At 34.1% G+C, this 72,089-nt stretch overlaps 5 protein-coding genes across 6 annotated transcripts; all 5 read left to right on the plus strand.

Moving 5' to 3' along the window:
* The first annotated feature begins 826 nt into the window (after window positions 1-826).
* Window positions 827-6,210, plus strand: LOC113776996 (pentatricopeptide repeat-containing protein At1g63330-like). The gene is made up of 4 exons (XM_027322047.1): window positions 827-1,692; window positions 1,740-3,083; window positions 3,852-3,932; window positions 5,301-6,210. Exons 1-2 carry the CDS (start codon window positions 827-829, stop codon window positions 2,770-2,772), a joined length of 1,899 nt encoding a protein of 632 aa, XP_027177848.1. The 3' UTR covers window positions 2,773-3,083; window positions 3,852-3,932; window positions 5,301-6,210.
* Window positions 6,211-24,960: 18,750 nt separating this feature from the next.
* LOC113778260 (putative pentatricopeptide repeat-containing protein At1g12700, mitochondrial) lies at window positions 24,961-28,371 on the plus strand. Of its 2 annotated transcripts, XM_027323597.1 has the most exons (3): window positions 24,961-25,212; window positions 25,307-27,393; window positions 28,256-28,371. In XM_027323597.1, exons 1-2 carry the CDS (start codon window positions 25,064-25,066, stop codon window positions 27,066-27,068), a joined length of 1,911 nt encoding a protein of 636 aa, XP_027179398.1. In that variant the 5' UTR covers window positions 24,961-25,063; the 3' UTR covers window positions 27,069-27,393; window positions 28,256-28,371. The 2 variants fall into 2 exon arrangements, with proteins under 2 accessions (XP_027179398.1, XP_027179397.1); XM_027323596.1 differs by having other exon boundaries at window positions 25,062-27,393.
* Window positions 28,372-44,347: 15,976 nt separating this feature from the next.
* On the plus strand, window positions 44,348-46,293 carry LOC113776997 (pentatricopeptide repeat-containing protein At1g63330-like). The gene has a single exon (XM_027322048.1). The coding sequence runs from the start codon at window positions 44,348-44,350 to the stop codon at window positions 46,268-46,270; it is 1,923 nt and encodes a 640-aa protein (XP_027177849.1). The 3' UTR covers window positions 46,271-46,293.
* A 3,463-nt stretch (window positions 46,294-49,756) lies between these two features.
* LOC113776999 (pentatricopeptide repeat-containing protein At3g22470, mitochondrial-like) lies at window positions 49,757-56,591 on the plus strand. The gene is made up of 2 exons (XM_027322049.1): window positions 49,757-49,877; window positions 56,239-56,591. Exons 1-2 carry the CDS (start codon window positions 49,757-49,759, stop codon window positions 56,589-56,591), a joined length of 474 nt encoding a protein of 157 aa, XP_027177850.1.
* Window positions 56,592-58,470: 1,879 nt separating this feature from the next.
* Window positions 58,471-60,369, plus strand: LOC113777000 (putative pentatricopeptide repeat-containing protein At1g12700, mitochondrial). Its single transcript, XM_027322050.1, has one exon. The coding sequence runs from the start codon at window positions 58,471-58,473 to the stop codon at window positions 60,367-60,369; it is 1,899 nt and encodes a 632-aa protein (XP_027177851.1).
* The last annotated feature ends 11,720 nt before the right edge of the window (window positions 60,370-72,089 follow it).

The raw sequence follows: 72,089 nt of genomic DNA on the forward strand, positions 1-72,089 counted from the left end.
ATGGTGTAATCTCAACCGCACAAAATTTTGAGGGTCAATCTTGGCCCTTAACCGTGCAGGGACGGTCATACTGATGACCGTCCCTGCCCCAAATCCTTTCTCAATTACCACGACGTCGTCACAGTGTCGGATGTTAAAGCTCAATCAAAAGCCTAGCAATGCCCAAACCCCTTTTTTAATATAATAATAAAAAAAGAAGCTATTTTGTAAAAAGCGGGTGAGATGATATTATTATTAATTATGAACGATGATATTGTTGTTATTATTGCAACACTTGATTAAGTTAAACTTGATAGTAGTTATATTTGAACATAGAAAAGATATATATTTTTAGAGTAATTAAATACTACCCCATTAAGTAAAAATTTTTGAGCCATGTAGCAAATTTTATTTAGGCAAGTTTAGGGGTATAATTTAGTCAAACTATTTGACTCGAACTTGCACGTAATTTAGTCAAAGGTTCAACTTAGTTGTTGATCAAAGTTACTTGGTGTTGAGTCGAATGTGAGTAGGAAAATTCAAAATTTGAAACTCTTCGTTGACCTTCATAAAATAATTATTTAAATATAATTTTGAAATTATTTTTACAAAATTACATTTTGAAATCAATAATGGTTCACACTTTTTTTTTCAACGGCTCAGTTGAAAGGAGGCAGGAGGAAGTAATTATCTGAGCCAAAAGTAGGCATATTACATTAAAATATCTGAAAAGGAGAAAAGAACTTCCTATAGTTCGACGAATACCTCTGAAAATAATTTTCAACAACCGAGCTTCAGAATTTGCCTCAAAAATCCCAGTAATTAGTTCATTTCAGACCGGAAGACGATGGCGATGATGATGATGAAGACGATGACGATGCAGAGAAGAGCTTCTTCTGCGGCGATTGTTTCCATTGCTCGGTCTCACGGAGCAGCGGCTTCATTAGGTACTCCTGCTCCTGCAGGTTGTACTACTCTTGCATCATTCCTCTCTGCATTCCCAAACCATAAACCCCATTTGGCTTTTTATTCTGCTATTAGTAGTAAATTTAAGAGTTCTTCTGAAAAAGCTCTGAAATTTCAACCTGAATTAAGGAATGATATTAATAATGTCAACAGCCTTGATGATGCTTTGAGCTTGTTCGAGCGGATGGTCCGGATGAGGCCTCTGCCTTCTGTTATTCAATTCAATCAAATGCTGACTTGTATTGTTAAGATGAAGAATCATTATTCTTCAGTTATTTCCCTTTTTAGAGATATGTGTGTCCGGGGCATTCCTGTTGATGAGGCCACCCTTAATATAATGATTAATTGTTGCTGCGTTGTGGGCCGAGTGGATTTAGCTTTTTCTACATTGTCTGGCTTCTTCAAACGTGGTTTTGTTCCTAATGTGGTCACCTTTGGCACTTTACTTAAGGGACTCTTTCGAGAACACAAGGTTCCTGAGGCGCAAGAATTGTTCAAAAAGATAATCAAGGAAAAACTTTGTAAACCCAATGAAACTATGTTGGGCATTGTGATAGATGGGCTCTGTAAGGCAGGAAACACTCAAACAGCGATTAAATTCCTCAGAGCAATGGAAAAACGAGGAAGCCCTTGTAAGCCTACTGCAATTATTTACAATACTGTCATTGACAGCTTGTGCAAGGATAAAATGGTTGATGAAGCTCTTGCCCTCTTACAGGAGATGATTGAAAAGGACATTCCCCGAATGTTGTCACTTACAATTGTTTGATTCAAGGTCTGTGCAACTTAAGCAGATGGAAGGATGTTGACAAGCTCTTTGCTGAGATGAAGGTTCATAATATTGTTCCAGATGTTTTTACTTTCAATATAGTGGTGGATGCACTGTGTAAGGAAGGGCATATAGAAGATGCTGAAGAGGTAGTGCACATCATGGTTCAGCAAGGTCAAAATCCCGACCTGGTCACATACAGTTCCTTAATGGATGGGTACTGTTTACAGAGGCGAATAGATGACGCAAGTAGAGTTTTCAATACCATGGTTGCTAGCGGCCTTACACCCAATCTCCATTGCTATGGTACTCTGATAAATGCCTATTTCAAGGCCAATAAAGTGGAAGCAGCCATGAATCTCTTTCGAGAGATTCAGCATAAAGGTTTAACACCTGATATTGCTGTTTATACCACTGTCTTACAAGGGTTATTTAGTTCAGGAAGGTATCTTGGTGCACTAGAAATTTTCAATGAGATGCAAGCTTCTGGCATGAAGCCTAATTTTCACACTTACTGCGTGATGTTGGATGGGTTATGCAAGACTGGACATATCGATGAATCATTGCAGTTATTCCATGCAATGGAAACTGATGGAACAAATCTACACATAGAAATGTACAATATCATCCTTGATGGGTTGTGCAAAAGCAAGAGGCTCGATAGTGCTCGAGATCTTTTCAACAATCTCTCCCTTAAAGGATTGGACCCTAATGTCATAACATACAACACCATGATTGCTGGCCTGCTTTCAGAAGGTCTGCTCATCGAGGGTAAAGAGCTCATTGAAAAAATGGAAGAGAAGGGTTGCTTGGCAAATAGTGTTACATACAATGTCATTCTGCAAGGACTCCTTAAGGGAGGTCATTATGATGATGCGATGGTCTATCATGAAGAAATGGTCCATAGAGGATTCTTGCTGGATGCATCTACGTTTTCCATTTTACTTGATTTATCTGCTGCGAATCAGAACAATCCTTCTGTGCTATTGTTGATGCTGAAGATTGATCCCGATAGCAAGAAGTTCATGGATGGGGGACAAAGAGGACCTTCACATTAGTTGTAACATGTTGGTCGTGCAGTTTTTTGGCCCCTGATGTTTAATTTGCTGGTAGAAATGTTAATAAGGTTCACATTTGATCCTTTTATCACTTATCATCTTTGTTTAGAGGAGGCCTCTTGGTGATATTTTGTGAAATACCTCAGAGAGCATCGGTCTGGTGGTGAAGCTGCATTCCTTAGGGAAGTTCAATTGTTAGGTGTATCAGTTCACAGACAGTTGGTGCAGTTAATTGGATTTGCACGACTTCTTCTCAAGACTTCTTCTTTATCTTTTCATGGAGAACTTCAATGTGGCATGTCACTTAAGTGGTAAATTGTACAGGCTCTTTTTCTTCATTTTTCATGGGTGTTGGTACTTTAGCTTGCCTTTTATGTTCAGTTCGGATAATTACTATTTGAATTTGTTGAGTGTAAAGAATTAAACATCATCTGCAATGTAGTTTGTGATATTCAATTTCTAGAAAAGTTTCAAGCTGCACTTCTATAATTTTGAGGAAATTTTTTCATGTAAGAATGATAAAATAGTTACTTTTATTTCAATTGCTAAATGGAGCCAAAAGTTCCACCGGTTCAAAAGTGTACAAACTTTCTAGACCAGTTTCTTGCTTTGGATTCATATTTTGATGTCCATAGTCATGGCCATTGATTTTTTTCACAGCATTTGACTGAACCCGAACTTTTTAAGTATGATCCAGCAAAAAGTATTCTGATTGTTTTTCCCTTTAATTTTTAATGCTGTACTAAGTTATATAGACATTTAGTGGAAGTGTAGCAAAAATATCATTCCCTTGCAATAACTTAGAATACTTTATCCCAGAAATTCTCTGTTTTTTTTTCATATATTTCTCCTCATCCATAAATCCGCTTGGCTGTTGATTAACAATAGACATGATTATGGGATTCTTCAATATTAATATTTGGTTGTTCCTAAGTTGCAATAGTAACTAAAGAAAGGTTTTTATTGCAATACTGTACTTCTATTAGGTCACCATCAGCAATGGTCAGGGAAAAAAAAGAGAAAGTTTTACTGGCTCATCCTATCAACCAATTTCTTTTTTCTTGTTCTTTTCTTTGTAGGTGGAGCAGGAGAGGGGTGGAATCTGAATTGCAGTGTGATGATTTGATGTCAGCTCAAACTGGATAGAGACAATTAATCAGGTATTAAAATGTAAGGAAATAGTCATCATGAATTTTATACGAGAGAAATCAGTTAAAGTGGTTAAGACTATTTCTTAATCTCTCTTGGGAACAAATTTGATGGCTCTATAATTTTATGTTGTTAAGTAACCTGTGCTTGAAAGTGATGGATTATTTCTATTGGCTGTGGAAGAAGTAAACTGTCTAGTGACTTATAAACAACATTGAGAAGTGATCTTTTGTTGATCTGCCATATAGCTCTTCCATGCAGATTTTATTTGTATGGCTTTGATACTGCATGCACTAATTTGCAATGGGATCATGTGTTGCAAAGAGAATGACGGTAGCATGTTTTTTGGATGCCATTAAGAAGAATAATTCTTCTTGCTCATGTTGACAACTTAACTTTTGTCCTGTGGTGGAGATTTAAATGAGGCCTTGTAGAAATGTTTGTAGAATGAGTTTAAGAAATGCTTTCTGAGTTAGTATTATTCCAAATTCAGCTTAAGTTTAACTCAGAAAGTATTATTCTTCCATCCTGTGTTCACATGCATGGAGTTAAGCTGTCATTAAATTTGTGATAGTTTAAAAATCAAATTTTCACATCTGAGAGACGATTTAAAAAAAAAAAAAGAAAAAGAAATAGATATTGAAATGAAACCAGAATGCTCCCACCTCTCAATTTGAATGTTGAACTTCAGCAAAACCAGGGCTAGCCCTTATTTTTTTGCTTTTTGGATCTAACTCATCATGCAATCTTATTCAGGTTGTAAGGTATGATAAGAGGTTAAAATCAAGTTTATTCAATTTCACAGAGAACATAATTTCAATTTTAAGTTATTAATATTTAATCTCTTTCTTTCATGATCGGGATATAGCACTCATCGGGGAAAAGCTATATGGTGCCCTGTTATGATTCAATGTCCATTGATTGCTATCTTACTATTTTCAGATGGATGAGTCTAAACCGTAATCACACCTTTCACAACATCAGTTTGTGAGAATTTTAAGGGCAGGTCTTCAAATCACATTGAAAAAGATACTGTCCTGCAGATGACTTAATTATTTGGAAATGATAAAGGTTCTTTTCTAATAGCTTATAATGGAGGATTTCAAATTTTGTGCAACAATATCCAAATTGTAAGATGGGAAAACTAATCTTATTTCTGAATTCAGAAAAAAAAGTTTGTGATAAAAATTTTCTATACTTGGATTTTTCTAGTAGCATCCATTCTCTGTAGCTAGTTTAGTTTTCTGAAGCATTTCATCACAACATTTTTTCCTACTTTATGCAGTAAATTAATATACTGAAAAAAGATACCCACCATAGAATGGAAATATTGAATCCATATCACGAATACTAATCATTATTTATTATTGTTTGTTAAGGTACTATTAGTCACTGAGGTGGAAATGAGAGATATATGTTGCCTTTGCTAGCTATTATTGGGCATAATTTGCGGTGATAACAATGACCTTTCAGTGATTGTAAAATATCTATTTGTGCCCATGATAGACCACAGACCGGGAGAGAAAGGCCTTGATTGACTTAGTAGAAATGAATTTACTTTCATACAGCACATGTCCTGGAGTACTTGCATGAGCATTGCAATACAAAATTGTACACCAAGATTTGAAGGCTGGCAACATCCATCTGGATGATGACTTTGAAGCTTTCTTCAGTGGGTACAAAACTAACACATTAGGACTCAAGTCTGGGGAACTACGGGACACGTTGCCCCTGAATAACTGGAAAGCCTTTGGAGAAGACGGATGTATTCGGATATGGTATGACCCTTGTAGAACTTGTAACCAGTCAGTGTGCAATGGATTTCTGGTTGAAGAGGAGGATGTAATATTGCTAGATAAGGTGAGTTATTCCATTCTTTCTTGAAATTCAGACAGACTCGTACTGCAAATGGCTATAACTCAGGGTTTTATATTACTGATATAGTCTTCTATGCATTAATGAAATGGGTAAATGCCTTGATTAGTGGTGATGGAATATTTTGACTAGCGTAATTCATCTATTTATATAGCTTATTTGTCAAGGTTTTACACTATATTTCTTGTGTCGAAGTGTTATCAATACTCGTGTAATAGCAAACTAATCTTTGTCTTTGGCAGACTTCGTTTCCTTCTTAATTGGTTGGTAGGTCTTGTTTCTGGAGTTACCTGTCTCTAGTTTCAATCCTGAATAGAAGTTTCTCGTAGTGTTTGGGTCTTTATCTTGCACCCAAACACTTGCCGACTTACTGCTTATATCTACTGTGGCTGCTATGATTTGTACAAAAAGAGAGCATACAAGAGAGAACCTCTGTGGGCAAGAACTGGGTTGCATTTCAAGGAAACCCCGATCTAGATGAACTTTCATTTAACATCCCATCCAAAGCCAACTTTAATTTAAAAGAGCTTTATCCTGCCATCTATTGGATTGTGATGCTAGACCAAACCATTTGGGGATTAAATTTGAATTTGGTTGGATGTTGAACCAAGTTCATCTGAATCGAGGCTGGAATGGATGTCCAATGCCTTATCGAAGAACTTGAGCCATCCTATGATTTATCTTCAGTAGAACCACCAATATCACACCACCTCCTCCGCAATTGCCTAAGTTTTCGCTTGATTGGGTTTTCTCAAAAATGCAACTCGATGTTTTATTTTTGCTGTATGCCACGTTGTGTATATTTGATGCAGTAGTTTCTTCCTTTCAGCATTTAGTTCTCCAAAAGGATCACCTTACACAACCTTTGGGATTCACATCATTCGTGGCTGTAGCTCTAGAGTGTATGAAGTATTACACCATTTAGTAGTTTATTTCTTTGCCAATTATGAGTTCTGGGATCATTTTGGTTTTATCTTCTACTTTTGAGGAATAAACATCTTCTACAAGAAAATTGGCACCCCTGGCCACCTAACCAAAAAACCTTGTCGCTCTACCTGTTGGTCAGTACACCCTGGATGTGTTCTGGTTTTGCCTCCTATAAATAACAGGAGAATCATTGAATGTTTAGCATAGCACACTCTTATGAATTGCTTTTGGTACTGCAGCACTACTTTCTAAGTTCTTGTTAAATTGACAAATGCTAAGTGTTGGTATATGATTTGTGTCCTGCAAATATTATGCCGGGCTAGCTCGAAAAAATTCGAAGAATTCTTTTCCACAGAAACTCGTTAAAATTCACACTAGCATAAAGCAACTCTAATGATTATGTCTTAAGGTCATTTAATCTCTCATTTGAATTGATAGGAAGTTTTGTCTGCATTTTGGTCAATTTGTCAGCTATTAGATAGATGACTAGCTAAAACCTATTGTGAATTATAAGATGTGCTAGAAAGAGATCAGAATCCTAAAATTAGAAAAACTGATGAAAGTGTTTGGGTAAAAAAGTTTGTTGAGGGACTCTCCTTGTACCTATTCCGGATGTAGATAGCCTCAGTTGATGCTGTGTGACTCCTTGCTGTGTCAGGCAAATAAATATGTTTAAATCAGTCAATAAGTTGCTCATGGTTGGATTCTGTCCTTGCAAACTCTCTGTTTCCATGTAAGTTTGCATATTTGTGCAGGTGTGAAATTAACGGGGCATGATGTTGAGTATCCATGTACTTGTGATCTATCTCCACATCAAGAAGTTGCTGAGAGAGAGAGAGCTCCAGGATGGCCTTGACAAAATCTTGCATGCTTTTGATGCCAAAGATGTTGATACAATCTCAAAAGAAAGAGTATTACTTTCTTATAAAAGGACAAAGGCTTAACTATTTATTTAAACTTAATTAGGAAATAACGAGATAAAAAATAGTCGTTCATCATAAAATTTATGCTATTTCAAAATAAGTACTATTCCCTTACACTTGTAGCTTTTCAAAACTCTCTTAGGTTTATAACTTTTAAGAACTAATGAACAAAAGATAAATGTTTTATCAAGGTTTATTGCATATCTGAATTTGTTTGTTTTGGCCAAACACTGTATTTTTGTAAGATATTCTTTCAAAATAACTCTTCCAAAACTACAAATGAACATCCAAAACTACCTAAATTTTCCCAAAAAAAAAACACACACACACACACACACACACCAAAAAAAAATGTTCCAAAATATCCAATCACCCACGCATCAACATCTCTTTCCTTATCAACAACCAATCCCACCTCTCTCCCCTATTTGGACACCTATCTCCTCCCTCCCCATCAATTGCCCTACTAGTCTCCATCACATCTCACTCCTCTTAACCCTCTTCTCTCAATGCATCTCACTCCTCCTAACGCTCTTCTCGGGACCTATAACCTGTCATCTACCACCTCCTCCTTTCCTACACTTGCCATCACTCTTATTGTCTCTCTCTCTGAATTTCATATGATAGTCAAGCATATTTTGAGAGACATGCTTGATTGAATAGAATTTATAGCAATTTTTTTTTTGGATTTTATCAATTTCATATTATAATAAGTTAATCATAATTTGAATTTCATTCTCTAATCTCAATCAAATGTTGTAATTTTCTTACTCTTGTAACAACCAATGTATCTGTCAAACTAACATTTGTATTAGTTTCAATGTAATTAAAATTCATATTAATTGCTTATGGAATTTCTCTATTATAACTTCATATATTTGCAATTCCTTTTAAACAAATAAAAACAAAGAAACTATTTTAGGAAGAAAATTATCTTCATGATTATTTAGAGAATTGAAAATTCAGAATTATGTATTATATCTATCTGTCTATCTATTTATCTATTACTGTATAATATAATTGTGTTTCTTCCCTTTTTTGTAATGCCTAATATACCGTTTTGTTGGAAAAATATTTGGGATAAAAATGTTTATTGAATACTTGATTTTTACAAAAGTACAATGCCTATATTTATAGGCTACCCAGTATGAACTTAGACACCTAGAATAAATGAACCTAGACTAATATTATACAAGGTAAGATTCTAATTGATACAACAAAATATTTTGTTTACATTAACATCCTCTCAAACTTAAGGTAGTTGCAAGGAAACCAAATTGAGTTTGCACACAAGATCATGGAAACGACTGAGAGATGGTGCTTTTGTGCAGAGATAAGCAATTTGGTCCGATGAACAAATGAAGGATAGACTCAAAATATCACGGACAAGGTATTGCCACACAAAATGACAATTAATCTCGATGTATTTGGGGCACTCATGGAAAGCATCATTATGTGCGATCATAATAAATGGTAATAGGAGAAGAATGCATAACACCCATGTCTTCAAGCAACCAACAAAGCTAGAAGTATCAGTTAGAGCTCAATGTTCAGCTTCAAAACTAGAGCAGACAGTGACTGATTATTTTTTGCTATGCCAAAAAATTAAAGAATCACCAAAAAAAAAAAAAACAAAAACTAATAGTAGAACGATGATTAGTAGGGTTGCAAGCCTAAACAGCATCAAAGTAGGCACGGAGTTCAAAAGATGAATGGGTCAAAAAATGAAGTCCATGAAAATGGGTGCCTTTGACATAGTGAAGAATTCTAAGAATTGCAGCGTGAGCAAAACAAGGAGCACTCATGAATTGACTGACAATATGAACGGCATAAGCAATATCATGTTGGATAACAGTTAGATAGACGAGACTACCAACTAGACGACCATATTGTGTAGGATCATCCAACAATGTGCCATCATGGGAGAAAGATGAGTATTCGTTTCAATTGGAGTAGATATAATTTTACTGTCTGTCAAAACAGCAGAGGTCAAGAGATTAGAAACATATGTTTTCATGGGATAAGCAGTAGCCGTTGGTATCCAAAGATAGCTCAAGACCCAAGAAATAATTAAGAAATCCAAAATCCTTCATTTCAAATTTTTGATTCAAAGATTGCTTGAATGGTTAAATCCCTTCCAAATCATCACTAGTGATAATCATATCATCAACATAGAGAAGTAACAGGATGGTACTAGTTGCCATGCGGTGCAGAAAAAGGGCAGAATAATAAGGACTAGATGCAAAACCCAATTTAACAAGTGTCTAACTAAACTTGGCAAACCAAGCTCGGGGAGTGTTACGAAAAGGTTAACCTGTCCGTACAAGGCCCAGAAATTCCATAACAAACGCCCCTCCTTAGAGGCCGACGTCCTCGACGGCCTGGTAATTTTGGGACTCCCCCTTCATGGAGGCAGAGCCTCTGCGAGATTCGAACCTGGGATGTTGGGTTCGTTGCTTGGCTCTGATACCACTGTTACGAAAAGGTTAACCTGTCCGTACAAGGCCCAGAAATTCCATAACAGGGAGCTTGTTTAAATTCATACAAGGCCCGGAGAAGACGATAAAATCTATGAGAAGGATGAGGAAAACCAAAAGGTGGTTTCATATAATTTTATCAGCAAGATCACCATTAAGAAATTGCATTCTTCACATCCAAAAGAGCAACTGGAGCAAAAGTTTTCTCATAATCAATACCATAATATTTTGTTAAAATAACTACATTAAAAAAGGAAAAGAAAACAACAAAAATAAAATAGAAAAAAAATACCCAAATAAGGTAACAACACATATTACAAAAAGTCCAAAATATGCGTCCAATGCATACATTATTACCTTCCTCCTAAAGATCCAAAACATATGCAAATACATACATCATTACCTTCCTCCTCATTCCCCTCTTCGCTATTTATCTTATGTTATAATCATCACATGTTTCTTGCTATTCTCTCCCTCCCCTTTATGATACTTCGCTAACCTTCTAGTCTTATCTCTATCTCCGTCCATCCCGTTTCCCCCACCCTCACCCCTACACCTATCTCGGCCCATTCCCACAACCTCATGGATGTACCTATATGGCCTCGCTATCATGATAATTTCTATATTTTATCTTACGTTGTCTATATGTATAACATTAATAATGGTTTAACTAATCATTTTTTAATTTTTAGTAAAAAATCTTGAATGTGAAATAATGTTAATAATTGCTTTGATCTTTTGAACTCATTTTTCCATATTTGATACTACATCAAAATCTAAACTAATTACAATTTTTTTTTAAAAAAACATATAATATGTGAAAAAATTAAGTAAACTAACATAATAAATAACCACTTTACCATAATATATTGATGATAAAACTTCATCATTTTCTCACAAAAAAATATCACGTTATTCAATTCATTCTATAGATATATATTATATTTTGTTTAATTATAAGTGGGGGGATTTACCCCCAACCCCATCTTCTTTATTCTCCCCCCATGAAATCCATCACATTCCTACTATTCTCCTGTCCCAACTGTTCTCCTCTTATCCAGCAACCCTACGTTTCCCGTCCTTGAAATCCATCACATTCCTCTAACCATGCAAGTCTTACAATCCCTCATTTTTCACTCAATAATTTCATCTCTTCCCTAACTTTGTAAACTTATCTATTCCTTCTCTTGGCATACTTCCTCTATCCTACTGATTGTCTTTCTTCTACCTCTCAATCCTATTTTTCCCAATTCATGACCAATATCATCACCATCTAAAAGTTTTTGCCAAATTCAAGGGTAAAATTCTAATAAGTGGGATCATTTTAAGCTTTCATAAAATATTACATCTTTGAAATTTTCTATAAATATCCATTGAAAAAAATTTTCAAAAATTCCTGAAACATTCCTCAAATGTACCATCCTAATACATTCTTGTTTATTTATGTTCATCTCGATAGAATTTATTTACTATATAGCTTTCCTTCGAATATTATATATACACACATATAACATGCGCATGTGGATATATCAAAAACATACTTTTTATATGTCTAAATTAGTAAATAAAAAAAACAACTTAACACCAATAAAAGCTATAAACTTTTGATTTAATGCTGATAGAATAATAAATATCCAATGAGATAAAGAAGTGGATCTAGACCTTGCTATATATAGCAAATTAACTTGTTGAAATAGCCTATCTAATGGGATTTATGAAATTAACATACAAATAATTATAATTCAAAATGGATTCTAAAAAAACAAAAGAACACTAATTCTATAGTTTGCAAAACATAAATCACAGTATCTTTTTCATTAACTAACCAAAGAAATATTTGAAACTATAGATGTACTTCATCTCAATTTCGTGTCACTGCCCAATATTTGCTTGGTCCTTAAACGTAATTCAACTAATATGGATATTAGTATTGCAATAGCAAAGTTTTTATATCATAAGCCCACTTTTACCTTTTCTTGTTACAAGGGTTAGAATCTCAATGAAACTCAATAAACAAAACAAAAGGGAAAATCCAATGGTTACTTAATAAAGCATGATATGGTCTATTAATGATTGATTATGCGTGTACTAAGTTGATGTTATTCTTTATTTCTTTTAGATAATCAAATAAGTTTTTAAGTGTTTTCAAAATAAATATATAAATGAAAAGCAATTAATAACCGGTTCAAATTTAGACCTGACATTTTTCTAACATTTCACATACTAAACACTTCCAGCTTTCGTTGTAAATAGGCGAAATAATAGTCTAAATTAATGTGCTTTATGTTTATGCTAAAAAGTTCTAAATTGCTATTCTCATTTGCTAATCTAACAATTTTATGTGCTGTTTGAATTGAAGTAATACATATAGGAATTTAATATAATACAACTTATATTTTTTTCTTGTGACACCTCGTATATTTGAGTCTCCATTTCAAGTTTTTATTTTACTTTTGTGGTGCACTTTGAATTAGAAGAAAAAATAAAAGCATATGCTTTTAAGAATTCAATTACAACTAAAAGGATTAATAAAATTGAATATTAGTTGTTTGGGAAAAAAGATTTTAGATGTATTTTATAATTTTCATTCATTTTGTGAACCAAGAAATAAAGATTAGAGCCAAAATTTGAATTGAATCTTTAGAATGAAAATATTTTCTCTTATATGATAGATATTGAAATGTCAAAACTCATGAATCAAGAAATGTGATAAGAAAAGTAATGAGCAAAAGAATAAATTCATTAATGTAGTGTAGTTTATTTCCTAAGGATAAATTGTAAGCATTTAGATTATATTATCTATTTTTCATAATATTTGCATGTTGAAGTTACCTTATTGTAATAAAGGAATATTCATGTTGCCCTTGTTAGACTCATATCTTTTCCAAGGAATATGAGAGCAGTATATTAATTATATCAGGTAAGATTAGTATTACCATACGATAGGTAGAAACTTTTCAAATTTAAGTGATACAATTGCATATTTAAATTGAAATTAAAATGTTGTAATGTAAAAATTTTGATGTTTCTTTTTAAGATTTGTATCTGTTTCCAATTTTAAGTTGTATATTATAGTTTCTCTGGCTATATTAGGGGTGTTTCGCGAATCGAGCCGCTCGCGAGCCGATCGCGAGCGGCTCGAATACGAGCTCGTCAATATCGAACTCGAGCTAATTAAGTCGATCTTGAGCTCAAAAACATTAAACTCGTTGGCTCGCAAGCTCAATTATATATATATTTTTTATTTTTTTATTTTTTATTTTAATAGTAAAATTACATATATATCCCTAATATTTTATTATTTGTTAAAAAAATTGTTGTTTTATTCATTTTTAAAAATAAATAATAATAATTATTTTTTTATTTTTTAAACTCGACCTCGAGCTTGAGCTCGACTCGAATTTGAGTCGAGCTCGAGCTCGAGCTCGAGCTTGATATTTTGAGCTCGTCGAGCTCGAGCTCGAGTTCGAGCTTCACAAAATTAACTCGAGCTCGGCTCGTTTGCTCCCCTAGGCTATATTAGGTAGGCTCAGTACATTTAAATAGGATTGCTATGTGTTAGTTAAGACTTGAGAACTTTGTAAATCTAATGAACAGTTACAGTAATATCTATTCAAATGTTGAAAAGAATTTATTATGAATAAAATAACTCAAAATTTAAAAAAAAAATAGATTGAGGAGTTGAAGGCTTAATGGGAGGCTTAGACTTTTTGAAATTTGCATCTGTTTCTAATTTTAAGTGGTATATTATAGTTTTGTATGATTATATTATGTAGGACAAGTGCATTTAAATAGGATGGCCATATGATAGGTCAGAACTTTCCAAATATATATGATACAATTATGATAGTATCTATTCAAATGTTGAAAAAAATTATTATGAATCAAATAATTCAAAATTTTAGAAAAATAAATTGAGGAGTTAAAAGGCTCAATAGAAGGCTAGAAGGCTCAAGCTAAAAAGTTGTCTTCAAATATATATATATATACTATAAATAGCACAGGGTTAAGATTTCAAATCAAAATAGTAAAATTATTATTGCTGAAAAAAAAGTTATTTAAAAAAAATGCTAAAACTTAAAACGGTTAATTCCACTTTGTACCCTTTAACTTTAACCCGATTTCCACTTGTATCCTTAAACTTCAAAGTGGGACACATAAATCCCAAAACTACAAATCCATTTCACTTAAATACAATCTTTGACGGAATGGAGAAAACTAACACAAAAGTTATCACATTCTGTTAACTAATTGTTATACCCAAAATAATCCAAATTTATTGAGGACATAAAAGTAAATTCATGAGACCAAAAAGAATAAAGCCTCTCAATCCTTCAAAAAAGATAAGTTTTTTTTTTTTCCTTTTTTCTTTTGCCGTTTCTTCTTCTTCATTCTTCTTTTACTTTTTCATTTTCTTCTTCTTCTTCTTCCTTTATCTTCTTCCTCTCAGACTTAAAATCTCGACTCAATCTCTAGTCTCTAATCCTGACAAAATCTAATCTCACATTGAATGATAAATCCATTCAAAAAATTTGGATGTGCCATCTTATAAACTTAATCTCCAATCTTTAAAAGATTACACAAATTTTCTTATCTCTAGGAATTGAAGATATAAGTGGTGTCTTGTCGGAAAGTATAGATTAGGATATTGTGAAGGTTTTTTAGTTTTTAATACAATTATTGAAGATTGATTTGCTAGTTTCTCAAGATCCGACTTGAAAAATTGCCACCTCTAAGTTCTATGATACGATGAAGGCTCTAGTTCACACTCCACAAAGATGAGGCCGATTTGATGAGGCAACAAAAGATACTGGTTCAAATTGGTTGGAATAGCCAATTCCATCAACATTACTAGAATTGGTTAATGAAAAACAAAAAAATAATTCATGACGCTCCTTTTACATCAATTTCGATAATAGCTGAAAATTTTCTTTTTTTTCTGCATCATTAGTATTGCATCACTACTTTAGTTAAGATTTTTTTTAATTGAGAGTTCTTGGTTAGCAGGGCGAATTTCTCAAAATAATGTTAAAACCAAAAAATATCACAAAAGTAGTGCTGTGCAGGATATGTGGATAATATAAGGGTCAATGCAAGTGAAAATATCGGTGCAAAAAAAATCCGACATATTTTTACATTTATTTTCAACTGCTTAACAATTTTTTAAATTAAGATTTTCGGTAGATTTTTTTATTTTAGCCGTAGATGGACCGTTGATTAATATATGTCAAATGTCGTTATTTGAAGGTGAAGAAAACAATTTTTCAAATCCTATTGCCGCACATAAAAATTGCAGTGAAGGATTTTTTAATTTTTTTATTGCCGCACATGGAAAAAATTTGTGAACCGTTGATCCACTTATCAACGACCCCATATCGGCACAAATTAAATTTGCAGCGATATGAATAATTTTTTTAATTCCGCACAAGTGAAATTTGTGGATCGGTCGACACATTTGTAGCGTTACAAAATTTTTTTAATATTCCGTACATGTGAAATTTGTGAACTTGTTGATCCATTTGATCAATGGTCCACAAATCGCCGCAAATTACATATGCGAAGATCTGAAATATATTTTTTGTGAAACCGCAAATATCATTTGCGACATTAATTTTCAAACCATTGATCATGACTTGATCAACGGTCATAGTTCATAGGTTTTCTTCATTTGCCACAAATTTGATTTGCGGCGATAGAAAAATAGTTTTTTTTTAATGCAACAGCTCTGGACTGTTGATACAAGAGATCAACGATGCCAGCTTCAGTTTAAAAAAATTTCAGTCAAAGTAGCATTACAAATTCAGTACAATTATTGCATTAAAATAACTTTCTACAATTATTGTATCATGCCGAGAATTTTCTATAAAACTGGGCCTTATTCACTCAAGTGAGAACCCTAACTTCAGACTAACATTTCTATTTCTTTCATGCACAATCTCAAAACCAAATCCCTCCTCATCTTTTTCTCTATCTTCTCAAAGTAGTCATTGTTCCGCAGGAAGATTATCTATCATTATCCTCTTATCAGAAAAGGCGGTGAATCGAGTGGTATTGTCATTTTAGTGATGGCCTAGATTGAAAAAAGTGGTGAATCGAGTAGCATAGTCATTCGAGTGACGAAAAAAGTGGTGGATCAGAAAAAGGATTTTTGAAGAAGTGCAGAATAGTGCTGTCTGTCGTTATAAATGTTAGTTTATTTAAAAGTTTTATTAGTAATTATTTTATAATATTTACAATTATTTTAAGCTATACATATTATGCTGCTTTTTGATTATTCAATCTGATAGTCAATAGTCCTTAGTAGATGATTATTTACTATTTGTTTTTTAGATTAAATGTGTAATTTATATTTTGGAAGATTATTTAATCTGTTTATTTTTTAGATAATTATTTACTGTTTGTTTCCTGATAGTTAGTGGTCTTTTGTAGATTGTAATTTTTAGATTAATCTGATAGCCAATAGTCCTAAGTCAGTAGTCAGTCGATGATTAATTTTTAAAACTAGTAAATAGTGACTAAAAAAATGTAAATAATAAATAGTAAAATAGTAAATGGTAAATGATAAACCGTAAATAGTGAATAGTAAATAGCAAATGGTCAATGGTAAATAATAAATGTATGGCAAATGGTAAAATAGTAAATAGTAAATAGTAAAAGTACAAGTAAAAGTAAAAAGTAAATGGTTAAAATTAAATACTAATAATAAATAGCAAATAGCAATAATACAATGTAAATTGAGGTAATAACTGATAATTAATAGTACTTGTACTAATTGGTAAGTAATAGTAATAGTAAATAGTAAATAATACTAATATTTAAAAGAAAAAATTGCACTAATTTATATTAGTGTTTAGCAGTTTACTAGTAACTATGATTAGTGAGTAATAAATAATAGTAAATTATAAAAAGGAGTTTAGGGTTACAAGTTAATTGTAAATAGTATTTAAAAGCATATAGTAATAATTATTTGATTAATACTAAAGAAGAACCATTAATCATACAGTTTGAATAATTCTATTTGTTTGATACTTTTATGTTTATTTAGTGGTGTTATTACTAATGAAACCATTTGTTAAGTTAATATTAGTAATTACAAGAAATTGTCGAAAAATATAAATTGACATAAAAATATTCGTAAGATTAGGCAAAAATGTCAACGGACATCGCGTTGGTGATTCAATTTTTTTGGGAAGACAAAATAGTTGAGATCATTCACATATAACCCTCTGAGGTGTAAAAAAGTCATATTAGTGAAATATCGAATAAGTTATGGATAGAGCATATACCTACATAGAACTAAATCGAAATATTTTCAAGTTGAATATATGGTTTAGAAGTTCTGTTGGTCAAAGTACATTTGTTGAAGTGCAATTGGGGTGCGAAAATAACATTGACATGCTATATTATATAAAATTGATGTCACCACATATGACATATGAGATATATGTAGATGTGGAGTTACAAAACCTCCATATCCATAGTGATCACGATGTCATACAAATATCATCTGTCCTATTTGACTTTAAAACGGCGTCAAATAACATGTTTGCTACTCTCGTACTTGAAAGTAAAAAAGTGATAGTACAAATGGAATACGAACGAACGTTACATGACAAACCAAGTCGTAGGGATGACCGTATAAATCGAATGTTCGAGGATGGTAGAAATAAATGTATGTTTCGTAATAATAATTCCCTTGATGAATTTCCTCAAATGAAAATTTCCTTGACGTTCTTCCTATCGAACATACCAGAAAGTGAGGACATTGATGTTGATGAAAACACGAAATCAGAACCTGATGGCAATGACTCGGACGATAGTTGTCACGAGCAGGATCAAACCAATAAAGAAGCTGGCAATCCATTTGTGCAGTCAGGTCCTGATATGTTGATCTTGTGTTGTATATTATCCTATCTGCACGACCATGATGGAGTCAAAACTTCACTGAATTTTGACCTCTTTAATAAGACAGTTGCCGAGAAGTACATTGTATGAGATGAGCAGGCAAAAGAATTTAGATTAGGAATAGTGTTTGAAACAAAGAAAGATGTGCAGTGACCCGTTAAACTCGAGGCAATCAAGTACAACATAGAGTACAAAGTGCAGAAAAGTAAACCAACTATTTGTTATGTTTGTTGCAAGTCCCATAGTGCCTCTCCACCATGTAATTGGTAGTAAAAAATCACTTTGAGATGTACACGTAACATGTGAAAGATTGTAATATTTGTGAAGGAGCATACATGTGTGCAAGTTTTGAATACCAATAATCACTGACAGTTGAGTTCGAAACTCATAGCAGAACACATAATACACCATGTCAAGAACGGCCCACTTTATACTATCAAGGAAATATAGACGACTATTAAGCATACTTTTGATACAAATATTTCGTACAAAAAAAATATGATATTTTAGGCAACAGGCGATTGATATTGTGTATGGTGATTGACCAATTTCTATAGCCACACTATCTACGTGCATGTAGAAGTTGGTGAAAATCAATCCGAAAACAATTGTCGAGTAGGAGCACCATTCGTAAAGCACTGCTAGATGCATAATGTTTCATTACGTGTTTTAGGCATTTAGTCCGGTGATTGAGCCATTTCGACACTTTAAATCAGTTATTTGTGTTGACGACATATTTTTCAAGGACATGTATAAAGCAAAATTATTAGTTGCTGTTGATTTTGATCTCTCAAATCAGTAGTCATCGATTGCACTTGCACTTGTAGACGAGGAGACAAATCGGAGTTAGATATGGTTCATGTCACAATTGCGATGTCATGTGTGTCGAGATGTGGAGAATATATGCTTCATTTCGAATAGGCACAAGGGCATAAAACAGGCTATGAATACTTCTTGAGTGGAAAGAATCGATGGCTATGCACCGATACTGTTTAGTACACGTGCAAAACAATTTTACGTAAAAATTTTGGAATCAGATGTACGTTTTATATTTTGGAATATACACTAATACGTTAAAAGATGCACTCAATGTGAGTTTAAACGGCATCTATTTATCTTTATCCAGATTGAAGGATCTTATATAGGCTACTGGAACAGCAAATCAAGTCAAGAAGTACGAGACATTTATGGAATAGATTTGACTATTACATGAAGAGGCATATAAATGATTGAATGGTGGCTCTATCAAACCAAAATAGTAGGCGTTATGTAAGAATAGGGGATATCGATGGGCCACACGTCCACAAACATGGCCGAGTGTTTCAACAGCATATTGCGCATTATTCGGTTATTATCAATAACAGCATGCATACAGTTCACTTTTAACCAAATAGTTGAACTTTTCATTTGGAAACGAAAATTGGCCTTCAACATGATATATTTTTCTCCAAAGAAATATGAAAGAAATTCTTAAGAAATGAGTTACAGGCAAGAACGCACTTAGTACAAGTGTATGATCACAGAGGCGGAATTTAATGCATTATCACTAGTTGACGCGATAATGAAAAAAGTGATAACGTGCAAATTGTCAAATTTGAGAATGGCACATGTACGTGTGGCAGGTGGGCTGAACTCAAATTCCCATGCTCATACGTATTTGCAGCTTGTTATCAGTCACGTACTAATTCATACCATCTAATTGGTCATGTGCATACATTTTCAGCTTGGCAAGTTGCTTCAAGGACAGTTCCAACCACTGCTAGACATGGCTTATTGGATCTTTTGGGAGTTTTGACTTAACTATGATGTAGGAAGAATTAAACAAAAGAAACCCGATCCTAAAATGATAGTTAGAATACATAAACAGATGGATCGTCGATACCCCGATGCACCTCATCACTGTAGTTATTGTTCACAGACAAGACACAATACTTCCAAATGCCCTTATTCTAATCATTTTCATATGTAAAAATATTATTACAGAAAAATATTAACTAGAAATTGTGTGATCATCAAAAATTATGTTCAAAATCTATGTTAGCTATTAGCCATATTTGACTATATATTTGTTACTGACGTGCAGTTTATAAATATAAAAATATTTCACATGCATATAAATAAATTTTTGTTTGTGTAGACTATCCTAGACATGTTAAATTGATCTAGACAGACTCCTGATCCTATACAAGATCCACACGAAAAATGATACATTATATTTGCAGTATACACATAGATCGAAAGTGGTGTTCTTAGGGTACAAGAACCAATTCGATATAAAGCGAGTCGACAGATTTTTCTGGTATTTGGTGAGAAATTAGCTTCACCCCCGAATAACAAATTATCTCCGTGTTATAGGATTTTAGGAGATCATACAAGTAGGCTATTTTGAATTTGATCATGGATTGATTATCGCGCTTTTTGAACATTGGAGGCAAGAGACTCACAAATTTCATCTTTCTGTGGGTGAAGTGACCATCACTTTATAGACATGGAGGTATTATGAGGCCTGCATGTTGATGGATTACCAATGATGCTAGTCGATCAAAATAGAAATCTTGCACATAAGAAGGATTTGATCAAGCATTTTTTAACTTTTAGGCTTGAGACCCGTCATTTCAAGGATTGGAGGTTGAAACTTATGCCCATATTTGACTTTTTGTATGAATCTTTTCGAGATGATGTACTAGAAGAATTAGTACGAAAGCATGTTTAGTGCTATATTTTGATTTTATTTGTTGAATAGTTGTTTGTTGACACCTGTGAAAATGTTGTAAATTGCCATTGGTTGGATTACTTATGAGACACAGAGGGTCTGAATCATTTCAATTGGAGCAGCGCCACACTAGCCTATTTGTACTCCCGACTTTGTAAAGCATCTTATGTAATCACGAGCTACACAGCTAGTCTATATATGCTTTTATAAGTACTGGATGCACAACTTTAGAATGTTTGAATATCTGTATTTCAGTTAAATGCACTATTAATTTGACGTGCACAATTCGCATTTTTAACATTTATGGGTATGGAAGAGGATGTCTAAAATTCACCTTACCTTACTGGTTCCTACTGTACAGGAAAATGATTTTCTTAGAGACAGTCGTTGGGCAAATAAACGTACAATTAAATACGTATCGTCGCTTGTCGTGTCATTATTTTGTGATGTACTATCAAGATGAGAATCGACGAGATACTTAACTGATATACAGTTTTACTATCCTACTGTCATTATGTATTTACTATCACGCTTAATTCCACATTCTTATTACCATAGTTTATTTGAAAGACATATTCTGTTGACCTTATTACACTTCTTCCCGCCTATTGTTTAATCGAACAACACATATCACGGTGAGTAGTTCCATTAATATATTGAAAGATTATTAAATTTCACCTTTCACAACGGGTACTACGATGGTTTATAATGTATCAGTTGGTACTTGTTTTCTTAGACACAAACACAGATAAGAATTTACATTCTCTAGATTGCTCAGGCCATTCCAAAAATGGGTCTGGTACCATAGTCATTTGGTGCAATACTAAGAGCGTCATACTCGATCAATTGTTGGTAGCTATCAATGCGATCCAATGATGCCTACAGATGAGTATATTGTATGGTACCAAAATAGTACTAGTCGCTATATAACAGCTCCTATCTCACAGTAGACCCGATATGATGCTCATTGAGGAGATGTGAGACAATTCGACTACTTGATAAATTATTTAATATTTGCATTTTTTTTCATCTAACCATATGCTTGCTTTTTTATTTATTAACATACGAAATGACTACAATACACAAAATTTTATTTTTTTAGGTTGATTGTATGTCTCGGATCGATTCAATTTGTGAAATGTACTTTGATCCCACAAATCGTGGGCAGTATGTTCATATGGAACTAACAGCGATTCGTGAGGAGGCATTTAGAGCATTACAGTACTTGAATTTATGACATAAAATGGTAGTTGGTCCATTCGACCATCAAGATATTGGCCTATCTCCCTCTAGTATTGTCCCTTTTCAGATGCCTATTGAACATCTACCTAAGGAGATCCGTGATAGAAAATAAGCAGTTAGGTGTCGCAGAGAGAGCACCTTTACACATGCTGTTGATGTGCCAGACACAGACATAATGTAGACTTCATCACTGTCCGGATATGACCCACCTATTAGCACATATTTTCCTTACATTGAAGCCTTTTCACATCTCTCACTGTGCCAACTTTCGGAGGTAATTTCAATGAGACACCTATTCCCATACCTGTATTTGGCTATACGTCTACTGCTGCACTGACCTCTTCTATATCTGATACATCATTTTGTTCACAAAATAAGTTCCAGGATGATCTTGACCATATGTACCAGTTTTTAGGAATTTTGATGGGTTTCTCACTTGTTTTACATATGTACAACGACAGCATTTTCGTTAATGTTGCTTTCCAAATGTCTATACGTGGTTCTTGTCCTATATGCGGTTAGACTCCCGTGTTAGACCCCTCCATTGATAATGACGAGGATCAAATGTCTGAACAAGTGCAGATACTACTTCAAAGATCTGAATGGCTACAATTGGGACGAGATCTACCACACGGAAGGATACATTGAAAAAGTGGCTGCTCTACTACTCCGCGCGATAAGGGCAAGAGACGCGTTGGTGGATGATATTCAAATTTTTAGAATTTTTCTTGTCAAACCTTCCGTCTTATTATTATTCAAGTTCATGTGTTAATTATTGTACCCATTTATTGTTGAATGCTGCATTATTTATTATTATTTAAATTAATATTTAAAAAATTAAAAAGGATGACTTGGGTAAAATTTATTTTCATTTAATTGCATGCTTAATCACCGTTTATGAAATTAGCACAATTCTTGTACATAAATTAAATTTTAGACTTCCACGGTTAGGGTTTATATTTGGTGTTAGGGTTTAGGGATTTTGGTTTTAGGGTTAAGGTTGCGTTTTAAAAAAAAAAATTAAAACGAATTGCTGCATATGAACTATGCGGCAATTCCTAATTAAATAATTATGCTTCACCTTCCACCTAAGAGATGCAGGAAAGGCCCAAAGCCAATCCTAGGGAACAGTGAAGCTTCATAGGAATTGACTTGGTGAAATAATGTTAATTGAGAGTTCTTGGTTAGCAGAGGAGTTTAAGGCATAATGAAAATGGGTTATACAAATTATGTTGGTTTTGAGAATATTTGGACTATTTGTTGGAAATTGAAGGTAACAAGGGAAAGAACAAGGGCTGATTAATTTGAAGGTAGGGATGGAAGGAGCTGGTTTCTAACCATGGGCAATGTAGAGGATGGCATCAAAATTCTGTCTTTGATTTCCTTATGGGTGCAATTTCTGACAAAATATTTCTTGGCTTTAGTTGCAGGGATCGAGAAAGATGCATATGCATCTGGTGTTAGATCTATTGATTGAACCTATTGGGAATTGTGGTAGATCTGGATTTGGAGAAAAAGGAAGAAAAGGAAAAGGAAAAGAAAAGAAGGAAGAAAAGGGAAAGCAAAAAAAGAGCAAAAAAAAAAAGAAATGGAAAATATTGCTTAATTTCAAAATTTTTAAGGAGGTATTCTTTGGGATTTTAATTTTACATTTATGTCCCTAACAAATTTGATTTTTTAAGGTTACAATAACAAGTTAATGGAATATGCCAATTATTCTGTGAGTTTTCTATATTACGTTATGGATTGTACTCAAGTGAGATGAATTTTGTAATTTAGGGAGTTAAATGTCCCATTTTGAAGTTTGAGAATATAAGTGAGAGTCAGGTCAAAGTTAAAGGGTGCCAAGTGGAATTAACCCAACTTAAAAATAGTATCAGTTTTACTATCAATCTCCATGAAAATGTGTTATCTTAAATGAAAATAAAGATAAAAAATTTTCACTCATAGAAGGTATGCAACTCATCAAGTTGAAAAAAATCTCAAATTTCCTGACAATTATGTTTAATGATCACGTATCCTTGCACTTGCCTATGAAAATTTATTCCATCTTAAAAAAATTCGTTTCATTCGTCATATTGTACCCTAAGAATTTAGTATATTCTTAAATTACTTATGATTCTATGAATACCAAAAAAATTAAATTGTACATGTGGTATTAGTATTAGATAATATTTTGTTCAAATAACTACATTTAAAAAAAAAAGAAAAGAAAACATCAAAAATAAAGAAAAAAACCCAAATAAGATAACAAAACCAATTACAAAAGATCCAAAAGATACATCAAATACATAAATCATTACCTTCCTTCTCATTCTGTTCTTCGCTATTTATTTTATGTTATAATTGACTTTTCTTTTTTGTTTTCTCATTTTTCTTTGCCATGCGCTCTTAACTCTGTATTTTTACTCCTACTCCCGACCATCTCCTTTTCCTTACCCTTGTCCTTACCTCTATTCTTATCCATCCCCACTACCCTATGGATGCACCTGCGTGACCTCATTATCATTATAATCTCTATAATTTATCTTATATTTTTTATAAGCGCAACACTAATAATAATTTAACTAATCGTTCTTTTAATTTTTAGTAAAAGACAATTGAACATGAAATAATGTCACAAATTATTTGTTGAAACAAGGAATAAAAAAATTTAAAATATTCTCATTATGAATTGGCCGAGCTAGTGTTTTTACAAGATATATCTAGCCAACCTTCTTGCAAGAGATCCAAGCCTATTGGTACAATAAATAGAAATGCAAAAATTTCACCCAATTGAGCGCGCCTAATATATTTTTTCACGGCAGCAGGATCGCTATAACTGACTCTATTTATTCCTATTCAAGGGGAGCTCTCTATAATTGTTAAAAACCTCAGGAAGGTTTGTGAAATTATCCCTAATCTCTTAATCTCTCTCCTCTTCTGTCTCTTTCCTTTGGTCGCTAATACGCCGCATTATCCAATATTTAACAAATAGACAGTGGACTAGCATTTTGTAGAAACATATTTAACGAATAATGACCAGAGGCAGAGCTGTACTGCCGGAGAAGACGATGTCGTCTTGGTGAAACTGAACCCCCATGATCCATTCACATACATTTCACATTTCATATACCAGCTCAAAATTCCATTCCTCATCAGCTGAAGAAGTAGAAGAAGATGAAGAGAAGAGCACAATCTGCAATAATCGTTTCCATTGCTCGGTCTCAGCAAGCAGCTGGTTCATTAGGTACTACTTTTACTCCTGGTTGTACTACCCTCGCTTCTTTTGTCTCTGCAATCCCAAACCCTAGACCCCAATTAGCTTTTTATTCTGCTGGCAGTAAAGTTGGTAATCCAGTTGCAGCCTATTCCGGAGACACTATGAAATTTCATTCTGGATTGCGGAATGGTATTAGCAATATCAACAGCCTTGATGATGCTCTGAGCTTATACAAGCAGATGGTCGGAATGAGGCCTCTGCCTTGTGTAATTCATTTCAATCAACTGCTGGACAGTGTTGTTAAGATGAAGAATCATTATTCATCTGCTATTTCCCTTTTCAGAGATATGCGCGTTAAGGGTGTTCCTGTCAGTCATTACACCCTCAATATCGAAATTAAGTGCTATTGCCTCGTGGGTCGAGTGGATTTGGGGTTTTCTATATTGGGTGGCTTCTTCAAGCGTGGTTTTGTCCCTGATGTAGTCACTTTTAACACTTTACTTAAGGGACTCTTTCGAGGACACAAGGTTCGTCAGGCACAAGAATTGTTCAAAAAAATAATATCTGAAAAACTTTGCAAACCCGATGAAGTTATGATGGGGGTTGTGATAGATGGGCTCTGTAAGACAGGAAACACTCCAACAGCCATTAACTTGCTTAGAGCAATGGAAAAAGGAGGAAGACCTTGCAGACCTCCTGTAGCTGCGTACAACACTATCATTGACAGTTTGTGCAAGGATAAAATGGTGGATGAAGCTCTTGCCCTCTTCCAGGAGATGATTGAAAAGAGCTTACCCCCAGATGTTGTCACTTACAATTGTTTGATTCAAGGATTCTGCAATTTAAGTAAATGGAAGGAGGTTAAAAGTCTCTTCTCTGACATGAAGGATTACAAAATTGTTCCAGATGTTATTACTTTTAGTATAGTGGTGGATGCATTGTGCAAGGAAGGACATGCAAAAGATGCTGAAGAGGTAGTCGGCATCATGATTCAGCAAGGTCAGAATCCCACCGTGGTCACATACAATTCCTTAATGGATGGATATTGTTTGCAACGCCGAATAGATGAAGCAAGGAGAGTATTCGATACCATGGTTGCTAGCGGCCTTACTTCAGATGCTCATAGCTATGCTATTTTGATAAATGCCTATAACAAGAACAAGAAAGTGGAAGCAGCCATGAATCTCTTTCAAGAGATTCGGCATAAAGGTTTAACATGTGATATTGTTGTTTATACCACTGTTTTGCAGGGGTTATTTAGTGCAGGAATGTATCCTAGTGCAAGAGAAGTTTTTTATGAGATGCAAGCTTCTGGCATTAAGCCTAATTTTCACACTTACTGCGTGATGTTGGATGGGTTATGCAAGACTGGACATGTCGACGAAGCATTGCAGTTATTCCATGCAATGGAAACTGATGGAACAAATCTTCACATAGAAATGTACACTATCATCCTTGATGGGTTGTGCAAAAGCAGGATGCTCGATAGTGCTCGAGATCTTTTCAACAATCTCTCCCTTAAAGGATTGAACCCTAATGTCAAAACATACACCACCATGATTGCTGGCCTGCTTTCAGAAGGTCTGCTCATCGAAGCTAAAGAGGTCGTTGAAAAAATGGAACAGAAGGGTTGTTTGGCAAATAGTTTTACATACAATGTCATTCTGCAAGGACTTCTTAAGGGAGGTCATTATGATGACGCAATGGTCTATCATGAAGAAATGGTTCAGAGAGGATTCTCGATGGATTCAACTACATTTTCCATTTTACTTGATTCATCTGCTGAAAATCAGAACAATCCTTCTCTTCTAATGTTGATGCTGAAGATTGATCCCGATAGCAAGAAGCTCTTGGATGAGGGACAAAGAGGACCTTCACATTAGTTGCAACATGTTGGTCCTCCTATTTATTTTGGCACTCAACTTTAATTTGCTGGAAAAAAACATTAATTAGGCTCGCATTTGATCCTGTTATTATCTATCGTCTTTGTTGCAACTGAACCTTAGAGGAACTCTCTTGGTGACTTTTTGTGAAACGCCTCAGAGATCATCAGTATGGTGGAGAAGCCACATTCCTTAGGGAAGTTGAATTGTTAAGTGTAGCATTTCACAGAAATTTGGTTCGGTTAATTGGATTTGTACCACTTCTTCTCAAGACTTCCTCTTTATCTTTTCATGGAGAACCTCAGTGTGGAATAGCGTTCAAATGGTAATTTGTGCAGGCTCTTCTTTTCTTCATTTTTGATGGGTGTTGGTACTTTATCTTGCCTGTTAAGTTTAGTTCGGATAACTACTATTTGAATTTATTGAAAATCAGAAATTAAACGTCATCTGCAAATATATTTTGTGATTTTGAATTTCTGGAAAAGTTTCAAGCTGCATTTCTATATTTTTGAGGAAATTTTTTCTTGTCAGTAAGATAAAGTTGTTTCTTTTATTTCAATTGCTAATGGAGCCAGAAGTGAAGCCAGTTCAAATGTTTATAAACTTTGTAGACCAATTTCTCGCTTTGGGTTCATATTTTGAGATCCATAGTCATGGTCATTGATTTTTTCACTGCATTTGACTGAACCCGGACTTTTTCTAGTATGATTTAGGAGAAATTCTAATCACTTCCCTTTAATTGTCAATGCTGTACTAAATTATATGGACATTGAGTAGAAGATTGACAAAATATCATTCTCTTTCAATAACTTGGAATAATTCATCCAAGATTGTTAAAAAAAAAAAGAATAATTCATCCAAGAAACTCTCTGTTTTTTCCCCTCCATATAGTTCTTCTAATAGGTAAACGCACTTGTTTGTTTGGTTGTTCATTAACAATAGACTGTCATGGGATTCTTTAATATTAATATTTGGCTGTTCCTAAGTCTCAATAATAACTAAAGAAAGGTTTTTATTGAACAAAAATAGTGACTGTTAGGTCATCATCGACAATGGTAAAAAAAAGAAAAGAAAAGAAAAATCCTTACTGGCTCATCACAATGTTAATAAAACACTTGTCCTACTCTAGCAAGTTTCATACCTACCAATTTCTTTTTTCTTATTCTTGTTCTTTTTTGGTGGAGCAGGAGAGGGGTGGAATTTGTATTGCAGAATGTGAAGGTTTGATGTCAGCTCAGACTGAATAGAGACAAGTAGTTAGGTATTAAAATGTATGGAAATAGTTATGATGAATTTTATTCAAAAGAAACCAATTAAAATGATTAATACTAATTTCTTGATCACGCTTGGGAACTGATTCTTTGGCTCTATAATTATGTTTTCATTAAGTGTCTTATGCTTAAGAATGATGGATTATTTCTAGTGGCTGTGCAAGAACTAAGCTGTGAACTGACCTATAAATAACATTTGAGAGGTGATCTTTTGTTGATCTGCCATATAGCTCTTCTGTGCATATTATATTTGTTTGGTTTTGATACTGCATGCTCTGATTAGGAATGGGATCCTGTGTTACAAAGAGGATAATGGTAGCATGTTTTTGGATGCTGTTAAGAAGAACAAGTCTTCTTGCTCTTGTCAAAAATTTATTTTTGTGTCCTGTGGTGTAGATTCCAACAAGGCAATGCAGAAATGTTTCTAGAATGAACTTAATTTGTGCTTTCTGGTTGGTGCTATACCAAATTTAGCTTAAGTTTAGCTCAGAAATTATTATTCTTCTATAGTGTCTTCACATGCGTGGATTTGAGATGCCATTTTGTACTAGTTTAAAAATCAACATAGCAAATTTGAGAGATGAAATTTTTCAAGAATAACAAATAAATAAATAGACAAACTATGGAAATGAAACCAGAGTACTCCCGCTTCTCAATGTGAACGTCGAACTCCAGCAAAACTAGTGCTATTCCTTTAATTTTTTCTGGATCTAATCCATCATGCAATCAGAAAATTGTACACATAGATTTGAAGGCTGCAAATATCCTTCTGGGTTATGAGTGTGAAGCTGTTCTTTAGTGGATACAAAACTAACGCATCACAACTCAAGTCTAGGTTCCTATGGGACACTTTCCTCTTAATATTTCTTGACTGAAAAGTCTTTGGAGAAGATAGATGTAATTGAATATCGAATAACTCTTCTAGAACTTGTAACCAGTCCACGTGCAATAGATTTCTCTTGGCTTGAAGGAGAGGATGTACTACTGCCACATCGTGTGAGTTATATCATTCAGTTATGAAATTCAGACATACTCATACTGCAATAGGGCTATAACTCAGGGTTGTATGTTCCTGCTGGAGTCTTATTTGTGCATTAATGAAGTGGCTAAATGCCTTGACTGGTGGTGCTGGAATTTTTAAACTAGTTTAATTAATTGATCTACTTAGCTTATTTGTCAAAGTTTTAGACTATAGTTCTTGTTTCCAAGTTTTGTTGGTAATGTTGAGTGATTGTGATTGGAAATTAATCTTTGTCTTTGGCAGCCTTCATTCCTTAGTCGATTAGTAGGTCTTGGTTATTGAGTTGGTTGTCTCTAGTTCCAATTCTTATTAAATTGGAAAGTTTCTTGTGGTGGAATTGGCTGTCTTAATGGAGTAAATATTTATATCTAGTGGGGCTGCTGCAATTTTGTCTACACAAGAGAAAGCCTTCATGGCACCCACAGAGTTGCATCTCAAGGAAACCCCAATCTAGAAGAACTTTGGTCTAACATCCAATCCAAAGCCAGCTTTAATTTGAAAGTCATTTGTCCTGAGATGCCAGACCTAACCATTTGTGAAATGGATTTGAATTTGGTTGGTTGTTGGACCAAGTTCATCTGAACCCGATCTGGAATGGATATGCAATGGCTTTTTGAAGAACTTCCTGCATATCTGCTCACTAGGAGGTATAACCGCGGCGGTGTGCGCCGTGGAATAACCAGCATGTATGCCCATTTAGACGGGATTAATTAGGCTTTTGGACTGAATATCAAGAGCATGAGCAGAGTGTATGGCAAAGTCGATTACTGGAAGGAAGCATGAAATGGCTGCTGTGGTAGATCAATAAGAGCTTGCTTTAAACGAAACGTATCTGTTTTACAGCATTTGCAGCTGTCAAATTGTATGTAAAGAAAGCTGGACATGCAGATTCTCCAATTTTTGACAGTTCGCTTGATTACACATATAGAAGCATGGCAATCAATTTTTATGCGTTAATTTAATTAATGAGCAGAAAAGTGCTAAAAGTCAGGTGCTCTGATAGACAGACGGAACTTGTATCAAATGTTAATTGGCAAACCACGTTCAGAAAATAATATGATAAATATACCAAACGGTGATAATCATCTGGAAGTTGCATGGTATAAAATCCGTTGGTGTCGACAATGCAGAATATCTCAGTCGTGATAACAGAAGCGTGGGTTCCAAGCAAAAACATCTAAATGGAACTCAAGGCATACGCACAAGTTCATCAAAGCATAAGTTTTGCATACGTTCGAGTTTGTCTAATCTTGACAGCATCCAAAAGATTTCCAACATCATTAATGCAACTTGAAAGAGCAGCATGGATAAGGAAAGATCAGACAAGTCCTTTTTTTTTTGCCACTGCCAGAGTCATCGACTCCTGTAGATTCCTTTTCTATCTCTCCAGCATATCTAAACCTTCTTGTGAGACGAACTCGCGCATTTGAAGAGGACCGTTGTCCCTCTAAAACCAAAAAGTGTGCAATGTTAATTAATCGAATAATGGAAAACAAAATTATAAAAAAAATGACCTGATGAACCAGTTTCCGAGTTCTGTTCTTCAGCTTGGAGAAGTTGATTCTCGACACTGATGTGGGAATCTTTGTTGACAGAAGACGTTGCTGCGCTTTCTTCAAAGTAAAAAGCAATCGTGTAACTTGTTTCTGAGTTCTGTTCTTCAACTTGTTTCTTGTCATCCTAATTCAGGAATAAACTTGTAAACCACATACTGGTGTTTCTTGATTTCTTTCCCTGTCCCTAACTAAATTTTCCTTTAGATTTTCAGTTAAGAAGGTTACTGTTCCGGCTATGAACTTCAAAGCAGAAAGTATTTGATTTATGAGAATTGTTTTCAGCACGTATAAAAATGTTGTCCATAGGCCTAACTTCTTGTAGGCTACGATTTTGCAGGGCCCATTGTAATTGAGGTTGTGAATCTGCTATTCTGCCATTTATCAGACAATTTATTACCTTTTCTTGAAGGCTTTCTTGATTTTTTTTTTTGGGTTTTTTTTTTTTTTTTTTTTTAAAATTGCAGGGAACTAGGCTTGGAAGTTCAGATCCAAAAGGGTGCTTTAGTAAGTAATTGGAATCTTATTTAATTTAGTGAAATTCATTCGACTCTATATTTCATCACTTCAATGGCAACAGTATATCTATCATTACGGTATGATAAGTCTGCGAACCTCTTATTTGTTGAGAGTATATATATCCTACTCGGCTTCTCTATACATTTATTTTTTTTGAAATACTAATAGTTTAGATTTAATCCTTTTACATCCCCAATAATTTTTCTTATAATATCGGGATCTAATTATGTAGTATACAGAGTTTTTCAAGGAACTAATAAATTATTGACAAAAAAAAAAGGAGGAATTAGCATATATCTTCTGCATGCTTGATATATCTGCTAGATAGGTTAGACCTTGAAGAATTACACAGTTATATGGGATTCCTTGAGTATTTCTCTCCTCTTCTCTGGTCTATCACATTTGCGTGGCATCAATATGCAGGAAGTCGATTGGTTGAATTTTACCCCAGTTAATCTTGTTTGGGGTGAGATTCACTTGTGGCAGAGGTATCTTGTGCAAAATTCTGCTAAATCTGTGTGGTTGTATTAACCATATTACAGTGAAAATATAAATATCTGCAGATTTTACCATTTGATATGAAGAGGGAACTCAATCACTTTAAATGTCCCAAAATGGTGTATTCTCGTCATTTGCCTGTTGGTTATGGCTATGGTTATCGCATTCTTGTGGACCAGAAGAATATAACAATAATAATACTTTGAGAGAAGCTTGTCAGATTCTTCACACCCTTTTTTTCTGGGTCCTGTATCACAACCTGGTTAGAAAGTGTATGGTCATAGTCTACAGTTGATTAGAATTATTAAATTATTTTGCTTACTTACTCAATGCTTATCTGATTTGGAAGCATATTGCTGCTACATAATGACAAAAATATGGACATTGTGACAAATTGCTGGTAACCATCGGCCTTTAGACTGGTAGCCACCATCAAACCTTTGGCAAGGGTTCAAACCTTGTCTCCCACCAATTGTCACATCGTATGACTCTCTTAAAAATCCAGACGGATACATCCGTTTGATCTGATGGTAATTCAGTTTCCGTCGGTTCCTCCATTGGTCCAGTTGAACCCCTTTAGAATAGGTTAGAGTAGGAATAGGAGTAGGTGTAAAGTAGATTATTACCGACTGTGGAAAACAAAATACAAATTGCTGGTGGCTGATTTTTTTTTCGAAATAATGAAGCAAATATGCTTTCAAAAATGGAGAAGAATGACTAATTGGTTTTTAATAATTACACCTTGAAGTGTCAATAGGTTATTAGATTCACGACGTTGGAACTAGTGCTATTGGAGGTTTGATCAAGTTTCAGGGATTTGGGGCAGGGACGGTGTCATACTGATGACCGTCCCTGCACGGTTAAGGGCCAAGATTTGCTCTCAAAATTTTGTGTGGCTGAAATTACACCATGTAATTCGATTTTTGCGCAAAGTGTGGGACCCACCACTATCTGTTATGAAAATACATCCTGTGAAAAAAAAGTTACATCGTGTTTAACCAATGTTACGCGCAGTGCAAAATGAAGACAACCTACACAAACGGTTGCACCTGCAACCGTTTGTGCCCCGTATCCAAACTGTCATGCAGAGTATAATGCATCATAATAAAAAAATCTAATTTACTTTCTTCGACTCTGTTTCTTTCATCCTTTCACATGAAGACAATTGAAATGCCATTATGAAGGGTGCAATCTAGTCTTCAACAAGTGGACATTGGCACATAATATAAGATGATGAAGTGTGAAGCTATATAAACATTATTAGTAACTTGTAAGCTTGTTTGTGACACATTTGTTTTGGAAAATAGTCTTCGCTTATTTATCTTTAGTAGCTGTTCAACTTTGACATCTCGAGTCACATGATTTCTTGTTTATTTTGATTACAGGCTTACCCACAAGAAAAGGTTGGCGTTTTTGTTCAGCAAGGCAAAGGAAGACCGTAGACCTCTGTCTGTCCTCGAATACAGTGAGTTGGACCCGTCTTTGTCTAGTGCTGTAAATTTAGAGGTGTTAAAACGGGTGATTTGGACAAGTTTGAGTTGGTCAAAATAAATAATGGGTATTAGTGAATCAACCCATTTATATTCATTTAATTAGATTGGTATGAAAGGGTAAGTAAAAAAATGAATTGGATAACTTGATTAACAATTTATAACCTATTTATTTTAACTTTTTGTAAACTCATTTAAATTCATTTTTGCAAACTAAATTATCAATTTATACCACCCTTTGCATCCATCATTAGTTTTGAATATTTACTTATAATACTCAATAAGCCTAATTACCAATTTTTTACCTATCCGTACTTTATGTCGCAAAATTACATACTATTTAATAATTGAACAATAAGAATATAAATAGGTATTATTGGGTAACTAGCATTTTTTGAACCCCTAGCATTTTTTTTCATGTGTAAATTTAAAATTTCATTTTGAAAAGATAGGAAAAAAGTCTAATACTTGTCAGAAATTGATAATACTGAAAAATGAGCAAGTTAACAAATTAAGAGAAAATAAAATAATAAGATAAAACTAACAAATAATAATAATAATGAAACAAAAGTAGTTAACATCATGACAAAATAAAAAATCTGAAAAAACAAGGGTGAGAGAAGAGAGGAGACTGGGGGAATATAATTTTAGATGGATTAATTAGGTCTGATGGGTTATCCAATAATACTCATTTACCAAATAAATGAGTATTATTAGATAATCCATTTATATCCATATACAAAAACTTAAGATACCCATACTCACTCATTCATGGACGGATATGGATAAATTTAGACAAATGGATTGGTTTGCCACACCTATACTATAAACCAGCAAACTGGTCGTCTGCGATTTTGTTGGAGCAACGTATTGTCCCTCTTTGCCTCTTTTCTTTTTTCTTTTTTTTTTTCTCTCTGTCTTCTTAAAGAATGGTTATTCAGTATAGATAATATGGTGCCATTTACTATGGACTTTAAGTTATTATATCTCTTCCACATGTTGCTTTAAGCGATTGTCTTCTCTGATTTCTTCCTGGTTGCATTTTCAGGTTTGCCTACATATGTTTACTTTAGATTTTCTGAACCAAGTGGCAAATGGTTTACTTTAGCCCCTTGTTTAGTTCTTTTCACGATGCTTTCCCGTTTCAATTAAAACATGTAATCGAGCAAATTAATTCAGGCACTCCTTTAGGATTTTACTGCACATTCTCACATTACAATTTTGGAACCATCTCAAACATGAGTGAAAGGATTATCTGTGCTGCGAAGCACTACTATTTTTTTGCCGGTAACCAATGAGGGGATCTTGGGAATTTAAGTAGTGAATACACACACCTCAACTGACCGATGTGGGATAGGAATTTTGGGGGAAAGGGAACACCGAGTAACTGGGTTAGACCGCTGACTAACTTTTACCTCTCCTGTTTTTCCTTTATCTTTCAACAGCCGGAAGAAACACACACACACTAATCTAAACCTATTCCCAAAGTCCACCTCAAAAGCCGGTAACCAATGAGGGGACCTTGGGGACTTAAGTAGTGAATACACACACCTCAACTGACCGATGTGGGATAGGGATTTTGGGGGAAAGGGAACACCGAGTAACTGGGTTAGACCGCTGACTAGCTTTTACCTCTCCTGTTTTTCCTTTTTCTTTCAACAGCTGGAAGAAACACACACACACTAACCTATCTATTGCCAGCCGCGAAGCACTACTATCTATTGCCAATTTTTAAAATTTTTATTGCTATTATGGAACTGATCAGATGTAGAAAGCTTTACAACGTGAGTGCAGCCATCACCTTGCAGAGAAGAAAATTCCATCAGTTCATCTTTGATGCATTTCCATATGCACCTTCTACAGCCCTTTTTGGGGTAATTATCGTTGGGAAATGTTTGACAAATCTCTCTCTCTCTCTAAAACAACAACCGGATGACGGATATTTTAGCACACCTACTTTGTTTTTTTTTTTTTTTGATAAGAAAACATATTTCAATAACGGATTACTGGAAATCGTCCCGCACGATTGATATACATTGCTGCCCTAATGACAGATAAAACATGCACTAAAATAATAGATCTACAATTTAACAAATACATAAGACTTGAGAAATTAAGGACATATCTAAAAAGTACGATAAAATTTAAAATCATTCCATCATAGAATAAATCGCTGAAACTCACTCTATGCATGTTGTAATCGTCAGATCTGCTAATCAACAGTTGTAAGGTCCAATAAAGATGATGAGATCTGCCGAGATAGATCCAAATCTAAAATAAATTCATCCATAGATATTTGTGCATGTCTATTCCCTCAGATCTACTATCCAATTGGTTCAAGCTCAAAACTGATATTGAGATCTGATGAGAAGACTCAAGAAGTTTTAGATCTAACATATAGATCTAAAAAAAACTCCAAGATCTGAGAAAATAAATAACAAAACTAAAGAAAACTCTCACTAATATAGTTTAGGAGAGAAGAAAACGCACACTAGGACACCCTAGGAGAGACGAAAACTCCCACTAGGATACCTTAAGGGAGACTTTATTAAATAAAAGTAAGAACAAAGAACAAAGGAAGAGGAAGGGAGACCTTGGCTTAAGGCCAAGATCTCCCTCCTATGGAGGAAGACGAGTAGAGAGAAGGAAGAAAAGAATTCTAGAGAGAAGGAAGAGAAGTAGGCATAGCACACCTACTTTGTTAATAATGCATCAATACAAAGTAGAATTACTGAAGCGGATCATAGATATTTTAGCATACTTATTGTAATTGTCTTCTGGAAGGGCTGATTCAAATTCACCTTTTAAAAGAATTGAAATCGATCATCGGTTTTTAAATCGAATTAGAACCGACTATTTTGAAACTGTGGCCATGTCTGCGTACAAATTGGGCAGTAAAAGGGAATAAATAAAGTCTGCTTCCGTCCCACTTCTGAGACATGATTCAAGCTGCCATAATCAAGCACAACTAATTGGTCTTTTACTCTTCATCTGCAGAAATAGATATTTTAAGTTGGAAATAAAGTACTTTTACTCACCTTAATTAATAATCTACCATAAACTTTTCTTGTATACTAGATTGGTGAACTCCGAAGTACGAGGGTTAAACAGGGTTTTTTATTATGAATGACAAAATATTCAAGGTCTTTTTATACCCTCAACAAGTAAAAGGTCAGTATGATGTATGCCTAATTCTACCAATCTGATAAAGTCTTCCGCCATTCACAGTTTAGATGCTACATCACAAGGCCAAGAGAACCCCAAAAGTGGTACATAGTTTTCATTATAAATTTTTTTCTTTTCTGATAATAGACATAATTTCATTGTCATGAATCTGTACTAATGGCAGGAAATATATCGAAATATCATAGATACATGGAGATATGAAAATCATAAAATACAACAAATCTAAAACAAAAAAAAAAAGAATCATAAAACAACATTAATGTAAATACCAAAATATCTTCAATCCATATAAATTCCTATGGTTTTCATTATAGTGTTGATTCACAGTTTCCATTGAACAGCATGAAATGAAAAATGCGAAATGAGAAGAAACATTGTAGAAATAGACTATGGCCAGGGCAGTTGGGATCCTCTGTGCCACTATTTGGTGTCAAATTCAGTGTCAATCCCACTTATCACGTGATGGTAGAAGAAATTTAAATAAATAGCACGTGACAAATTAAATAAACAGGACACTTGGTATAAATATAGAAGTGGCACTGAATTGCCACTGAAAAAGTGGCACTGAGGATCTCCTGTGTGATGGCCAGGGAGTTTAAAAAAAAAAGGTGAGCATAATGTTAAGTTGTTTATTTAATACACTCTTTTAAGTTTTGTAGTTAATCACAAAACTCCAAAAGTTAAATTTCTTTTCAAAATCAATTATATAATAATTTCATATCATAATAGATTGTAAATTTTTGTTTAACTATCATTGGTCATTATGTGATGTATAAATTAGGACAATGTGCTTTCAAAATACTTGCTAATATAGTACTAACAACTATTAACATTTTATTTCTTTTTTCTGTAGAAACAAGGAGGTATATATGTAATATAAATCCTTGGTACAATCATAAATAGGGGTCACCCCTAGAGGTCAGATTCACATATTTATTTAGATATATATAAATATATTTGATTGAAGATCCAAGACCCCCAGAAATTCTTTCTTATCAAGACATGAAGAAGTCAACTGTCTATTAAAAGAAATACAAACTATAAAGCCCTTGATTCAATGTTTGAAGATAAGAATTGGAACTTTCTCTTATCATATTAATTAAGATATATACAAGTGTCATCAATTATCTTATTTAATTTAAATATTACATATTTAAATATTTAATTTTTCACAGATCAATAATTCATTGGCCAAAGCTTAAGAATGTAGAATAAGTAGCTAAGGTTAAAACATTTCGATATGAATTTTGAGTAATCGACCAAAGTCTTTATATCTTGATTGTTAGCTGAGTATCTATTATGCCTTGGAGACATTTTTGCTCCTTTGAATGTGTTTTGCCTCATCATTTCTTTTTCTTTGTTTCAAAAAATCAACTTCAAAGATTGAAAGAGACAAGTGAATTGAGTAATTTGTGTAACATTAGCACATAAACCAATCTCATAAATGAAAATCAAATTCATGCTGTGAAGTAGAAATCATGATGCATTACATATGAATTAAGTGGATCTGTGCATTAATGTGAATTTGAAGCTAATGGATATGTTCAGAGACAAAATTGGATGTTTTAGGAGTTTGAACTCCAAAAACCACAAATGCAATTTAATTAAGAATTAATCTTTCTTATATTAACACAGTAAAGGTTTTTTTTTTTAATCACTAGCTGCTTTTAATGTATGAAACATGGTTTTTATTTAAATTTGAAAATTTATTTTTATTAATATGTGTCATGTATCCACATCTGCTAATATAAATGATGCTTTACGCATGCTCAAGATGTCGGAAACATTAATCCAAAAATTAATTAAACCTATTATATTACTTATCAATTAACCCATATGAAATCACTTATTCCGTTACAAATTAAGTTTGAATATCTAATTCAGCAATCTTTTTGGACCACTATATCACCAAGTATCAATGAGGACTCGTTGAGTTGCAGTTCAATCATCCTGAATAGTCTTTGAGAGTTACCATCTGAGAAGGGGGCAATTTGATCACCCATTTTGGGCAGGCACTAGGACCGAGAGTGGAACCAATAATGGGAAAACAGAATTTGTCACAAAAAGCCAAAAGGAAATCATATTTCAGCTAAGTAAACCAGAATCTGATCATGTTACCAATGCTACATCTTTCATCTCTCTCACATGGCAAGAAAGAAAATAGTCTTGCTGGCTCATCACAATGTGAATAATACACTTATCCGAGTCTAGCAAGTTTCATACCTACCGGATTCGGCTCGAGAAGCACCCGCAGAGTCCAATTCTTACTCGAGGGTGAAGGTCTAATCTAGAACTTTTCAAGGCACCACGAGTCGAACTTGCAATCTCCCGTTTGCATTAACAACTCACTTATCAGCAGTAAATTTGGTTCAGTTAGCAAGAACGAGTTACTTCTTCACAAAAGGTTGTGTATTTGAATCCTCCTCCCTGATCCGTGGTGGTGATCAGAGCCGAATCCACCATAATCTCTTGGTTTCATGATTGGGATACAGTACTCATCAGGGATATATGCTATATGGGTGCCCTATTTTGACTCCGTGTCTCTTAATTGCCATTTACCATCCTCAGATGGATGAGTCTAAACTGCAAAAATTACTTCAAATCACATCTTAGATAACACCAGTTCAAATGGAGTTGTGAGAAGTGTAAGGGCAAGTCTTAATTCTATTTTATTTTATTTCTCCTTGACAAACATTTAAGGACGAGTCTTACATTGAATTTTTATTAATATGTAAGCGAACATGCAATAGAACAGTCTAAAATTTACGTGCTGTGCTTTGTCTTTCTTTAAACGTCTTCTATTTTACAATGCTTCAAAATCCCATGTTCATTAAAAAAGATACCGACTAACAGACAACTTAATTATTTGGAAGCAATAAATATTATTTTTTTAATAGCTTATATCGGAGGTTTCCAAGTTTTGTGAAATAGTATCCAAATTGTAAGACGAAAAAATTTATCTTATTTCTGAATGCAGAACAGAAAAAGTTCACGATAAATATTTTCTGTAAATGGGCTTTTTTTTTGTAGTAGCATCTATTCTCTATAGTTAGGTTTGTTTCTGATGAATCTGATCACAATATTCATTCCTACTCCCTGCAGTAAATTTGAATTATTTACTGAAAAGATACTACTCAGCAGAGAATGGAAATACTGCATGCATATGTTGAATACTTGTGACCATTATTTATTATTGTTTGATAGAATGGAAATGAGAGATATTTGTTGCTTTTGCTGGTTACTATTGTGCATGATCTGCAGTAATGTGAATGACCTCTCTGCAGTAATTGTAAAATATCTGTTTGGGCATATGTGGTAAACCTCAAACCTGGAAAGAAAGGCCTAGACTGAACCACCAGCAAAGAATTTCTTTTGACACAACACGTGGCTTGGGGGTACCTGTCTGGGCATTGCAATCAGAAAATTGTACACATAGATTTGAAGGCTGCAAATATCCCATCTGGATCATGAGTGTGAAGCTAGCTGTTCTTTATTGGATACAAAACTAATGCATCACAACTCGAGTCTAGGGAACTATATATGGGATACTATCCTCTTACTATTTCTTGACTGGAAATTAAAGCATCCGGAGAAGACAGACAGAACAGATGTAATTGAATATGGTATAACTCTCTTGTTGGACTTGTAACCAGTCCGCGTGCAATAGATCTCTCTGGGCTTGAAGAAGAGGAGGATGTACTACTGCTACATCATCGTGTGAGTTATATCTATCATTCATTCACTTGTGAAATTCAGACGGACTCATGCTCTCCGTCTCATCATCGACAGCATCATACTTTTCTTTTTAAATTGTTCCAAAATATTTGTCATGTTCGAAATTTCTAACTATTTTATACGTTGAAATATCTCTTATACGTGCCTTTCATTAGTAATGCATAAAGATAAATGTGATGTGATTGATTGCTTTTCATTTCTTACTTTGACCAGCACACGATTAAGGACAAAGCTGGAACGAAAGGAAATTTTTTTTTTTTTTGTGGAGTGTAATATATTATCTTTCTTCTCTCGTATACCAATAAAAACATAAGATTTGAAATAAAGAAAGACATAAGATTTTTACATACCTTCAAAGTCACTATTTGCATTTCCTCTTTATTCTAAATTTATTATCATTTTCTTTTAGAATCAACTTTATATCTATATATGATTAAGGACACTAGAAGGATCGAAGTTGTACCGAAATATAGGAAGTTAATTCACTGTCATATTCTTTTAAAATCAATTTTATATGTATACGTGACTAAAGTGTAATTCAAAGAATCGAAATTATACGAACTATAGGAAGTTCTTTTCTTCTTTTCTGATATTTTAATGTAATAGGCCTACTTTTGACTCAGATAACTACTTCCTCCTGCCTCCTTTCAAATGAGCCGTTGAAAAAAAAAGTGTGAACATATGATTTCAAAATGTAATTTTATAAAAATAATTTCAAATTTATATTTAAATGATTATTCTATAAATGTCGACGAATACTCTCAAAATTTGAATTTTTCTACTCACACTCAACTCAATACCAAGTAACTCGAACTTGATCAACACTAAAGTCGAACCTTAGACAAAACTACGTGCAAGTTCGAGTCAAATAGTTTGACTAAATTATACCCCTAAACTTGCCAAAATAAAATTTGTTACATGGCTCAAAAATTTTTACTTAATGGGGTAGTATTTAATTACTCTAGAAAATATATCTTTTCTATGTTCAAATATAACTACTATCAAGTTTATCTTAATCAAGTGTTGCAATAATAACAACAATGAGTGTGTTTGGATAGCCAAATAATGGCCATAAATTTTTTGCTTACATCACAAATATAATTTCCAACACACCTTTTTATCTCACATACATCACATCACAAAAAGTGTTACAGTAATTATTCCAAACTAGTATAAATACCCGTGCTACTCACAGTAGATTATATTTTTGAAAAAAATTACAATCTATGGAGGAATTTAAAAAAAAGTAAAATATTATAATCACGGGCACATGAAAGTATATTTAAAAAAATGAAACTTTGTAACAATAGTTCAATATATGATAAAAATATCTCCATTATTTATAAACTATCACTTTGATGAAGGTTGGATTCTGAAAAAAAATAGAAATCTATATCATAAATTGCGCGACATAAGGGTCCAATTAAATATAATTGAATATTTAATTTGATAAGTAAATGAAATACTTACAAACATTTTGCCTTTGATTTGATAATCTTCTACGAAGGTGTGAACATTCTTCACACCAATCGCCTCTAAGTACGAACACCAGTATTGGGGGTTTAATTAATTCTGTTGATTTTTGTGAAGTTTGTACTATAAATCAGAATGCACGATTTTTGCATGAATTAATGTGTTGGTCGAACAATGCACCTCTATTTTCCTGACAATTAAAAGCATACATAATTCAAAATTATATTTTATTTTAGACAGTTTGTAAATAATATTATATAAAAATATATACATATAAATAATGTATACCTTTGTTTTTAAATCTCTAAGATAAAAAATATCACAACGAAATATGAATAGTGCATGCTTGTCTTGAAGAGTGAGGTATAAGTTACCACTGGAATCTCTAACTTCTATGTTAACATTGTATATGTTAAGAAGAAATTGTGATGTATCATGCAAAAAATTATATTAAAATTCAAAATATATGAAAATAATTACCTGACAATAATGTCGACTACATCATTACAATGGATACACACCATTTTTGCAAAATGAGATTGACATGGTTGTCCACAATTTTTGCATAACTCACGGTATATATTATCTATGTTGATACTTTGAATGTAAGCAAGTATCCGAAAATATTTAAGCTAAAACCATCCAAAGAATGTATAGATTACAATTATTAATTCGAAACTACATGTAGATACTTGTTCATTACTTAATTAATTGAGAGGAATTGTACCGTAGGTAGAACTGCATATTCGGATATCCATATTCTCTTAGTATTTGATATCAACAATACTTGGGACATTGTAAAATTGCATGACCGCAACCACGTCACTAATTTCTGAGCACATTTATCATTCTCAAACCTGCAAATTTTTCAAATACATATTCATAAGGGTATGAAATATTATTAATAATTTAATATTATGGTATTTGTAAAACTTACCAACTGTGTAGGTATTGAGCAAAATCCAAGTAGTAATTGACATACAATTTTCTTGCTCAAATAGTATAAAGTGACGGTCCTGCACAATGTACTATATTATTGATAAACTATAAAAATTAAATAAAATAAAGTGAAAATAAATTGAATTACCTTTATAATTTCTCACACAAATACCACAGGCTAGCAAAACATTATTTTTTGTAACAGTTTGACGGAAATGTTCACCATCATCAGAACTACTGTCAAACTTCATTTAGAGAATTTTGGTAAGTATAAATCAAAATTTGCAGAATGTAAAATATTTTAAAGATATTGAATCTATTAACTAACCTTTTGTCAAGTAAAAGTATGTCACACTTAGTTTTATCATTGATAGATGTTTGATAGTGTGAACCAACAGATACAACTAAACCAATTAAATCTGAAAAAGATCAAAAAGTATAAGTAATACCAGTTCAAATATACAGCTTAAATAGAAGAACAGTTTGACGCAAATGTTCACCATCATCAGAACTACTGTCAAACTTCATTTAGAGAATTTTGGTAAGTATAAATCAAAATTTGCAGAATGTAAAATATTTTAAAGATATTGAATCTATTAACTAACCTTTTGTCAAGTAAAAGTATGTCACACTTAGTTTTATCATTGATAGATGTTTGATAGTGTGAACCAACAGATACAACTAAACCAATTAAATCTGCAAAAGATCAAAAAGTATAAGTAATACCAGTTCAAATATACAACTTAAATAGAAGTATGGTTAATTAAGAATGAAATACCTATCAATTGCAAATCATTGTCCATGTGTTGTTCTGTATCTCTTAGTTTGACCAGATTAAACTTGAAACGGGGTATGGTTCCACAATCATCTAAAATATTCACTATCTTCGTATCATTTCCAAATGATAATTGGTACTGATATGGTGCAAGCCGATATTTAAGATCTGCTGGAATTACATATATATTTTGAAACCAATATACCTTGCCTTCATGGAGATGATTTGCGAAAATGTTTATTGTAGTGGGAAGGTGGGTGAGGAGTGTTAGTTGGAGTAAGATGTGTAAGGAGTGTTAGTGGGAGTTAACGTCTTGTTTGAGGGGAACGTGGGAGTGCTAGTTGGAGTTAACTTCTTGTTTGAGAGAAACGTGGGGTATAACGTGCCCATAATATTTTTTATGAAATAAATTAAATGTAAAATGCTAGAAAAATAGAGTTGAGAGTGAGAAAATTTGTGAAGGCTTATTGCTAAAAATCCCTTCTCAAATTTATATAAATAATAATATTTCAAATAATCTTCTATCCAAACACACTAATATCATCGTTCATAATCAATAATATCATCTCACCTGCTTTCTACAAAATAGCCTCTTTTTTATTATTATATTATTAAAAAAGGGGTCTGGGCATTGCTAGGCTTTTGATTGAGCTTTAATATCCGACACTCTGACGATGTCGTGGTAATTGAGAAAGCGCAATTGCCTGAATTTACCTCTGAAAATAATTTTCAACAACCGAGCTTCAGAATTTGCCTGAAAAATCCCAGTAATTAGTTCATTCAGACCGGAAGACGATGGTGATGATGATAATGAAGACGATGACGATGCAGAGAAGAGCTTCTTCTGCGGCGATTGTTTCCATTGCTCGGTCTCACGGAGCAGCGGCTTCATTAGGTACTCCTGCTCCTGCAGGTTGTACTACTCTTGCATCATTCCTCTCTGCATTCCCAAACCATAAACCCAATTTGGCTTTTTATTCTGCTATTAGTAGTAAATTTAAGAGCTCTTCTGAAAAAGCTCTGAAATTTCAACCTGAATTAAGGAATGATATTAATAATGTCAACAGTCTTGATGATGCTCTGAGCTTGTTCGAGCGGATGGTCTGGATGAGGCCTCTGCCTTCTGTTATTCAATTCAATCAAATGCTGACTTGTATTGTTAAGATGAAGAATCATTATTCTTCAGTTATTTCCCTTTTTAGAGATATGTGTGTCCAGGGCATTCCTGTTGATGAGGCCACCCTTAATATAATGATTAATTGTTGCTGCGTTGTGGGCCGAGTGGATTTAGCATTTTCTACATTGTCTGGCTTCTTCAAACGTGGTTTTGTTCCTAATGTGGTCACCTTTGGCACTTTACTTAAGGGACTCTTCCGAGACCATAAGGTTCCTGAGGCGCAAGAATTGTTCAAAAAGATAATCAAAGAAAAACTTTGTAAACCCAATGAAACTATGTTGGGGATTGTGATAGATGGGCTCTGTAAGGCAGGAAACACTCAAACAGCCATTGAATTCCTCAGAGCAACGGAAAAACGAGGAAGTCCTTGTAAACCTGATGCAATTATTTACAATACTGTCATTGACAGCTTGTGCAAGGATAAAATGGTTGATGAAGCTCTTGCCCTCTTACAGGAGATGATTGAAAAGGACATTCCCCCGAATGTTGTCACTTACAGTTGTTTGATTCAGGGTCTGTGCAGCTTAAGCAGATGGAAGGATGTTGACAAGCTCTTTGCTGAGATGAAGGCTTATAAAATTGTTCCAAATGTTATTACTTTTAATATAGTGGTGGATGCACTATGTAAGGAAGGGCATATAGAAGATGCTGAAGAGGTAGTCCAGATCATGATCCAGCAAGGTCAAAATCCCGACCTGGTCACATACAATTCGTTAATGGATGGATATTGTTTACAGAGTCGAATAGATGACGCAAGTGGAGTTTTCAATACCATGGTTGCTAGCGGCCTTACACCCGATCTCCATTGCTATGGTATTCTAATAAATGCCTATTACAAGACCAAGAAATTGGAAGCAGCCATGAAGCTCTTTCGAGAGATTCCACATAAAGGTTTAACACCTGGCATTGTTATTTATAACACTGTGTTGCAGGGGTTATTTAGTTCAGGAAGGTATCTTAGTGCACGAGAAATTTTCAACGAGATGCAAGCTTCTGGCATGAAGCCTAATTTTCACACTTACTGCGTGATGTTGGATGGGTTATGCAAGACTGGACATATTGATGAAGCATTGCAGTTATTCCATGCAATGGAAACTGATGGAACAAATCTTCACATAGAAATGTACAATATCATCCTTGATGGGTTGTGCAAAAGCAAGAGGCTCGATAGTGCTCGAGATCTTTTCAACATTCTCTCCCTTAAAGGATTGGACCCTAACGTCATAACATACAACACCATGATTTCTGGCCTGCTTTCAGAAGGTCTGCTCATCGAAGGTAAAGAGCTCGTTGTAAAAATGGAAGAGAAGGGTTGCTTGGCAAATAGTGTTACATACAATGTCATTCTGCAAGGACTCCTTAAGGGAGGTCATTATGATGATGCAGTGGTCTATTATGAAGAAATGATTCATAGAGGATTCTTGCTGGATGCATCTACATTTTCCATTTTACTTGATTTATCTGCTGAGAATCAGAACAATCCTTCTGTGCTAATGTTGATGCTGAAGATTGATCCCGATAGCAAGAAGTTCATGGATGGGGGACAAAGAGGACCTTCACATTAGTTGTAACATGTTGGTCCTGCAGTTTTTTGGCTCCTGATGTTTAATTTGCTGGTAGAAATGTTAATAAGGTTCACATTTGATCCTTTTATCACTTATCATCTTTGTTTAGAGGAGGTCTCTTGGTGATATTTTGTGAAATACCTCAGAGAGCATCAGTCTGGTGGAGAAGCCGCATTCCTTAGGCAAGTTCAATTGTTAGGTGTATCAGGTCACAGAAAGTTGGTGCAGTTAATTGGATTTGTACAACTTCTTCTCAAGACTTCTTCTTTACCTTTTCATGGAGAACTTCAATGTGGCATGTCACTTAAGTGGTAACTTGTACAGGCTCTTTTTCTTCATTTTTCATGGGTGTTGGTACTTTAGCTTGCCTTTTAAGTTCAGTTCGGATAATTACTATTTGAATTTGTTGAGTGTAAATATAGTTTGTGATATTCAATTTCTAGAAAAGTTTCAAACTGCATTTCTATAATTTGGAGGAAATTTTTTCATGTAAGAACGATAAAATAGTTACTTTTATTTCAATTGCTAAATGGAGTCAAAAGTTCCACCGGTTCAAAAGTCGACAAACTTTCTAGACCAGTTTCTTGCTTTGGATTCATATTTTGATGTCCATAGTCATAGCCATTGGTTTTTTTCACAGCATTTGACTGAACCCGAACTTTTCAAGTATGATCCAGCAAAAAGTATTCTGATTGTTTTTCCCTTTAATTTTTAATGCTGTACTAAGTTATATAGACATTTAGTGGAAGTGTAGCAAAAATATCATTCCCTTGCAATAACTTAGAATAATTTATCACAGAAATTCTCTGTTTTTTTTTTCTTCATATATTTCTCCTCATACACAAATCCACTTGGTTGTTGATTAACAATAGACATGATTATGGGATTCTTCAATATTAATATTTGGTTGTTCCTAAGTCGCAATAGTAACTAAAGAAAGGTTTTTATTGCAATACTGTACTTCTAATAGGTCACCATCAGCAATAGTCAGGAAAAAAAAAAGGAGAGTTTTACTGGCTCATCTTATCAACCAATTTCTTTTTTCTTGTTCTTGTTCTTTTTAGGTGGAGCAGGAGAGGGGTAGAATCTGAATTGCAGAGTGTGAAGATTTGATGTCAACTCAGACTGGATAGAGACAATTAATCAGGTATTAAAATGGATGGAAATAGTCATCATGAATTTTATATGAGAGAAATCAGTTAAAGTGGTTAAGACTATTTCTTAATCACTCTTGGGAACAAATTTGATGGCTCTATAATTATATTTTGTTAAGTAACCTGTGCTTGAAAGTGATGGATTATTTCTGTTGCCTGCGGAAGAAGTAAACTGTCTAGTGACTTATAAACAACATTGAGAAGTGATCTTTTGTTGATCTGCCATATAGCTCTTCCATTCCATGCAGATTTTATTTGTATGGCTTTGATACTGCATGCACTAATTTGCAATGGGGTCATGTGTTGCATCCACCACCTTTCGTCCTGTGGTGGAGGCTTAACTTACTGCTCATAGCTACTGTGGCTGCTACGATTCGTACAAAAACAGAGTACACAAGAGAGAACCTCTGCGGGCAAGCACTGGGTTGCATTTCAAGGAAACCCTGATCTAGATGAACTTTCGTTTAACATCCAATCCAAAGCCAACTTTAATTTAAAAGAGCTTTATCCTGCCATTGATTGGGTTGTGATGCTAGACCAAACCATTTGGGAATTAAATTGGAATTTGGTTGGATGTTGAGCCAAGTTCATCTGAATCGAGGCTGGAATGGATGTCCAATGCCTTGTCGAAGAACTTGAGCCATCCCATGATTTATTTTCAGTAGCACCACCAATATCACACCACCTCCTCCGCAATTGCCTAAGTTTTCGCTTGATTGGGTCTTCTCAAAAATGCAACTCGATTTTTGTTCCTTTGAATATGTTTTGCCTCGTCATTTCTTTTTCTTTGTTTCAAAAAATCAACTTCAAACGAGATCCACTTCTTCAAAAGTAGTGAAAAGATGCAACCTTGATCTCAATATTCAAATAAATAAATAAATAAATTAGAAGGCTGAACATGTAAAAATATTTCAGGTTTTCAAATCATACAAGATTGAAATCAACAAGTGAACTGAGTAATTTGTGTAACATTAGCACGTAGACCAATCTCATAATTGCAAATCAAATTCTTAAGAGACAAAATTGGATGTTTTAAGAGTTTGAACTCCAAAAAACCACAAATGCAATTTAATTAAGAATTAATCTTTCTTATATTAACACAGTAAAGGTTTTTTTTTTTTAATCACTAGCCGGTTTTAATGTATGAAACATAGTTCTTATTTGAATTTGAAATTTTATTTTTGCACATATGTGTCATGCATCCACACCTACTAATATAAATGAACCTTTACGTAAACTCATGATGTAGGAAACATTATCCAAAAATTAATTAAATCTATTATGTTACTCATCAATTAACCCTATATTCAATCATACAAAATCATTTATTCCGTTACAAATTAAGTTTGAATATCGAAAGACACTATTTACTAGTGATCTTTCTAAAAATCCTTTAGACTCTTCATATGATAATTTATTTATGGAAACAACTAATCTTAATCCAATTTTCCATTTATCTATCGCTTCATCTGTATTTTTTACACAGTCTAAATCTAAAAATGTTCTAAAAGGAAATATAGTTTCAGGTGTGGTCCTATCTAAAAGTGTATAGCATTCATTATCTAAATAGCCTTTTTGCTTTGCTATGTTCATTAATGATGAAATAAAAGAGTTTCTTGAACCAGGTTTGCACCTAGCATACGAAGATGCGGGTCTACTAGTTGAAGGTATATCATTTATGTTTGGGTTTGTTTCTGGTTTCATATCTGGTTTTGTATTTATCATCATATCATTAAGTTTATTACTTATATTTTCTATTGCAGAATTTGAAAGACAAATAAAATTATCTTCAGACAAATAAATAGGTAGACGCCATATGAAGAAGGCAATTGGGAAAGGAGAGAGAATTGGAGCTGAGAAGGAATTGAGGGAATCAAGAGTTCAACTCACCGATTGTCTTGAAAATTTTCTCTCATGTATAGTAAATAAGAAGAGAGATATAGTTTGCACTCTATTCTCTTGCAAAAGATTTTATGGAAAATATTTCAAATCTGTTTAGTATCTAATTCGGCAATCTTTTTGGACCACTATATATCATCAAGTATCAATGAGAACTCACTGAGTTACAGTTCAATCATGCTGGATAATCTTCGAGAGTTGACCATCTGAAGGGAGCAATTTGATCACCCATTTTGGGCAGGCACTGGGACCGACAGTGGAACCAATAATGGGAAAACAGAATTTGGCAAAAAATCAAAAGGAAATCATCATAGGTAATAGTTTATCAGGAAGTATCCCTGATTATATTTGTTACAATCTTCGAAAACTCAGGTGGCTGAATCTATATATCAAGAAACAAGTTGAAGGGACAAATTCTATCCACTTTAGACCAATGTTCACAATTTCAGACACTTTCCCTGTGTCTTTCAACAATTTCACTGGCGTCATCCCAAAAGAAATTTGGTACCTGAAGGAGCTTGAGGTGCTGATTCTTGGCAGGAACAATTTTGAAGGTAAGAAGATCCTGATTCAGATGCTGGTGGATTATTGTTGTTGCTAGTTATTTTACTACTGTTCAGAAATCACATGCATTTGAGCAAAAAACAAATTGATATATTAGTCAATTTGCACTTTATTTTTTTCATTATCTATTGGTGGTCCATTTATGTAGTGCCCAAACATGCAACTAGCTAGTAGTTGCAAGCAGCAAATTCTGTCAACGGAGGACCTCTCTTATTTTATCTTATTCCTTTTTTCGCACCTTAGGAAATATAAACTATTACCAGTTCCATCAAATATCTTAACTTCGTAGGATGTCTTCGGTTTACATTTTTTAGGTGAAATTCCCAGGGGCATAGGTAACTCAACTATGCTGAAGACACTAGACTTGGGCCATAAATGGTTAGCAATATCACCGATTCCGATACGAATCGGTCGTAGTAACCAAAACGGAAGGAACCGATACGATACCGATCCCCAAATCGTGAATATTACCATATCTACGGCGACTCGCTCTAACTCGGCTGATATTGGTCGATTCGAATATGTGATGCTCTGACTTGACCGATATATCCGAATCCACTCGGAGTCGATTCGAATATTTTTTCCCAAATTGTATCTTTTTCGGTATTTTCTAATGTTAATAATCTTTTCAGATTTTTTGAAAATTTTTATATGCTATAATGTACGTATCACCTGATATTCAACCAATATGTCACGACGAATATGGAATAATCGAGACCGTGATGCGACCGGGACCTATGACGGCGAACCATGTTCATAACTACGTAATCGGTACAAAAATTGACTATATTTTACAATAGCTTAGCAGCTTAGAACAACAAAAGTTGATGGTGAATAGTTTTGCTTAATGCATGTGCATTGATACAATTTTGGCAGGTGTAATACCACGAGAGATTGGCAATCTACAAAATCTAGAAGATCTACTTTTACAGTTCAATAGCCTGACTGGTTCCATTATTCCATACCACATGAGATCTTTAACCTTTCAATGAACCAAATGATTTCACTCCCTGTCCCTGGCACTCAACTTTCAGGCAATCTTCCGTCAAGAATGTGTTCTGGGGTACCCAATTTACAGCATCTTTACTTTAGGTGGAATAACTTCAGTGGGGACTTGGGACTATCAATCTTTAGTGCCACGGGGTTAAGATTTCAAATCAAAATAGTAAAATTAATATTATTGAAAAAAAAAGTTATTTCAAAAGAAAAGGCTAAAAGTTAAAAATAGTATCAGTTTTACTATCAATCTTTATGAAAATGTGTAATTTTAAATGAAAATAAAGATAAAAACTTTTCACTCATAGAAGGTAAGCAACTCATCAACCTGAAAAAAATCTCAAATTTCCTAACAATTATGGTTAATGATCACGTATTCTTGCACTTGCCTATGAAAATTTATTCCATCTTAAAAAAATTTCTTTCTTTCATCATATTGTGCCCTAAGAATTTAGTATATTCTTAATTAAACTACTTATGATTCTATGAATACTAAAAAAATTAAATTGTACATGTGGTATTAGTATTAGATAATATTTGGTTCAAATAACTACATTTTAAAAAAAGAAAAGAAAACAACAAAAATAAAGAAAAAAAACCCAAATAAGATAACAAAACATAGTACAAAAGATCCAAAAGATACATCAAATACATAATCATCAACTTTTCCTCATTCCCTTCTTCACTATCTATTTTATGTTATAATTGACTTTTTTTATTACTTTTTCATTTCTCTTTGCCATACGCTCTTAGTCCTGTAGTTTTACTCCTACCTCCGATCATCTCCTTTTCGTCACTCTTGTCCTTACCCCTATTCCGACCCATCCCGACTACCCTATGGATGCACCCATGTGACTCCACTATCATTATAATTTCTATAGTTCATCTTACATTTTCTATAAATGCAACACTAATAATAATTTAACTAATCATTCTTTTAAATTTTAGTAAAAACAATTGAACGTGAAATAATGTTACAAATTGCTTTGATACTTTGAACTCATTTCTCTATATTTGATACATAAATTCTAAACTAATTTCTATTGTTGCTTTATAAACAATGTACAATATATGAAACAAATTAAGTAAACTAATATAGAACATAACCATTTTACCATAATAAATTGGTAATAATAATTTATCATTTCTAGCAAATAAAATATCACGTCATTCAATTCATACTCTATATGTGTGTGTGCAGGCGCGCGCTTGTGTGTGTGTGTGTATAGCATGAACACACCACACACACGAGCACACATAGACACACACACACATATATTATTAAATTATAAGTGGGGGGAACAATCCCAAATCTTTTGTTCTCTATTCATGACATTATACTCCTTTTTTGGCCATCTTCCTCTTATCCAATAACCTTTTCTTCTCCATCCTTGAAATCCTTTCCCTTCCTCTCATCATACAAGCCTCATAATCCTTCTTTTCCACTCAGTAATTTCATCTCTTGCCTAGTCTCATAGCTTTATCTATTCCTTCTCTCGGCATACTTCTTCCATCCGACCAATTCACCTCCAAACCCTATAATTTTCCAATTCATGACTAACGAGTGCGGGGTATACATATACAATTAGATCATTTACAATCAAGTTTTATATTTATAAACTCCTAAATACCCCACACGCAATTTATCGCAAGTATACGAATAGTGAGCGAGTATAGTGTATTAAGAGTCGATCCCACAGGGAAGATTGCGATTACCGGTGATTTTTAAACTCCTTTATTATTTAGACTACGATAAATGTAAAAGTAATAAAAATAACACTAGAAAGCTCCTAAAGATATGGAATTCCTTACTACTCTTGCAAATGAGATTACCGGTTACGTGAATGCTATTATCTTGGTTAGTTATGGCGTAATTTCCTAATATATGTGAAACCTACTCTTGTAGTAAATCAACTATACTTGTAACTAAGCCATACCTACTCTCGTGGTTATGAATTAATTACAAATTATTCCTTCTATGAAATTACATGAAACAAGTCACTTAATCCACATAGGTGCACCTCTACTCTCGTGAGTGTACTCCCTAGGTTTATCACTTCGTTGAACTAGTGTTAAATTTCAATTCTCATTACAAACTTAACACCTTTAGATAATCACAACTAATGGCCGGTTAATCATGATTAGAAAAGCAAAAGTGATAAATAACTTGCTCAAAATAATATCATCAAATAACCAAGTAAACATCACAAATAAGATATAGCAAGTTCATCCATACTCTAGGCATAAACTTTAGCTAAACACGAAGAAAAACACATCCAAACTTGTATTATAGCTAAACATGAACTTAAATACAAAAGAGAAAGTGATAGGAGAGATGTCATCCTTGTCACATGAGCTTCAAACTCTCCATTTTTGCTCCTCCAATTTTCATCCAAATCTAACTACAAATACAAGAAGGAAAAGCTACACTAACTACTCTATAATACCCTAACTAATGAACTAAGGAAATTCTAGTGAAAGCAACATTTTTGGTGAGTTTCTCTAGCTTTCCAAAGTTCTGAAAATGTCCTCCAAAGGCTTCTATATATAGAGGATTCAAGAGCCAAATGAATTGTTTCCAGTTGTCATTTTTTACTCTTGAAACTCTCTAAGTTTGCTTTTCAAAGTTTCCATGCATCATCTGATCATTTCCTGCCGGAATCTTTGCAGAAAAAATGGTCAAAAAGCTTGTGTGAAAAGAACACAAGTTGCAGAGCAAGTTGCAGCTGAAATCCACTAAAACGCGGGTAGAAAACGCGGCCAATGACCGCGTTTTGACCCCCATTTTACTCTTTGCAGGTTTGCACTTTACTGGGCAGAATTCATCCTTGCTCTGTTTTTTGTCCAACGTCAACTGATATTTTCTTGGTCTTAGAGGCTGAACTAACTCTTGTATAAAACATAAAAGTTGTAGCCCTTTGAGTTAGGTTTCCAATGCCTCAAAAATCATCGCAATTTGGAGCTCTGTGGATCAATAAATAACCAAAATACCCTCAACTGGTCAGAACCTTGTTTCAGCTTCGACCATAGAAAATGCACTTCTGTATTTCGACTTTTTGACAATGAAAACAGCTGAACTGAACTCCAATGTCTTCATACCGAATGTAAATATATCTCTTATCTTCAAAATGGTTCATGAATCACCTCAATCTAATGTCTGTAGCTCAAGATATAGCCAAAATACGACAAGGTGTCAAAGCTGTGAAACTTGCTTTCTTTTGTTCTTGATTGCATTTCCTCTTTTGCACTTCATGTCTTGTTTTTATCACTTCAAACCATCATCAATCATCCAAATATCTTCTCAATATACTCCATTTGATGATTGAATCCTTAAACCTACAAAAACATGAAATTTTCACCATCAAAATCCACAGAAATGCAATTTTTACCACATAAACCTTAAAATGCATATTTTCACTAGAAACTTAGTTAATTAGTTATAAAAGTAGGTAAAACACACCAAAACTAACTAATAAAATATACTTAAAACACGTAAAATATATACTTGTCAATGACCTATTTCGTTGCTGTCTAAAAAGTTTTGATAAGTGGGATCAACATAAAATTTCATAAAATTTGGTGTCTTTGAAAATTTTCTATAAATATCCTTTGAAAAAAATTTTCAAACATTCCAAAAATATTTATGAAACAAATTATTTAAACACATCCTTGTTTCTATGAGTTCATCTCCATCTCAGTAAAATTTGTTTACTATATATCTCACCTTCAAATATTATACATACACACATATGTATGTGTGTGCATGCACGTGCGGGTATGGATAAATCAAAAACATATTTTACATATATATCTAAATTTAGTAAACAAAAAAGGAAGTTTACATTGGTCAAAACTATAAACATTTGGTCTAATGTTGATAGAATCTGGATAAGAAATTAACGAGAGTTCAAAGTATCATTTGAATCTCAAGGATGAAAATATTTTCTGGTAAAGGATAGAGATTGATATGTCTAAGCTTGGGAATTAAGAAATATGATACAAAATTAAAGAGCAAATTAATAAATTCATTAATATAGTGTACTTAATTTCCTAAGAGAATTGTAATGATAACTACTAAATTGTAACATCACGTTATATTGTTTCTATTTTTCATAATATTTGCATATTGATATTACCTTATTGTAAAATAGGAATATTCATTTTGTCCTTATTAGACTTGTATCTTTTCCAAGTCTGCATGAGAGTAAGTAGTATATTAATGATCTTGGGCAAGATTAGTATTACCATAAGTTGATCACTCTTGGGAACAGGTTCTTTGGCTTTATAATTATGTTTTCATTAAGTATCTTATGCTTAAGAATGATGGATTATCTCTAGTGGCTATGGAAGAAATAAGCTGTGTGCTGACCAGTAAATAACATTTGAGACATGATCTTTTGTTGATCTGCCATATAGCTCTTCTGTGCATATTCTATTTGTTTGGTTTTGATGCTGCAAGCTCTGATTAGGAATGGGGTCCAGTGTTACAAAGAGGATGATGGTAGAATGTTTTTGGATGCTGTTAAAAAAAATAAGTCTTCTTGTTCATGTTAAAAATTTATTTTCGTGTCCTGTGGTGTAGATTCCAACAAAGCAATGCAGAACTGTTTCTAGAATGAACTCAATTTTGCTTTCTGAGTTGGTGCTATACCAAATTTAGCTTAAGTTTAGCTCAGAAACTATTATTCTTGTATCCTGTCTTCACATGCATGGATTTAAGATGCCATTTTTTACTAGTTTAACAATCAACAAAGCAAATTTGAGAGATGAAATTTTTCAAAAAACAAATAAACAAATAGACAAACTATGGAAATGAAACCAGAGTACTCTCACTTCTCAATATGAGCGTCGAACTCGAGCAAAACTAGTGCTATTCCTTAGGTTTTTCTGGATCTAATCCATCATGCAATCAGAAAATTGTACACATAGATTTGAAGGCTGCAAATATCCATTTGGATCATGAGTGTGAAGCTGTTCTGTAGTGGATACAAAACTAACGCGTCACAACTCTAGGCCAGGGAACTATGGGACACTTTCCTCTTAATATTTCTTGACTGGAAAGTCTTTGGAGAAGACAGATGTAATTGAATATGGCATTCCTGTTAATGAGTACGCCCTCACTATAGTGACTACTTGTTACTGCCTAGCGGGCCGAGTGGATTTCGCTTTTTCTACATTGGCTGTCTTCTTCAAGCGTGCTCTTGCACCTGCTGTAGCCACCTTTAGTGCTTTGCTCAAGTGACTCTTTCAAGACAATAAGGTTCCCCAAGCACAAGAATTGTTCAAAAAGATAATACAAGAAAAGGCCAACCCAATGAGATTACATTGGGGATTGGGATAGATGGGTTCCAACAGTATTGATAAATGCCTATTACAAGACCAAGAAAGTGGAAGCAGCCATGAATCTCTTTCGAGAGATTCGACATAAAGGTTTAACACCTAATGTTGTTGTTTGTAACACTGTCATGCAAGGGTTATTCAGTGCAGAAAGCTATCTTAGTGCAAGAGAAGTTTTCGATGAGATGCAAGCTGCAGGAATAAAGCCTAATTTTCACACTTACTGCATCATGTTGGATGGGTTATGCAAGATTGGAAAGGTCCATGAAGCAATGCAGTTGTTCCATTCAATGGAAGCTGATGGAGTAGATCTTCATATAAGCATGTATAATATCATCCTTGATGGGTTGTTTCAACAATCTCTCCCTTGAAGGATTCAACCCTGATGTCAGAACATACACCACCATGATGGCTGGCCTGCTTTCAAAAGGTCTGCTGATCGAAGCTAAAGAGCTTGTTGAAAAAATGGAAGAGAAGGGTTGCCTGGTGTTACATACAATGTTATTTTGCGAGAACTCCTTAAGGGAGGTCATTATGATGGCACAATGGTCTATTATGAAGAAATGGTTCGTAGAGGATTCTTGCTGGATGCATCTACTTTTTCCATTTTACTTGATTCGAAAAATCCTCCTATACTTAAGTTGATGTTTAATATTGATCCTGATATTGAGAATCTAAAGAATGAAGGATAAAAAAGGACCTTCAGATTAGTTGCAACTTATTGGTCCTCTTCTTTTTTGGCTCCTAAACTGTTTTCTATTGGAATCAACATTATGTAAGTTTGCCTTTGATCTTGTTGTCTTTTTTTTTGGTCAAAATGGCAACTTCCATTTCTTCAACAAAACGTCTTACAAACACTGAGGCCACTGCCTCACCAAATCTGCTTGAGTAATTTCAGGCAGCCAAACCGGAAAGGTGTGCTTCCATTCAGTTACATTTGCCAAGTTCATAGCAAATTTTGCTAATTTATGGCTAATACAGTTGTTCTCCCTCCTAGTGAAGGAGATACAACATTGGTTAAAGTCATACTTTAAACTTCTAATATCCTTTATCACAGTAGCAGTGATCGATCGATCATCTTCCTCCCCATTCACCTTGTCTACCATTTCCTTGCAATTTGATTCAAATTCTACTTTCTTTCATCCTTGTTGTTTAGCTCGTATCATTGCAGCTCTGAGTGCTAATGCCTCTTCAAGTTTTGCATTAGAGCAGCTTTTTGATGGGTAGACCCATGTTGCTATCACTTTGCCTTCCCAATTTCTTCTTGTGATGCCTCATCCTACTCTGCCAGCTTTGTTGTTTAAGGCTGCATCTGTATTCACTTTTATCTAGTCCTCTTGTGGTTGCTTCCAACTCTGATCGTCTCTTTTTGCTTCCTGTTTTTGATCCTCTAGCTCCAATTCCTTCTCCTGAGCTTCTTGGTATTCATTCCATTCCACCACTACTTTGTTCACTGATACCATTGGATCTCTGTATATGTTGTTAAACTGTGTATTTCATTCCTCGATTTCCAGATCTGCCAAGGAGATTTACTGTGAAAATTATGTGCTCCTTCCCACTTTCTTTGATCACGGCATCCTTCAACTCCTCCCACCAATGTCAGAAATTGTTTCTATATTCATCCAGTCCATCCCAACTTAGAGGTGCACACTTCCAGATTGTTCTAACATTCCTACAGAAAAATAACATATGTTCTATCGTTTCAAAACTTTCTCCACAGTATTTACAGATATGATCACCCCCACCGCACCTTTCCTTTACTACTGCACTAACAGGAAGAATTCCCTGCAGACATTTCCAGAGGAGTCTCTTGGTCATATTTTGTGAAGCCTGTGATTTGTACATTAGAAGAATCGAAATTGTACCGAATATAGGCTTATAAAATCAATTTTCTATTTATACGTGACTAAAGTGTAATTTGAAGAATCGAAATTATACCGAAGTATAGAAAGTTTTTTTTCTTTTCCGATATTTTAATGTAATAGGCCAACTTTTGGCACGAATAATTTATAATTACTTCCTCCTGCCTCCTTTTAAACCAGCCGTTAAAAGGGGGAAAAAAATGGAGAGAGAGAGAGAGAATGGGTTCAGCCAACTTGAGATCGATACGACATCATGCCATTCAAAATCAACCTGAAAACCAGAAACATCAGGGCTTCAGAATTTGCCTCAAATCCCAGTAATTAATTCACCCAAATTTCAGATTTCAGACCAATTTAAAATCCTCATCAGCTGAAGGCGTAGAAGATGATGACGATGAAGAGAAGAGCTTCTTCTGCGGTGATTGTTTCCATTGCTCGGTCTCAGGGAGCAGGGGCTTCATCAGGTACTCCTGCTCCTGCAGGTTGTACTATTGCATCATTTCTCTCTGCATTCCCAAACCATAAACCCCATTTGGCTTTTTATTCTGCTATTAGTGGTAAAGTTAGGAGTTCTTCTGGAAAAGCTCTGAAATTTCAACCTGAATTAAGGAATGATATTAATAATGTCAACAGTCTTGATGATGCTTTGAGCTTGTTCGAGCGGATGGTCCGGATGAGGCCTCTGCCTTCTGTTATTCAATTCAATCAACTGCTGACTTGTATTGTTAAGATGAAGAATCATTATTCTTCAGTTATTTCCCTTTTTAGAGATATGTGTGTCCAGGGCATTCCTGTTGATGAGGCCACCCTTAATATAATGATTAATTGTTGCTGCGTTGTGGGCCGAGTGGATTTAGCTTTTTCTACATTGGCTGGCTTCCACAAACGTGGTTTTGTCCCTAATGTGGTCACCTTTAGTACTCTACTCAAAGGACTCTTTCGAGGACGCAAGGTTCCCCAGGCACAAGAATTATTTAAAAAGATAATATTCGAAAAACTTTGCGAGCCCAATGAAGTTATCTTTCTGGTTGTGATAGATGGGCTCTGTAAGGCGGGTAATACTCAAATGGCCATTGAATTCCTAAGACTTATGGAAAAAAGAAGAAGATGTAAGCCCAACGTTTATGTGTACGGTACAATCATTGACAGCTTGTGCAAGGATAAAATGGTTGATGAAGCTCTTGCCCTCTTACAGGAGATGTTTGAAAAGGAAATTCCCCCAGATGTTGTCATTTACAATTGTTTGATTCTAGGTTTCTGCAATTTAAGTAAATGGAAGGAGGTTATAAGGCTCTTCTCTGACATCAAGGATTACAAAATTGCTCCAAATGTTTTTACTTTTACTATAGTGGTGGATGCATTGTGCAAGGAAGGACATGCAAAAGATGCTGAAGAGGTAGTCCGGATCATGATCCAGCAAGGTCAAAATCCCGACGTGGTCACATACAATTCCTTAATGGATGGATATTGTTTACAACGCCAAATAGGTGAAGTAAGGAGAGTATTCGATACCATGGTTGCTAGTGGCCTTACTCCAGATGCTCATAGCTATGCTATTTTGATAAATGCCTATAACAAGAACAAGAAAGTGGAAGCAGCCATGAATCTCTTTCAAGAGATTCGGCATAAAGGCTTAAAATGTGATATTGTTGTTTATACCGCTGTTTTGCAGGGGTTATTTAGTGCAGGAATGTATCCTAGTGCAAGAGAAGTTTTTGATGAGATGCAAGCTTCTGGCATAAAGCCTGATTTTCACACTTATTGCGTGATGTTGGATGGGCTATGCAAGACTGGACATGTCGACGAAGCATTGCAGTTATTCCATGCAATGGAAACTGATGGAACATATCTTCACATAGAAATGTACACTATCATCCTTGATGGGTTGTGCAAAAGCAGGAGGCTCGATAGTGCTCGAGATCTTTTCAACAATCTCTCCCTTAAAGGATTGAACCCTAATGTCAAAACATACACCACCATGATTGCTGGCCTGCTTTCAGAAGGTCTGCTCATCGAAGCTAAAGAGGTCGTTAAAAAGATGGAAGAGAAGGGTTGCCCGGCAAATGATGGTACATACAATGTTATTCTGCAAGGACTCCTTAAGGGAGGTCATTATCATCATGCGATGGTCTATCATGAAGAAATGGTTCATAAAGGATTCTCGCTGGATGCACATACCTTTTCCATTTTACTTGATTTGTCTGCTGAGAATCAGAAGAAACCTTCTGTGCTAATGTTGATGCTGAAGATTGATCCCGATAGCAAGAAGTTCATAGATGGGGAATGAAGAGGACCTTCACATTAGTTGCAACATGTTGGTCCTGCTATTTATTTTGGCCCCTGAACTTTAATTTGTTGGAAAAAACATTAATTAGGTTTGCATTTGATCCTGTTATCACTTTTCATCTTTGTTGCAATGCAACTGAGCCTTAGAGGAACTCTCTTGGTGATTTTTTGTGAAACGCCTCAGAGATCATCAATATGGTGGAGAAGCCGCATTCCTTGGTGATCTCTCCACAGTCTCTGCCATAAAGGATTGGACCTTGATGAGAAAACATACACCCCAATGACTGCTGGCCTGCTTTCAGAAAGCTTGCTTGCAGAAGCTAAAGAGCTTTTCGAGAAAATGGAAGAGAATGGTTGCTGGCACACAGTGTCATGTTCAATGTTATTTTGCAAGGACTTCTGAGGGGAGGTCACTACGATGATGCAGTGTTGTATTATGAAGAAATGGTTCGGATAGAATTCTTGCTGGATTCATCTACTTTTCCATTTTACTTGATTCATCTGCAGGAAAAAAGAACAATCCTTCTCTATTTTGTTGATGCTGAAAATTGATCCTGATAGCAAGATGTCCATGATTGGGGGATGAATGGTACCTTCACATTAGTTACAACTCGGTAGTCCTGATGTTTTCGCCCTTAAACTTTAATTGTGCTGGAACTAACATTATCTAAGTTTGCACTTTCCTGTTCTCACTTATCTCTCTCTACATTTAGTGTTTTGGTTGAGCTATAGTGGTCAAATTTGTGAGGTCCATGACATGATACTTCAGATTTTTCGGAACTTTCTTATTGGGGTGACTGAATGATGCTGCTATTGCCCTGCTAGATTAATACTATTAATGGTTGATACACTTAAATCATCTTCTTGACTTTCTAAAACATTAATGGCTTTATGTGAAAGAACCTGCATTTCTGGACATAGGTATGTGTCCATTAGTTAAATTTAAGTTGGTGGATGATTACCTTTCAAGGACATTGACATGTCTGTTCCTTGTTTATCACAGTTCTGCTTAATTGAAATATTGAATGAAACATCTCTATTGTTAATATCCAGCATCTGTTAGTTGTAAAATTTGTTTGGCTGAATATTGATGGTCACAGAGGCGCAAAAGAGAGATAGTTGTTTTTCTGGTTACTCTGCAGTCATATGAACCCCATTCAGCAATTGTTAAATATCTATTTCTGCCTTTTACAGACCTCAAACCTGGAAAACCTGGGGAGAAAGGCCTAGACTGGACTAATTGGAAAAGAACAGCTTTTGGTGCTGCACACAGCCTAGAATACCTGTATGAGCATTGCAATTTGAAAATCATAAACTGAGATTGAGCGCTGCAAATATCGCCCTGGATGGTGACTTTGACTCTGTTCTTGGAGATTTTGGGCTTGTAAAGTTGGTGATTACAAACTAACACACATCACAAATCAAGTCCGGGGAACCATGGGACACATTGCCGCTGAATATTTGTTGACTGGAAACTCTTTAGAGAAGACAGTGCGTTTGGCTATGGTATAACATCTTCTGGACTTGCAACTGGTCAGTGTGCAATAGACTTCTTTTGGCTTGAAGGAGGATGATCTACTGCTAGAGCATGTGAGTATCACATTCACTTTTTGAAATTTAGGCAGAATCTTCATGCAGTATGACTATAACTCAGTATTGCAGCATTGTTATGTTCCTCTAAAATTCTTAATTGTGCATAATGAAATGGTCAAAAATATTTTAACCAAGCTAAATTCATTTGTATATTTAGCATTGTTGGTAAAAGCTTTACATTATAGTTCTTGTGTCAAAGTGTTATTTGTAGTCTAATGTGATTGCAAACTAATCTTTAAATTTATGTCACATTGGATATTAGCCCTTTGAAGCTTTTTCTTTGGCAGGCTTCATTTCTGCCCAAGTCATTTGGGAAGTCATTTTTTCTCAAGTCAGCTGTCTCTAGTTCAAATTTTAATTTAATTGAAAGTTCCTTGGTGTTTGAGTTGGTTGTCTTGCACCCAAAGTTTTGCCAACTTACATATCTATGTTCAAGAAGATAATACAAGAGCGAGTATCCATGGCATGTACTCAGTTGCTTTATAATGAAATGGCAATTTAGATGAGCTTTGGTTTAACATCCATTACAAATTCAACCTTAAATTCAAAAGAGGTTCAACCTTCCATCGATTGAATTGAGATGCCAGAACCTTTTCCTCAATTGGATTTGAATTTGATTGGATCTTGAAGCATGTTCATCTAAATTGGGTCACCTGGGTTTGAATTGCCTTTTTGAAGAAATTGAACCATCCTATGATTTACCTTCAATACTACCACCAAATTCACTGCCACCTCCTACCTACCTGTGTGATTTTCTTCTTGATAGGGTGGGATCTGAGTTGCTTCAAAACTTTTAGGATTGGATTTCCTACTTTTTCTTTACTCAATACCATTGCTAACTTTCTTCCTTTCAGGTTTTAGTTCTCCTAAAGGATCACCTGATACATCCTTGGGATTCATGTCCTTTTTGGCTGTAGCTCTGGCACCAAAAATACTATGCCAGTCAAAAGTTTATTTCTCTGGCAACTGTGAATTCAGAAATCATTTTCTGTTCTTCTACTTCGGGGAATAGACATCGTGTTCAAACAATTCAGCACCCCTGGTTTGCACACTGGATGCGTTTGTTTCTGCCTCCTGCGTTTACTGGAGAGTGGTTCAAATGTTAAGGGTAGCAATCTTACAAATCATGTTTAACATTTCAGTAGTTCATTGTAAAGGAGAACGATTAGTTTGGCACTCTTATGAATCATGTTTAGCTCTGCTGTAGTTCTTTCTTTCTAAATTCTTGTATTAGCAAGTAATTGACAAAAGCTATGTATAAATATTTGTACGCTGTAGGTTATTTGGAAAGGACTAATGCACGTGCTACTGCAGTTTAGCTCCAAAAATGTCCGCAGAAAATTGCTTTTCTGCAGAAACTTGTTAAACTTTGCACAAGCGCAAAGCAACTCTGAGGGTTTATTTCTCTAGCCCTTCCAAGGTATTTTATTTCTCATTTAAATTGTTGGAAAGCTTTGTCAGGAATGCTCCGCATTAATGAAAACCTCCGTAGTTCTTACTCCTTTTACAGCCCTTTTAGAAAGTCACCAGGGCTTGGGACTGGCATTCTGTAAGGCTATATTTAGTTCAGCATATGCAAACTAAGGGTGCATTTGATAAAACTGAAGTTCGGAAAGTGAAATTTGAAATCTGGATCAACTAAGCTATTGAATTGTTAAGTAATACCTGATACATTTGAGTGTATGTCGCATTAAGTGATAAGTAAATAGTTTATCACTTATGTTTTGGAACAAGTTTTGTATAGGAAATTCACCGTCATTTAATTAATTTAAATGTTTAATTTTTGGTTATCAAATACATCTGAATATGTTACGATCTAGATTCATTAAATTTAAGTGTTGAATTAGGTTATCAAATAGGGCCTCGGCTGTGCTATGCCCTAGATATAACTATTAATACTTTAAATCAAGTGGACTTTCCTGCCTACAGCCAAGACTGGTGTATGTATGATATTCAATTTTGGGGGAATTTTCTGGAAATAAATTTCTGAGTTTTAGACTAATCTTCTTCCTAGTCTTTTAACAAATTGTTTTAACAAACGTGGAAATTTTTTCAATATAGATTTTCGCAATTTAGCGGAAGGAAAAACTGGTAGCTCCTTTCTTTTCAAAGAAACACAAGTACTAGTCAATTCACACATTCACGCATATATACAATATCATGGTATAAAGGTTTTAGGTTCTCTTCCCACATCTTAAATCCCACCTTTCTTTTATTGGGAAAAAATTTTTAAAGAGAAAACCTTATCAAGGTATTGGTTCGGCATCAGGGCATACCTGTCTTTTAAAACTAAGTTGTGGAAAAAAAAAAAAGAAAAGAAATTAAAAATAGTCAGTCCTGCCAAATATTTTGCCAATTTCTGTTGCATATCTAAAAGTTTGTCTAAGAAATATATTGGAGTAGGAGAAGGTTCCATTGGCCCTTTCTCTATAGGCTAAGATGTTTTTTATTTTTTTATTTTTTTAGTATAAGTAAGAGTTCTCGAATTCGTAACCTCTCAGTTACAGTTTCTTTCCCCCCGTATCATTCCATCTATTCACCGACATTAATACGAGCTACAAATCATAAATTTGCATTATGTAAGTCCTACCACTTTTGATGTGGAAGATAATTTTGATTACTTCGTTCTTCATGAGCTGTACAATCAGGTTTAGCTTCGTGAGCTCTATATCCTGATTATTATTGTTCTGCATTGTTTCGCAAGTAAAGATCACTTTGAGAAATGGGTGGACGGTGACATGGACCAGTACTAGTTTTTATTTAAAAATGAAATCATTACAGTGGAGGTGAATTAAATGGCCTCGTCCTTCAATAATAAATTAATGAAAAATAACTCTAGAGAAGCATGATCAATGCCATAGCGCTTAAAAGGGGAATGAAAAAATCCTATCGAGTCATATAATTTGGTCTCTTTTCATGCATTGTCTACTTTAAAATTGTCAAGTATTATTTGAATGGTATGCTATATTAACTCAGGAAGTAGATATAAATAAATCTCATGGAAAACCACATTTTCTTTTTCTTTTTTCCTTCTTCACTTAACATGAAAGTGTGTGTGTGTGTACAGGCATGTCAATAGATCAAATATTATCAAGATCCAACCTAGGCCTGTCATGTTTTTTTTGGGTTTGGATTTAGATTTTCAAACCTAGAGCTTACCCAACCCCCCTCCCCCCTTCCCCTCACACACACATGTATATAAGAAAAATTGTAAGAGATTTAAAGATATGCAAGCTTCACTGTTGAATATAAATAAAAATTTTCAAGCAAATTGAATTATTTGATAAAATTCCGGACTTTAAGTTCATGATTTATTGCAAGAAACATTCTTGAAAATAGTAATTACATTGTGTTTCTTATCTTTGAATTGTATACATTTTTATTACTTATGAATTTAATTTTTAATTACACATAGGGTTGTTATCGAATCGAGTCGAGTCGAGTTTGAATAGTGCATTACTTGAGTTCTGCTCGAGCAAAAATACTTGAACTCATGGTCAAACTCAAGCTCATTGTAGTTCTTCAAATTTAAATTTGAGCTCGAGCTCGTGCTTATTTTACCTAACTCAACCTCGAATTCAACCAAATCAAGTTCAGTCGAGTTCAATCAAAAATTTTGAGCTTGAGTTTTTAGTAAATTTCATAATTTTATAATAAATAATTATAAATTATATTATAAATACACTACTTGATAAGTCTCAACAAACTTAAATTTTTTTTTTACTTGAACTCGATTCAATTATTTTATTAAGTAACTCGAACTCGATCAACACCGAGTTTGAGTTGAGCCTTTGATTGAGTTACTTGCGAACCTCGAGTCGAGTAACTTAATTAATTTCCACCCCTAATATATATATATATATATATGAAAGTACCTATTTTAATCAGAGTTGTTTGTCACTCCTACGCATGACATGCCTAATTAAAGAAAATTAACGAGTTATAGGCTACTTGGCTCACAAGCCCACTCAAATATATCTTCTTTTTTATTTTTAATAATGAAATTACGCATATAATTCCTAATATTTTATTATATATTAAGGTAAAATGTCTATTTTATCTATTCTATTATGAGTTCGAGTAGGGTTGAACTCGTGTTCGACCTTGAGATTTACATTAAAAACTTATTATTGAGTTCAAACTCATTAAAATTAAGTCAAGCTTGGTTCAATTTAGCCAAAGTTCGATTTGACTTGGTTCGTTTGCAACTCAATTGAATCCAGCCCAGAATCTATTCATTGACATGTCTACATGTGTTCATAAATATGTATGCAAATGTATCTATGTGTGCAAGCATAAATACGTACGCACATGTAGCTCCTATTTTTTTCTTGTCATTTTTTCTTTGTGCAATTGGGCCTTTTGGGCTATATTCTTTCGAGAATAACAACTTTTTTTTAACCCTCCCTTTTCTCCTCCCTTTACATTTTCCATCCCCGTACCTTTTCCATCTTTAAGTGCATGTACAGGATCCTCGCTATTCATCATTGGATCATATTCATCTAAATAAGAATCCCACTGACTCAAAACTCATTGTCGAAAAAAAAAATGCAAAAAATTTCAGCTCGGTGATTGATACAAAATTCATTATTTCACTTTATATTTGTACCTAAACCACATGAATAATCTTACTCCCATTTAACTAATAGCTTCAAAATAAATGCATCAAAAAATTGTGGAAGCTTTATTAGTTAAAAGAGTGGCATTCGAATCACTATACTTCATATAGAGCAACTTAAACATACTGTTTTCGAATGTCAACTTAAACATACTTCATAGAACTAAGGAAAAAAAAATAAAATAGAGATACCAAGAATAGTTTTTTCGATTTTTCTCGTTTCTTTTCTTTCAAAAACAATTCCCAAGTTTTTTTTGCCTTAAGAACTAACAAACATGCTCAAAATTTATGCCTGATAATTAAATATCCATATCACACAAAAAAAAATGCATGCTTTACATTTTTTCTGCCATCTAAAATTTGCTTATAATAAATTATGGATAACTTTTTTTTACACGCTGTCAGTGTATAATTTTTTTTTACACTAGCAGCTTAGATTATACCACATAATATGAATTTAAATTTGAAATTAAATTATGAAAATGTGACATATATTTAAAGTTATTAGTGTAAAAAAAATATGTATACTGTCAGCACATAAAAAGTTAATCTATATATTATTAACGAAACTTTCCCTATTGTTCTAACTTGTTTGGCGGGCCTAAGATGTGCCCTGCACGAGCAGGCCTTCCAAGTACATGATTTATATGTGGAAAAGGCTTCCTCTGGACAAAGGTAAAGCTGAATATTTGCACTTGGTAGGCCTAGAATCACCTAGATTTGCACTTGACATGGTGCCACGAAAATCAAATAAAGCAAGAGAATTTCCATTTTGTTGTTGTATATTGTCCCCTAAATTTTTTCAAAGTAATTAGAGTTATAACCCAGTTTAAACAAGAAAACATACAATATGAAATGAAGTATTATTTGAAACCAAAAGAATAAGTTTAGAGTTTTTGTGTATAAAAGTGAACCAATGATGTTTATAAGTGTAGTGAACTATTTATATCATTGTTTTTATATTTTTATTGCCCATGAAACTCTTTTCTAGTTTTGTGTAATTTTCTAAAATTAAAAGTCTAAAACTTAATCATCAAATGCTCATCCAGCGATTAAAGCTATATAAATGGTCTACCAAAAGTAATTGAGCAAGACAACCAATTCATGACACAAAAAAACCAAAGTGCCAGGACATTGAAGCTGGATCAATGGCATGAAAAGGAAACCAGAATGTGTTGTTTTGTCCATTTTGTCTCGTCTCTTTTCTCTTTCATCTTTCTTTGGTCAACATAACATAATGAACTTATCTAACTACATGTGCCAGTGATCACAACTTGTCTAACTACATCATCTATTCAACTTATCAAGCATTGAACAACTATGATCAACATAAAAAAATGATGATTTTTGTCATACTTTTGACTCTAACATCTAACTAAGTTCATGGTTTTGACATACTCCCTATTTTCTCCTTCAAATTTACATGATGAACTCTGAAAATTTACATGTTCTGGAAGTAACAGGTCACATTCGATCATATTACATTAACAGATAACAGAGCTTGCATACCTTTTTGTTGTTAGTTTTGTAATTTGCAGTATTCAAAATCTCAGAATTTGCCTTCCATAGAATCCATACTCCCTCCTTTCTGCTTCAAAATCATGAAATTCAAGTACTATCATCATTGCCTCACCAGTTGAACGAAAATTGCACATTAACCTGTCTGTATATTAACCTAAATATTTATGGCAGCATTTCCAGTAGAATGACTTGAATTGCTACCTTTACTTGAATGCACAACAGGCACCTTCCCATATGCATAATCCTGTCATAACAAATTTACTTGTTAAAGTAATATGGTCAACATAACAGATCATCAACACCACTGGAGATATATCATCACTGCCTCACCAGATAAACGAAAATTGCAGGTTTGTTCAGCTTTTATCTTCACTACATCTCTTCTTATTTTTCTTTCTTCTACTTGATCCCTTCTTCACAATATATAAAAGACTGATTTGTTGTCTTGTCCCTGATGTCAATCAGCAAAATTGCGCCATATTGGTGAACAAAATTGACGCTAGTTGGTAAAATGCATTTTTGATTGGCAAGATTCCAACTGTTAAGTTGGTTAATGAAATTGAAAGATTTAATTTGGCCCTAATGACTGATTTATCAGATTTTAGTCTTATAATAACACACAATGTCTTGGGTATAATAGTAATTTCATGACAGGAATAAATTAAGAGTTGTGATGGCAAAATATCTCAAACCAGTAAATGCTCATGATGGAGGAGTAAGGGAAGAATTAAGGTCGTTACTTATTTGTTTGGCGTCATCTACTAATCCATGGAAAATCGTAGCTCGTGTGCTTAAAAATTACTCTATTTACAAGGGTTATCAGGATTATATAGAGGATGAAATATTGAAACGAACCACAAGATTTTATCCTCCATGAATAGACATGAAAATGTCTAGCCAAAAATATTAAAGAAAGACGCTGCTTGGGAGGCAACTCAGGACCCTTTGTTTTAGTTTTCTCATGTTTTTGGAGTTTTTGTTAAATATTAGTTGTGTTTAGTAATTTATTGCTTTTGTTGCAGGAAACTAGCAGTTAGACGTGCCCACGTCAAATAGTCACGCCTAAGGAATGAGGTCTTAATTTGGCGGACAGAAAACTACCTAGTAGTTAGACATGCCCACGTCAAGTGGTCACGCCTAAGGAAGGCAATTCGCGTCTACGGGTAGAAAACTCTCCATTAGTTAAGCGTGTCCACGCCAGGTGATCACGCATAAGGAATTCAATTTTCGAAAATTGGTCAGAAAACTCTTTAGTGGTTAGGCATGCCCACGCCAAGTGGTCACGATTAAAGATCTTAATTTCCGTGGATTGGCTAAAAACTCAAGGGTTGTTAGGCGTGCCCACGCCTAATGCAGTGGTTCTAAAAAAAAATTTTCCTTTCTTTTCTTTTTCTTTCTTTCTTCTCTCTTCTTTTTCGTTTTTCTTTCTTTCTCTCCATTTCTTTTTTTTATTCCTTTCTTTTCTTTGTCAATCGCAAGACCGCAACCAAAAGACCTCAAATTCCACCGCCACCGTTGCGCTGTTCATCGTGGGTCGTCGGTTCTTGATTATCGCTGTTCATCGCGCGTAATTCTTCCTCATCTATCGTAAGCCACTCAACATTCTTAGCTGCTGATCATAGCCTTCATCTTCATCAGTTTTGCCATGGAGCTCTGCATGTCTTTTGCCTCTCACCTACAGCTGTGCCACAACCCCCCTTTGATGATCAGAGAAGTTTCGTTGTCCCATTTTGCTTTGTATTTTATTATTTATTACTTACATTGGGGACAATGTAAGGTTTAGATATGGGAGGGTAGTATATTGATAATATATTGAAAAAATGCAAGTGTAGGCATTTTTGTTGAAATTTTTTGTTTGACTTTGTCGAATTTTATTCAATTTTTGCCTATCTTTGTGCATATTTGTTATTATTCCTGATAAACGATAGTTAGATGTCTCAAAATTTTCTATTGTTAAGAATTTACACTCTAAGATATTAAGTATGGCATGGTTTACTTTAAGGGTATCTCTTTGGTGAATATTTGAGATTTTGTGACTTTTACACTTTTTGGTTAACTTTTCGAAATATTGTAAATATTTATCTAGTATTTTTTATGCAAATTAGTTCAACTATTAATGTTAGTTTTCCATATTTAAGAAATGAAGCGGGTTTATGTGATTTTTAATTTTAATTTAGTGTTTATTTATAAATAGTATTCGGCTATACTCCGCTAGTATCGTTGCATAATAATTGGAAGTCTTCGCCATAAGTGTCGATTTTTACGTCAAAAAGTGACGATAGCTATGAGTATGTGATTTTTAAGCGATGAGAGTTGAGTAACCGGGCTCCTTCATTTGGTCAATGTCGGAGTTTGTGTCAAAACACTTAAATGGCTAAAGACTAAACATTCTCCCTAAAAAAAATCAATCAGGTGTGGTGATATTTTAGAAAAAAAATATGTTAATAGTGAAAAATGTGGAAGTGTTTGAATTGATTGTTAGCTCGCTGATTCATAAATTTTAATGTTGAGATTTTACTTAATAGTCAAACCATTTGCTTATGGATGCTGGTTGAATATTTTATATTCTTAGATTAGTTAGTTATAAATTGAAAGAGTCCTTGATCTTGAAAGCTAACTTGAGAGATATTTTTTGAAAATTGCCACTAATACTTGACATATGTTTTAATTGTATTTTGGCAATAGAAAATTCGAGCAATAGCCATTATTTGAATTTGATTGCTTGATTTGTTGTTCTTATGCTTGAGTACAAGCATGGTTTAGGTGTGGGGAAAATTGATAGGTCATAATTTGTTGCTAAATTTATAATTATTTTTTCCTTAATTTTAGCCAAATATTATTTTAATTGATTGATTCTACTTATATTTGGTTAATGGTGCTAAATTGTAGGAAAATAACCAAAACATGATTAAAAGGGACAGTCCCAAATAATTTGGTGGTGGTACGTTCGGGACCTACATTCAAATTCAGAAGACTCGAAAATTTGTCGCGCATAGAGATTTCCTAATTCGAGTCAAATATGGACATCTATGATGAATTTGGAAGCCTTTAATTATCCTTGTTAGTTGTAGAATTGAATTAGGAAACAATTAAGTGTTATCTCTTTAGAATGTTTCCTTTTTCAATTGGGAGTTTGTTTCCCTTAGAAAACGAGAAAATAGGAAGAGCAAGTCGGATTGCGCGTGATTAAGAGTTGAGCCAACAGCAATTTTAGGAGGAGTTGGCCTTCCTTAAGAAGCTATAAAATAGGAATTGAGAGGGATGGCCGTGACTGGTCTCTTTTCTTTGTCTTCTTTCGTTAGTTTTTGGGAGAAGGAATCGAGGATTATCAAGGGAGTCCTGCGGATTTTCCTTGAGAATGTGTAGCTAAATCTCTGTTTTCTAGTCAAGGGGACAACTGAAGATTTGGTTCGACAATTACTATGAGATCTAAATTATTTTAACTGTTTCTTTCGTTTATTGGTATTTATATGTTTTCTACTTTTAATTGTTATAGTTATTGTGTATGATTGAATAGTTCGCAATATTTAATTATTCGTGTAAGTTATTTTGCTAATTGGGAGTAGTTGAATCCGTAATTGTTCGATTACCTCCGTCCCGTCCCGGTAGCAACTGGTGTAATTGGGTTTATGTCAGGAAAACATACGATCTAATTTAAACAAACTCTCATAGCGTGTTTGTTAGTCAGGATTGGGCTTTTCTAAATCTTAATGCAATTTAAAAATTAAATCTTACTGTCGTACCTAGGGTTGTTTCCGGGTTAGAGAAATAGTTAACGGTCGTACCTTAACTATTGAGAAATTAAGGAAATGTTGGTTATTTATCGCTTGTATAACAACTATAACCAATCTATTAATAACTGTTGGAATTATATTTGCATCGATGATCAGTTACATGAACCATTTCTGAAGTGTATCATTGGCTAGAGTTTCTCCAATTATTTTTCTCAATTAATTATTTTTCGCATTTAATTTATTTAGTTGGCAATT

Source organism: Coffea eugenioides, chromosome 7, assembly GCF_003713205.1.
Source record: "Coffea eugenioides isolate CCC68of chromosome 7, Ceug_1.0, whole genome shotgun sequence".
Classification (NCBI taxonomy): domain Eukaryota; kingdom Viridiplantae; phylum Streptophyta; class Magnoliopsida; order Gentianales; family Rubiaceae; genus Coffea; species Coffea eugenioides.

What these genes read in the sequence shown, in the direction of transcription:
- LOC113776996 (XM_027322047.1), top strand. Translation starts at nt 827, where the DNA reads ATGGCGATGATGATGATGAAGACGATGACGATGCAGAGAAGAGCTTCT. An exon ending in GAAAAGGACATTCCCCGAAT is followed by an intron (nt 1,693 to 1,739) that starts GTTGTCACTTAC and finishes CAACTTAAGCAG; the next exon opens with ATGGAAGGATGTTGACAAGC.
- LOC113778260 (XM_027323596.1), top strand. Translation starts at nt 25,143, where the DNA reads ATGAAGAGAAGAGCACAATCTGCAATAATCGTTTCCATTGCTCGGTCT.
- LOC113776997 (XM_027322048.1), top strand. Translation starts at nt 44,348, where the DNA reads ATGACGATGCAGAGAAGAGCTTCTTCTGCGGCGATTGTTTCCATTGCT.
- LOC113776999 (XM_027322049.1), top strand. Translation starts at nt 49,757, where the DNA reads ATGTTCACAATTTCAGACACTTTCCCTGTGTCTTTCAACAATTTCACT. An exon ending in TGGCAGGAACAATTTTGAAG is followed by an intron (nt 49,878 to 56,238) that starts GTAAGAAGATCC and finishes GGGTTCCAACAG; the next exon opens with TATTGATAAATGCCTATTAC.
- LOC113777000 (XM_027322050.1), top strand. Translation starts at nt 58,471, where the DNA reads ATGACGATGAAGAGAAGAGCTTCTTCTGCGGTGATTGTTTCCATTGCT.